At 41.5% G+C, this 72,089-nt stretch overlaps 1 long non-coding RNA gene across 2 annotated transcripts; it reads left to right on the top strand.

The window, feature by feature from the left end:
* The first annotated feature begins 22,336 nt into the window (after window positions 1–22,336).
* LOC140120545 (uncharacterized) lies at window positions 22,337–44,493 on the top strand. Of its 2 annotated transcripts, none has more exons than XR_011853857.1 (4): window positions 22,337–22,394; window positions 42,915–43,001; window positions 44,079–44,181; window positions 44,269–44,493. It is a non-coding gene; the product is annotated as an uncharacterized lncRNA (long non-coding RNA). The 2 variants fall into 2 exon arrangements; XR_011853858.1 differs by having other exon boundaries at window positions 22,352–22,394; window positions 42,920–43,001.
* The last annotated feature ends 27,596 nt before the right edge of the window (window positions 44,494–72,089 follow it).

Raw genomic sequence — 72,089 nt, 5'->3', positions numbered from 1 at the left:
ATGACGTGGTACCCTTACACGTTGATAGCAGTGGTTGGCTGGCCTGATAGACTAGCCCCTGCCCGCACTGCTCGGATCATTCTCTGTCTGGATGCCGTTAGGGAGAGAGTTGCTGCTGCTGCAGGGATAGCTTTAGGGTGTTATATTAGCTTACTGTTAGGCAGGAGTGAATCTACAAGAGCCCAACAGCCCTTGTTAGGGCTAGAATAGCGTTAAATATTTTTTTTTTGTTTGCTTGTGGCTGGCCTTGCTGGCACTAGTAGTGCAGCTAGTACCATATTGTGACGAATTTGCAGGGAGACTTGCGAACGTTCTATTTAGCTCTTAGTGGCACACACATCCATCTCAAACACCTAAGTGGGACAATTTATTAGGGGTTTGATTGAATTAGGCACAGTCTGCTTTTTCTTTTCAATCCTGTTGTGTGCTGTCAGTGTAGGTTAGAAACTAGCCATAGCAATAGGATAGCATTGTTTTCTTAAAAAAACAAAAACACAAAAAAACCAAAAAAAATTTACAGTTTACACTTTAACCCCTTAACGACTTGGCCTTTTTTAGTTTTTTCACTTCCATTTTTCACACCCCACCTTCAAAAATCTATAACTTTTTTATTTTTCCACATAAAGAGCTCTGTTATGGCTTATTTTCTGCGTAACAAATTGCACTTCGTAGTGACGGTATTTAATGTTCCATGGCGCGTACTGGGAAGCGGGAAAAAAATTCCAAATGCAGTGAAAATGGTGAAAAAACACATTTGCGACGTTTTCTTGTGGGCTTGGATTTTACAGCTTTCACTGTGTGCCCCAAATGACAGGTCTACTTTATTCTATGGGTTGCTACGATCACAGGGTTACCACATTTGTACAGGTTTTATAATGTTTTCATACATTTAAAAAAATTAAAACCACCTGTACAAAATTTTTTTTTGGATTTTGTCATCTTCTGGCGCTAATAACTTTTTCATACTTTGGTGTATGAAGCTGTGGGTGGTGTCATTTTTTGCGACTTTTGATAACGTTTTCATTGCTATCATTGTTAGGACTGTGCTACCTTTTGATCACTTTTTATTAAATTTTTTATATTTTCCAAAATGGCAAAAAAATGTCATTTTTGACTTTGGACGCTATTTTCCGTTACGGGGTTAAACGCAGTGAAAAACCGTTATTATATTTTGATAGATCGGACATTTTCGGACGCGGTGATACCTAATGTGTTTATGATTTTTACATGCGGCGCCATCTTTTTGAAGCCTGCGGCAGCATTGCCGGAGGTAATCGCGGTGAAAGCACCCGCGATCGGTGCTAGCACCGATCGCGGGTGTTACCGGTAAGCCTTTGCTGCAATATGCAGCAAAGACTTACCGGCTATGGAGAGGGCTCGGCCCGCGAGCCCTCTCCATGCACCGGGACCCGGCGTGCGCCGTACTAGTACGGCGCGCGTCGGGAAGGGGTTAATTATTAAAATGTTGAACCCGAGGGCTAGGGGTAGAGGAAGAGGGCGTGGGCGTCCCACTACTGCAGGGGTCAGAGGCCATGGTCCTGGGCAGGGTGAGACACCACCTGCTAATGAGGGAGCAGGGGAACGCTGCAGAGCTACACTCCCTAGGTTCAAGTCTCAAGTTACTGGGACCCGTGGTAGAGCACTGTTGAGGCCAGAACAGTGCGAACAGGTGATGTCGTGGATTGCGGACAATGCTTCTAGCCATTTGTCCACCAGTCAGTCTTCCACGCAGTCCACCCATGTCACCAAAATCAGCACTCCTCCACCTCAGCCTCTTTCCACCCAGTCTGCCCCCTGCCAGGAAATTTTGACATTTGAACCGGCATACTCTGAGGAACTGTTTTCTGGACCCTTCCCAGAGTCACAAACCACTTGTCCGGTTGCTGCTGATCTCTTTTCCGATGCCCAGGTTTTCCACCGGTCGCAGTCTGTGGGTGACAATGACATTGTTGACGTAGTGGAAGAAGTGTGTAAAGAGATGTCAGACGATGAGGAGACACGGTTGTCAGACAGTGGTGAAGTTGTTGTCAGGGCAGGAAGTCCGAGGGTGGAGCAGACTGAGGGATCGGAGGATGATGAGGTGACAGACCCAAGTTGGGTTGATAGGCCGGTTGAACACAGTGCTTCTGAGACGGAGGCGAGTCCTCGACGAGAACAGGTTGGAAGAGGCAGTGGTGGGGCCAGACAGAGAGGCAGGGCCAGAGCTGGTGCATCAGCACCAAATGTTTCACGTAGTGAAGCTCCCGTGGCGAGGGCTAGATTTTCGGAAGTCTGGAGGTTCTTAAAAGAAACGCCGGATGACCGACGGACTGTGGTGTGCAACCTGTGCCACACCAGGATCAGCAGGGGTTCCACCCCTACCAGCTTAACCACCACCAGTATGCGCAGGCATATGAATGCTAAACACCCCACTCAATGGAACCAAGGCCGTTCACCTCCGGCCGGGCACACCACTGCTCCTTCCCCTGTGTCACCTGCTGCCTCTGCTAGTCAGCCCCTTGCCCAGGACCCCGGCCCAAACACCTCCCATGCGAAAACCACACCTTCGCCTCCACGATCCTCCACAGCATCCACCAATGTCTCCATGCGCAGCGTTCAGCTCTCCATACCCCAGACGCTGGAGCGCAACGTCCACACCTCCTAACTGCTTAGCCTGGAGATGTTGCCATATAGGCTGGTAGACACCGAGGCCTTTCGCAACCCCTCGGTATTCGGTTCCCAGCCGCCATGCCTGGCCCATGTGTTAAATCTCATAGTTCAGCGGTTCCTCAAGACATACCCCAATCTATCTGATTTGCTCACGAAGGTGCGCCGCATCTGTGCGCATTTCAGGAAGTCCAGCACAGATGCTGCCACTCACAGGGCAGCACAGCGCCGCCTCCAACTGCCCGCTCACCGACTGTTGTGCGACGTGCCCACGAGGTGGAATTCAACATTAACCATGTTATCCAGAGTTTACCAGCAGCGCAGAGCGATTGTAGACTGCCAGATGTCAACTTCCACCAGAACTAGTAGTCAGGTCAGTCAGCTTCCTCAAGTCTACAATGAGGAGTAGACGTGGATGTCTGATATCTGTGCTGACTAACTTTGAGGAGTTAACACAGATGGTCAGCGTCGATGCCGTCATCAGCCTCACCATCCCGCTGCTTGGCCTGTTGAGAAACTCTCTGGTCAGCATGAAGTCACAAGAGACGCGGGAAGAAGATTCCCTTGTTGATAGCCAAAGCACCCTCAGGTCTGTTTCTCAGCGCATATCGGAGGAGGTGGAGGAGGATGAGGAGGAAGAGGAGGAGAATGTTGGTGAGACAGAAGAGGGGAGCATTGCTCAGTCCTTCACTGTTCAGCGTGTATGGGCAGAAGAAGAGGAGTTGGAGGAGTTTGAGGAGGAGGAAATGGACAGTCAGGCCAGTGAGGGGAGTGAATTCTTGACCCTCGCGTTCAAAGAATTTATTCCAGCACCGATTACTGGGTATTCACTCTCCTGGACCCAAGCAAAATATTTACACTCTCATCCCTGGAGAGGAAAGGAGTGTGAGAATGCATGAATACCAGCAGGCTCTGGTGCACAAGCTGAAACAGTATTTCCCTTCTGACGGCAGAGGGCGTACTTCTGCGGGACAAGTAGCGAGGGAGAGTAGGCGAGCAGTCAGCTTGTCCAACACTGGCAGGGGTATGCTTTAAAAGGCCTTTGCCAGTTTTATGTCACCCCAGCAAGACATTGTCACCTGTCCCCAGTCTCGGCATAGTAGGGCTGATCTTCACAGAAAGATGGGCGTAAGCGTACACGCCTGTCGACTGACAGCGCTGATAGGCTGACGCTTATCAAGATGAATAAAGCCTGGATTTCTCAGGATTTCCATTCTCCACCAGGTGAAAGAAGCTCAACCTGAATAATGTATGCACTCCTCCTCCTCATTTTCCTCCTTCTCCTCCTCTTTGTACACTAAAGCAGAGGAAACTGGCTATTTTTGCCAGGGCCAACTGGCTCTAGCTATAGTACTCTATGTATTTAATTTTTCTGGAGGGTCACCTACCTGGTCCTCTGTTTTAAACAATTTTTGGGAGTGCCACATACAGGCACTCAATCTATTTAATTTTTCTGGAGGACCATCTACCTGCTCCTCTGGTTTGAAAACTTTTTTGGACTGCCACATACAGGCAATATCCAAATTTAATTGTCTCCATAGCAGCCTCCACACGTCGTCTTTATAGCTGCCTCCACACGTTGTCTCCATTGCTACCTTCACACATCATCTCCCTAGCTGCCTCCCAAAGTCGTCCATATAGCTGCCTCCATACATCGTCCCCTTAGCAAACCAGCTGTGTCAGGCAGAATTTTGGGTTGTTTTAATGGCTTCCACATCAAACTTGTTAACTTTGTCGCCACCCTGCTGTGTTATCCACAAAATATACTGGCAAATTTTTATCATTTACCGATATTATTTCAGCGCTTCTTGCGCATCTGTTTACATTCCCCTCACCTGCCATAACCCAAACTTATAAGAACACTACTACACTTGATCTTATACAAAAGGTTCTTAGAAGTGCTGTTTGGGGAGGAGCCGAGAGACAGAGGCTTGGACAGGCGAAAGCTCGCCTGGCAGCGGACCGCCAGCTCCATCCCAAGATCCAACTAACATAGTTTTAACTGCAGCAGCTTTAATCTACTACTACCTTACTGCCTCCATACATGGTCCCCTTATCAAACGAGCTTTGTCAGGCAGAATTTTTGGTTGTTTCCATGGCTTCCACATCAAACTTGTTAACTTTGTCGCCACCCTGCTGTGTTATCCACAAAATATACTGGCAAACTTTTATCATTTACCGATATTATTTCAGCGCTTCTTGCGCATCTGTTTACATTCCCCTCACCCGCCATAACCCAAACTTATAAGAACACTACTACACTTGATCTTATACAAAAGGTTCTTAGAAGTGCTGTTTGGGGAGGAGCCGAGAGACAGAGGCTTGGACAGGCGAAAGCTCGCCTGGCAGCGGACCGCCAGCTCCATCCCAAGATCCAACTAACATAGTTTTAACTGCAGCAACTTTAATCTACTACTACTTTACTGCCTCCATACATCATCCCCTTATCAAACGAGCTGTGTCAGGCAGAATTTTCGGGTGTTTCACCAGATACATAATGGAACTCGGCGCATCTGTCACCGCCATGCTGGAGACCTGAAGTTGCAATCATAGCAGCGCAATATGGATGCCCCATACTGTCACTCTTAATCATGGAACCATTTCCAAAAAAACTATTAAAAATAGAACCGCTATGCTATTCCATTATTCCTAGATGAAATATTCAAACGACCCGGCCTGCTTTGAAAATTATAATTTTTTCAAAGTAAACGCTTCTGGCCCCCAGGCCCATGTTGGGTGGGGAGGAGCCGAGAGACAGGCAAAAGCTTGGACAGGCAAAAGCTCGCCTGGCAGCGGACCGCCAGCTCCATCCCAAGATTAGGCAGCCTCAGAGGCATCCATGCATACTGCCCCTGCTGTTTCCTGTCCATTTCGCCTCCACGATCCTCCACAGCGTCCACCAATGTCTCCATGCGCAACTTTCAATTCTCTATACCCCAGACGCTGGAGCGTGAGAGGATATACAGCACATCATCCCCTTATCAAACGAGCTGTGTCAGGCAGAATTTTTGGGTGTTTCACCAAATACATAATGGAATTCGGCGCATCTGTCGCCGCCATGCTGGAGACCTGAAGTTGCAATCATAGAAGCAATATGGATGCCCCATACTGTCACTCTTAATCATGGAAGTCGTCTCCATGGCTGCCTCTACATGTCGTCCCCTTATCAAACGAGCTGTGTCAGGCTCATTTTTCGGGTGTTTCACCAGATACGTTATGGAACTTGGTCACTATGTCGCCAACCTTTTGTTCACATAGGAAATCAATTCAGCGCTTCTTGCTCACCTCCTTTGGTTCCTCTCTGCCACCCATTGGTTTGAAGCCTGAGTCCATTTAGGGTATGTTGCCATGACACTCTCTAGCCTGCCGCTGCTGCTGCTGCCTCTGCATGCCGTCTTCTATAGTGTCAGGGTCAATTATTGGATGTTTTAGATGCTATCTAGCCTCATTCGGTCACTCTGTCATCGCCATGCTGTTGCCCATAATTTTGGCATAATGGTGCGATTAACCAGCCTCAGAGGCATCCATGCATGCTGCCCCTGCTGTTTCCTGTCCATTTCCGTGGTGTTTCCATCATTTTATGAGGTTTCCAGGTGTTTGGCCAAGCTTCCCTGTGTAGACCCTTGGTCCCCTTGAAAAATGCTCGAGTCTCCCATTGACTTCAATGGGGTTCTTTTATTCGAGATGAGCACTCGAGCATCGGGAAAAGTTTGTCTCGAATAACGAGTACCCAAGCATTTTAGTGCTTGCTCATCTCTAGTCCGCAATAACAACCTCCTGCGGCAGAGAGTTCCATAGTTTCACCGTCTATCGCAGGGGTCCCCAAACTGTGGCCCGCGGACCGTTTCGACCTGGCACCCGACGCTTGCCACGCCAGCGTGGGCCCCCGCGGCCTTGACAGTCGGGCAGGAGCCTCCGTCTGTCCCGACAAGAAGCTCCTGCCCGTCACTGTATAGTGCTCGATGCGACCGGAAACGGCCGCTCGAGCACTATTGCTGGAGCGATGTGGCCGGAATACAACCCCGGCGCACATCGCTCTTTGAACTTGTCATCACTCGTCATCACGTGGCCACGGACCCTTTCCTGCCCGGACGCGGCAAGAAGATAGAAGACGCGCTGTGGGAGACTTAGGTGAGTACAGGAGTTTTATTTTTCATTAAAAAGGGCAGAAAAAGAATGTGGTGGCCGGGGGCCAATAGTTAGTTATGAGGGGCAGTATAGGAAATAATGGTGAGGGGCAGTATAGGAAATAATTAATTATGAGGGGCAGTATAGGAAATAATTAATGGTGGGGGGGCAGCATAGGAAATAATTAATGGTGGGGGGAAGCATAGGAAATAATTAATGGTAGGGGCAGCATAGGAAATAATTAATTATGAGGGGCAGCATAGGAAATAATTAATGATGGGGGTATGGGAAATAATTAATTATGAGGGGCAGTCTAATAATTAATGGGGGGAGGCATATTCAATAATTAATGGAGAGGGGTCCCAGTATATTTAATAATTAATTGTCCCAATTAATTCATTAATTGGGCCAATATTTAAAATAGTTCACAAGGGGGTGCAGTATATTAAATAATTAATTGAGGGGGGTGCCAGTGTATTACGGATGTGGTCACATGTACTGATATTTATTTTTAAATTTTAGTACGGCCCTCCAACGGTCTGAGGGGGACAGTGAACGGCCCCCTATGTAAAAAGTTTGGGGACCCCTGGTCTATCGCGATGATAGGACTGCCTCTCCTCTAGGCGTAGAGGATGCCCCCTTGTCCTGGTCACAGGCCTAGGTATAAAAAGATCTTTGGAGAGATCCTTGTTCAGGTATTTGTACATTGTAATAAGGTCTCTCCTCAGTCTTCTTTCTGTCATTGTATTCTAGTCCCCCCTTTCCCCTAATAATCTTGGTTGCTCTCCTCTGCACCCGTTTCAGTTCTACTATGTCCTTTTTATACACTGGTGCCCAAAACTGTACACAATATTCCATGTGTGGTCTGACCAGTGATTTGTATAAGGACAAAACTATGTCTTTATCATGAGAATCTATTCCTCTCTTGATACATCCCATAATTGTATTTGCTTTAGCAGCCGCCTGGCTCTGGTCACTAAAATTAAGTTTACCATCCACCAATACCCCCAAGTCCTTTTCAGCTCTAGTTTTACCAAGTAATTGACTGTTTAGAACATAATTATACTTTTTGTTTCCATGGCCTAAGTGCATAACTTTACATTTATCTACATTAAACCTCATCAACCATTTCTCTGCCCACTCCTCAAGCTTCCACAAATCTCTCTGTAATGCTAAACTATCAACCTCAGTATTAATTACAGCTTAGTATCATCTGAAAATATTGAAACTTGACTGTGTAAACCCACTACAAGGTCATTAATAAAAATATTAAAAAGAAGTGGCCCCAATACTGACCCGTGGCACTCAACTGGTAACGTCAACCCAATCTGAGAATGTGCTATTAATGACGACCCTCTGTTTTATATAACTAAGCTTACTTACCCAAATACATAGATTTTCCCATAGTCCCAGCAGTCTCATTTTATGTACCAACCTTTTATGAGGCACTGTGTCAATTGCCTTTGAAAAGTCCAGATATACAACATCCACAGCGTCCCCCAGATCCAGTCTGGAACTTACTTCCTCGTAGAAGCCTTTCAGATTAGTCTGACAGGGCCGACCCCTCATAAACCCCTGCTGATACTGGGTTATCAGGTTATGTACAGTCTTATTTAAATAAAGGAAAAGAGGATGTCCAAAAAAGGACCAAATACATATTATATCTTTATTAAATCATCCAAAATATAAAAACACTTAAAACAGCACACATGAGTGCCTCAAAAAATCCAGATGACCCCAGTATCCAATAGTAAAAACATATGCATAGCTGTAACCAGACAGAGTACAGTCAATAAGTAGTTGCAAAATAGGAAAATTATGTCAAATCCACAATTGTAGTGTAAACATGGTTAGTGCATAGAAAAAACCATAGTTACCTAGATAATCACAGTAAACATTCTGGGTACTTGGGGCAGGAAAAATACCCACGCATTTCGCCTGTTTGCACAGGCTTCCTCAGGGGTCTGTTAAACAAAAACAAGATGGCACTCTTGCTTCAGCATTTGCTCAGGTTACAGATGAAGGGGAACCCAAACAGTTTCCTATCTACACTTTAAAAAATGACCTCTTGTATAGCGTTTGTGAGCATCCAAGCACAAAAGAAAAAGTATGGCAACTTGTGGTTCCCTCTGAATACAGGGAGTCAATTATGAAAATAGCTCACAGTATACCACAGTGGACCCCTGGGTAGAAATAAAACACTGTCAAGGATACTTACTCTTTTGGCCTAAAATACTTGCAGATGTTACCAATTTTTGTGAATCTTGTCCAGAATGTCAGTAGGTTGATAACATGATAAGTACTTACCTGTGTTTTGAAACTGCATCAATTTGACTTATCAGAACTTCCTCTGCTGCCTCCATTATATTTAGAGCCTTATAACAAACCCCTAGTTATATTTTATTATTCTTTTTTGCTTCTCCTTATCTCTACCCACACGGACTCCACATTTTCATTTGAATCACCGATGTCATCTCAGAACAGAACAGGCTTGAGGCAAGATTTCACATATAAAAAAACCCTCCCCCTTTTTTATTTATACAATCATTTCTAAAAAGACTATAACCATCTATAGTAACAGCCCAGTCATAACTACTGTCCAGCCATGTCTCCCTGATACCCACTTTATCATATTTGCGCTCCAACATTAAGAGTTCCAGTTCTTCCAGTTTGTTTGTGAGGCTTATGGCATTTGTGTACATGCACTTTATATGGCTTTCCCTATCCCTATTGATCTTATTCCCCAATCTTATTCCAGACCCCCTTACTCCCCATGGACTATTTCCCTGCACACTTATAGTTGCCCTTCACCAGAGTCTCTAGTTTAAACTCTCCTCCAACCTTCTAGCCATTTATCCCCCAAAACAGCTGCAGCCTCCCCATTGAGGTGCAGCCCATCCCTACTGTAGAATCTGTAGCCAACAGCAAAGTCAGCCCAGTTCTCCATGAACCCAAAGCCCTCCTTTCTACACCAGCTTTCGAGTCACTTATTTACCTCCCTAATCTCCCACTGCCTTTCTGGTTTGGCACGTGGTACAGGTAGTATTTCAGAAAAAACTAGCTTTGAGGTCCTTGCCCTTAGCTTATGGCCTAAATCCCTGAAAGATTTTTTAAGGACCTTGCACCTTCCTCTTACTTTGTCATTAGTGCCAATGGGGACCATGAATGCTGGTTCCTCACCAGCCCCTCCCAGTAATCTATCAACCAGAACCGCAACATGCCGAACCCAAGCACCTGGCAAACAACACACTTGGGCACATTTACTTACCCGGTCCAGTCGCGTTCCTGCGGCGCATTGTCCGACGAAGATTCGGGTCTTCTGGGAATCACTTTGGTCAGACGCCCGATATCCAGCAGGTGTCGCTGCTGCGTCGAGGTCCGCCTGAGTTCGCCTTCTTCTTCCCGGTGTATGTGAGTGCTAGATCTTGCCACACAAATCGTTTTTTAAATTCTGCGGTTTTTCTGATTCTGTTGGGTTGTCTGATGGCCACACCCCCCAATTTCTGTCACGTGAAAGCCGGTGCTGATGCGCCACAATCCAATCGTGAGCGCCAAAAACCTGGGGCAATTCGGCACAAAATGGAAATATTTAGGAAACCCTACGAAAGTGGGCGTTCGGACCCCCAAACTGATTGGGGTGCACCAGATCAAGACTAGAAACTCTGCAACTCATCCCTCTACCCCACCTTCTACATACTTCAATTTGGGGACACACAATAAGATATAACTTACACAGACAGTGAGCCTAACTTAAAGGGGTATTCCAGGAATCAGCATAATTCATATACAAGTGGGCACTCAAAATATAAGCTTATGTGTAATTAGTTGTTATTTAAAATTTTGCTCCCCTTAAAAGAAAATGCTGGTGACATAGACTGTAATGAAGAATTAAAATGCTACCGGCCCTTTAATCAGTCCGTTAATTTCCTCCGCGCGGTCCGTCGCAGAAAAGAACATGGCCGCTGGTCACATGTCCACATCACATGTCCTGCACCTGCCTGGGCAGGGTCATGTGATCACCACACTGTTTGGCTGTAGTCGGTTGGTTGCAGTGCATCCAGTATAGCCAGTGTTGTGGTGATGGCAGTTACACATCATTACTATGGTAACAGAGCAAGAAAACCTGTTAGATCATCACTGGGAGCAGAGCATAAGAGGGAGGAGGAGGAGTTACTGAGAACTAAAGGATCATGGAACTTGTAGTTTCCAGTGGCGGCCATCTTAGTGATAACTCCACCTACTTTAGAGAGGCCATAAATTTTGTAAATCATAAAATCATATTATTTTAGCTCCGTTTTGTGACTAATGGCATTGAGTATTGTTGTATTCATTTATTTATATCATTAAGGGTTTTTGTGTCAGACGTTCATATTCCCGGAATACCCCTTTAAGCTAGACCAACAGAAAAGTTCCTAACTTCTTGCCTGTCTTAGCACTTTCACTTCCTTAGCCATTTGGATGGTTTCTACCAAAGGAGCTTTAAAGCAATCACTGGAAAGTGGACACTCAATCCCTTTTATGAGATATCAGTATCCTGGTCAAGAGGGTTAAACGTCTGCAGCCCAAAAAGTCAACAGAAGACAGATGGTATGGTGGAAGTCAATTAAGACAGCCAGGAGTGCAATAAGGCAGTGTTTCAACTAAGGCAGGGGAGAATGCAAACTAAGTTTAATACTACCGTCTGCTGCTCATTTTCTGAAGAAGCCATACAGGGTTAAACCCAGGGTCGGACGAGAACGTGTAGCTGGCATCCCATATTGGAGTTTTATATGCGCATTTTGATTGCTCTTTTGTGAGTATGTTTTTAACCTAAATAAATACTGAGTGTTAAACTGTACTACGCTATCTGCGGGTGAATTTCTTCCAGTGAACATATGTTGCAAACGGAGGAGATCACAGGAAAAACGCAGGAGTGTTGGTCTGAATAGTGGTATATTCTTATCGGAGGATTAAGGAATTTGTGCTGTTGGAGTGTGAACTACTCTATTTTGTGAGTGACATATTGGAAGAGAAGGACACATGGAAGCAAGAGAATCGGGAGCTCCGGTCAGAACTTATTTTCTACTCATTACAGACACATTACAGCTGGTCATTGCAGTCTGGGACTAAAGGAAAGCATCCAGGGGGCTTCACCAAAGGTCACAGTGGGCAGAGGGGTCCGTCTTTAACTAGGGGTCGTCTGTAACTCGGGTGTCCCTAAGTATGGGACCTCCTGTATAAGGACAATATTTTCCTGTGTTTTTTTTAAAGGAGGTTTAGCATCTTAAGTTTTTTGTCAAATCCTAAATCAATATTGAGGGTAAACAGGGTAATCTGGACTGTTTTATGTCTTATAAAATGGAGTATGTTAGATGCCATACCACTGCAAGCATTCTATGCCCCAAAGTTAAAATCTATGCCAATCAGGGAGTGGCAAATATTTCACCTATAACCTGGGCCAATTTTGTTGTGCACATTATGGTGAATTTGTTTGCCATCCTACCTTGATTCCAGCCCCAATGCAACCACCATTTTTAATATTGGTGGGGGGCTCAAAAACTTTAAAATGTTATATTTTTTTTGGTGGGGACCATAAATTGTAACTTTTTGCATGCTTTGTACACCAAGTTTTTATTGGTATTTCTAGACCACAGAGTTCCCTTTAAGTTTAATTATTATTTCATAATTATTGTAAATGTATTGGTACATAAATAATAAAGTATCTAAGCATTTATATACAAAGGTTTATATATAATATGGTTATTGTAGCATTAGATAATTTACATAATTTCATGCATGAAAACAATAATAACAATATAAAGAAACTGCAGAGGTTTCTAATGAAGGGTTTATTACTAGCACAAGAGAAAAAGGTCTAAATTGACTGAAGCCTTTCCATGCCTTTCTACTGCTTGGTGATTATTTCCAACCAATTAACTTTATAAACAATGCTATTTGCTCAGAGTCTTTCTCTCTTACTGCAGAGGTACAGAAATAAACAGAATGTATTATCACACCCTTCTAAATATCCGTTGTAGTACAAAAATATTGAGAATTAGCACATGATTGGACCTCAGCTTACCAAAGTGTATGACCTACAAATATTCAAAATCCTTCTCTTTGCATTTCAAAAATATAAGCTCTTTCTAATTGCAAATATCCATTTTCACTGACTAGATCTAAACAAAATAATTAGTGAAGTAATTTTGTTTTTCTCATTATATGCAAGCCTGACCTTGAAAAAATGGTTCTGTAGAGAACTTCTGTTACATCTGTTGTTATATATATGTTGTGCCACAAATGTGTGTCATTAGAAGAGAGAAACTGCCTGAAACTGTTCCAGGCTGTCAAATGCTAAGAGTGACTTCATGCATGCATGACTTTTAAAGACAATTATTGTAGTCATTAGATTCAGTCATTTAAGATTTTGGTTATTATCATCTGTTGTTTCACAAAGCCACATCATTCTGGATCTAGTGTCAGTGATCAGTTTCTGCAGTTTCAGCACTTTAAATATGAATATTATGACTATTATTCTAGTGAGATGTAGTGATGAGCACTTGAAAGCTTTGTATAAATGGCCAAGTGCATTATTCATATGGCACCATGAATAGAGGAGAACAATTAATTCGAATTGTTAGGTTGCTATATACAATATATCTTCATTTGGTAGTGTGGTTGCCTGAATAGAAGACACTTTTTTTAATCACAATTATTAAAACCTTGGGCTACTAAATAGCCGTACCTTAACTGGACTCAGGCTTACCAGTGTGACTAGCCTTCTTTTTTTTCGCATTGTTTCGATCACCGATGGTGCGATACCATTGGTCCAATATAGCGAGCCCGCGTGCACGTCATACTATTAGCGGACGTTGCGACTGGTGGATCCAATGGAGTACCTCCCAGAAGAAGTGGGGCATTATAAATAAATAGCCGGCTGCAGCGCGTGGCGCATACAGCCGCTACGGTGCCGGCAACACAGACGGACGGCTGTGACTACCTAATCGTTACTAGCAGTGGTCGCAGCATCTGTACTGCTGCATGTGTGAATATGCCTAAATGTTTATATGCCTCTGATGATGCATTGGTCATAAGGGCCGATGCATAAACGGGTAAGGCAGGGAAACTTGTAGATAGGCAATGCACTGATTGCTTTAACCCTTAGCAGCCAGACATAAGACCTGGACGCTATTCAGACATACTTAGTGTTGAGGTTGGCGTACTCTAGCCCAGTGTGTGATCCTGGAACCCTTGGTGCCTTTCAGCACCCAAACACAAATAGAGGGTGAAGGCTAGACACACTGGTAAGCCTGAGTCCAGTTAAGATACGGCTATTTGGGTATCCCAAGATTTTAATAATTGTGATAAAATAAAGTTTTTGTTTTTAAACATTTTATTCAGGCAGTTAAATAATTATTCAACACATAAAGAATGTAAACTGCACTTCTGTAGACAATCTAGTGGATTTGGTAGTGTGGTGAGTGCACTGCAATACCTAAATATAATCACAATGGTATTAGGAAAGAAGAATTTTGGGGTCAAATTCTCTCATGTGGAACATTTTTCAAAAATACTTTTGACTGGTGGATGCAGTTAGAAGTTAATTTTTAAGTGAGGTTAGATGCTTGTGGAGATTTACCTTTGAACCATTCCCTTATTAATGACAATCATCAGTTGCCTGATACAGAATAAGACAAAACAAGATGAATTTCATTTGAAAAAACATTTAGCAAGATTATCTGAAAACCCCTTATATTTGTAACCTCCTCAAGCAAGTGTTAACCCCACAAAAATGCTGACAGAACAAGATAGGTGACTCTATAATCTACAAATTTTTCAATTTTATTCTTACAGTAGGTTAAATAAAAAGGGTCCCCTTGGTTTTCCCTGTTTGAAGGCTCACTGAGTAGGGACTACCCCAGAGAAATTTAGGCACTTGTTTCCTCAGGTGCTGATAGAGATATAATTTGGTAGTGGTCCAGGCAGGACCAGAAGTAGAAAAAGCTGGACCATATTGCTGTGATTGAGCGTCAATGGTAGGGGGTATTTGTTAAATCTTGAAAATCAGTTACATTTTTTAATAAATTGATTAACTGGAATCTTTATGATAATGTCTATAATTATATAATTAGGTCTATATTTTTGTTTTCTTTTTAGACATATGTTGTTCAACATGGATGCTTCGGGATTATCATGGCAACGAAGGCACATCTAATCACACTATATTCTCCTCGGGCCTGCCGTGACGGGGGATGCTCCTCATTTGAGATCACATGTTTGGATCCTCCACGTCACTCCATCACATGATCCAACCTAGTGACGCCTATGTTGCACTTGTAACCGGAAGCATCAGGGTTTCTCTTCTCATCATGTATTCAACTTTTATTGCTCTTTCTTTGTTTTATATAAAGTATAGTATGTTACAATAAGAAAGTGTGTTTTTTGTACGATGGAAAACATTTTATTGTTGTGTATCTTTCTGTCCAACCATAGTCTTGTGTGCGGACTTCCTGTACGTTGATCCACACTCATTTCCACACAGGTGGATCAATTTACTAGTGCATAAAGATGCGGACACACTTGGTTTGGACAGACCATGACTTAGGACGGTTGTACTTTTTGAAACGCATTGGTGGATAGGAATTGCACTGTGGATGTAAAGATTGAATTTAATAAATTTTGAACACGTTTTGGAATCTGGCTGGACCAACGGATTATTTTTTATGTTGTTTTGCCTTTCCAAACGAGGTGGGTTCCTTGCCTGTTCCATACACACTTAAACAAAGGCTGGAGGTGAGCTGGAATTTTGTTCTCTGTTCACATCTCAGAGGAAGTTATAATTGAAAAAAATAACATGCATACACATACAAAATAACACTACTATGAACCAAGCACGATAGCACACAAAGTGATCTTACATTACATTTGTTGTCCATGTGGAGATGAGTTTTATGCCTTTGAAAATAAATAGATTCTGACTAACTGAAAGATAAAAGTGTATTTTTATATGTTTAAATTTTATAGAAATAAGAGAAATCCAATTGAGGAATCCTTCTTTCATGTCTTTTGATAGAATAAGTGTCCAGCATAGTTATACTGTCTTTCGAACATGATGGGGTTTATTTATTAAGGGTCCTGCGAAGGGTATTGTGATCGCAAGCGATTGGATTTTGGCGCAATCGTGCCGACTTTCATGCAACAGTAATCGGGGGGCGGGCCGTTGGACGATCCGATGGATTCAAACTGAGCGCGGGATTGTGTTGCAAGACATGCACTTACATACACCGGGAACAAGAAGGTAAACTCCGGTGGACCTGAGCGGGGAAGCAACAGATGCAGGAAATGGGGCGCACGATCTTTGTGAATCGCGGCAAAGTACATTCTCTGCGGACAACGCACAGCGGGGATCGCGCAGGCCCGAGTAAGTAAATGTGCCCCATATGTACATTTGTTATAAATATATATAGTATACAAATTAGATATTTCAGATTTTTGAATAATAACATTTTGTCAAAACATGCATTTTAATAAAACATGTAAAATTTTATTAAACAATAGAAATGATATGTGTGTGTGTATATATATATATATATATATATATATATATATATAATAAATATATCCATTATTGCAAGAAGACATGAACACTGCAGGTTGATCAACATACTTTCGTTGGATCAACTTAAATAAATGTTTCTACTTAGAAATGGATACATCTCCGTAATGCTACATTTTGACATAATGATGAATCATTTATTTACTGAACAGCACAGGTGGCCAGAAAATCTGATTTCTAAGCATGAAATCCATGAATCCTCAACGGCTGGTGAGCTTTATTTACTCAGGGCAAAAGTCAGCTCATTCAGTTCATTGTGGCTATGCCATATTCTCCCTAAAATGCAGTTCCCTTTAGATACAGTATATAGTTATAGAGTAAAAATAATCAAAAAAATGAAGTACTACAAAAAAATCAGTTTCGAACAATTGGCAGTGCGCCTGTTTTCTGACATTCTTTTCAGCGCAAACTGATTGTGCAGGTATTTAAGAAGTGCCTGTGCCACATTTGTGTCGCACGTGACAGTTTTGTGGCGTGGCTGCACTATTCTTTACACAACACAAATTTCTGCACTGAAGGGACTGATGCTCAGTTGTACCATGCTCCAGGTTTGACATGCAAAGTCCGACAGAAATTGCATGCGCCATGTTAAAGGTGCACCAAAAATAAAGGGGTGCACTCTGTCGGGGCAGTGCAGGGGCACCAGATTCATGAAGAACGTGTGCAAGAAATGCTGAATATGGTGCCCCCTGCACACTATACAGGCAAACTGCACATAGTGCCCACTGCACTGTTCTTAGTAAATGTGACCCTAGTTGCATCTTAAGCCTAAAAAGTATTTAGACTCTGATGGCTGTCAGTCAATCTAGCCAATAATTCTATAACTTTTAGGTCTTTGCGCTCAGAATTATGGCAGAAACACATTTGCAAACATGTAAAAGTTGTCTCTCATTTTGTAGCCATGCGACTTTATTGACAGTTTATTGGACTGAGCATCTTAAATGTCTTTTTCTATACTCTTGGATAGCTGAAAAACATTTATGTTCATAAGACATTGGTGAGTGGCTTAAAGTGGTTGACCACTTTTACCTCATGTCTTCTGTAATGTGCGTGTAATTGTGAGAGCAGGATATTAGGTAATTTACCAATATATATCTATTCTTGATTTGTAAATTGACATTCCTGTCCATAAAATGGCTGAAAATGGACGGTTATGTGATCTCTATCTGTCCATGAGCAGTCACAGTGTGAGGACATTGTTCTTATTTTCATGAGTGCTATCGTAAGGTCCTGGCAGGGCAATTGCTCATGAACAGTTAGAGATCATATGACGCTCCATCTGCAGCTATTTTATAGACAGGAATGTCAGGCTGATGAGGTAAAACACAGGAGGCTTTAATTTACATATCAAGAAACTTTTAATAGATGTACAGGCAGTCCCCTACTTAAGTACACTCGACTTACAGACGACCCCTAATTAAAGACGGACCCCTCTGCCCACTGTGACCTCTGCTGAAGCTCTTTCAATGCTTTACTATAGTCCCAGACTGCAATGATCAGCTATAAGGTGTCTGTAATGAAGCTTTAGTGATGATCCTTGCTCCAATTACAACAAAAATATTTGAAACTCCAATTGTCACTGGGGAAAAAAAAATTTGTCTGGATCTACAATGATGATATATTCAGTTTTGACTTGCATACAAATTCGACTTAAGGAAAAATCTATGGAACCTATCTTGTATGTAACCCGGGGACTGCCTGTATATTGGTAAATTGCCTAGTCATGGCCATAAGTTTTGAGATATATTTTCACATGATCTGTTGCCCTCTGGTTTTTATGTGTGTTTGTCAGATGTTTTTATCACATACAGAAATACAAGTGCAATCATATTATGAGTAACAAAAGCTTTTATTGACAGAATGAGTTAATGCAGCAAGTCAATATTTGCAGTGTTGACCCTTATTCTTCGGGACCTCTGCGATTCTCCTTGGCAGCTCTCAATCAACTTCTGGATCAAATCCTGATTGATAGCAGTCCATTCTTGCACAATGAATGCTTGCATTTTGTCACAATTGGTTGGTTTTTGTTTGTCCACATGTCTCTTGATGATTGACCACAAGTTCTCAATGGGATTAAGATCTGGGGAGTTTCCAGGCCTTGGACCCAAAAGCTCTATGTTTTTTTCCCTGAGCCATTTAGTTATCACCTTTGCTTTATGGCAAGGTGTTCCATCATGCTGGAAAAGGCATTGTTGATCACCAAACTGCTCTTTGACGGTTGGGAGAAGTTGCTCTTGGAGGACATTCTGGTACTATTCTTTATTCATGGATGTGTTTTTAGGCAAGACTGTGAGAGAGCCGATTCCCTTGGCTGAGATGCAACCTCACACATGAATGGTTGGAGGATGCTTTACAGTTGACATGAGACAAGACTGGTGGTATCGCTCACCTTGTCTTCTCTGAACAAGCTCTGAAACAGTTTTCCAGAAACTGATGGGGATTCATCAGAGAAAATGACTTTACCCCAGTCCTCAGCAGTCCACTCTCTGTACCTTTTGCAGAATATCAGTCTGTCCCTGATGTTTTTTCTGGAGAGAAGTGGCTTCTTTGCTGCCCTCCTTGCTCCAAGAGTCTCCGCCTCACAGTGCGTGCAGATGCACTCACACTTGCCTGCTGCCTTTCTGAGCAAGCTCTGCACTGCTGGTAGCCTGATCCTGAACACTTTTAACCCCTTAGCGCTCTGCGCCGTAGCTGTACTGCGCTGAGTCCCGCGAATAGCGCTCAGCGCAGTACAGCTACTGCGCAGAGACGATGCCGGTTCAGCGCTGTATAGCAGCCGAACCGGCATCGTTAGCCGCGGGATTTCAACGGTAATCTACCGTTGACATCCCCGGCTATCACCCGCGGTCGGAGTGGGCTCCGATCGCGGGTGTTTAACCCGTTAAATGCCGCGGTCAACGCGACCGCGGCATTTAACATGCCTTCTGGGGGTCTTTACCCCACGATCGGCCCCCCCGCACCGTTTTCGGGGGGCTGATCGCTGTTTTGGCACTTCTGGGGTCCAATCGGGACCCCAGAGAAGTCTGGAGGGTTTACCTTTAAGATGGCGTCTGTGACGTCATCTTAAAGGCAAAGTGTCAGCCTATGCATCTGCATAGGCTGGCACTGATAATACCCTGCAATACATTAGTATTGCAGAGTATTATCAAGAACAAGCAATCAGATGATTGCTTGTTCATATCCCATGGTGGATCATGTAAAAAAAAGTAAAAAAAAATGTTTTTCAATAAAAAATTACTTTATAAATCACTAAAAATGCCCATAAGCCCCAAAACATATAAAGAGACATATAACGCTCAAAAAAGTCTAAATCATAACACAAACCCCACATATATAGTATCACCGCGTCCGTAACAATCCATAGAATAAAACTAAATAACTATTGAACCCATATGATGAACGCCGTAAAAAAAAAACGTTAAAAACCCGCCAAAAATTATGATTTTTACCTATTATATCCCACTAAAAATGCAATAAAAAGTGATCAACAAAACATATGTACTCCAGAATGATATTGTTGCAAAGAACAACATGTCCCGCAAAAAACAAGCCATCGACCAGCTCTGTAGCCAAAAACGTAACAATGTTATGCCACTTGGAAGACAGCGATGCAAAAATGATAGATTTTTCCCCACATTAGGGTTTTATTTGGCAAATTTAGTAAAACATAAGAAAAAATATTCATGTCTGGTATCCCCGTAGTCGTATCGACCCATAGAATAAAGATAACAGGATTATTAGGATATACGGTGAACACAAAAAAAAAAAAAGTAAAAAATCCAGTACAGAATTGATGCTTTTCTACTTATGACCTCAAAAAAAGTTTGAAAATTTTCAACAATAGGTGATACCAACCCCAAAATGGCAACACTGGAAAAAGCATCTCGTCCCGCAAAAAAAATGCCATCACATGGCCCAAATAACGGAAAAGCGAAAATTTTATAGCCTTCAAAAGGGGGCAACCAGAAAACTAAAATCCTGGCAGCTGCAGGGTGCTTCTTCCCTTCTGCGCCTTGCTGTGCCCCCATAACACAAGTCACGGCCACATGTGGGGGGTCGCTGCACTCAGGAGAAATTGTAGAACAAATTTTATGGTGAGTTTTCTCTTTTTATCTTTTGGAAATGTGTAAATTTTAGGGCTAAATGAACGTATAACCGACAAAATTTGACCATTCTAAATTTCACTGCCATTTTGATTCAATTACTATGAAGATCTCAAGGGGTTAACAATCTTTGTAAATGTTGTTTCTGATAGTTTGAGGGGTGCAGATTTGAAAATGGGTTGGTTATATAGGGGGTTTTGTTGCTAAATATGTAAAATTTGATTTCAAACAGTATTTATCCCCAAAATAGTCAATTCCGAAAATACGGAAAATCGCTATTCGATTTGTAGGCCGCGTGACGTCAAAATAAATTATCCAAACATTTCAAAAATTATGAAAATGTAAAGTAGACAAATGGGAAATGTTATTCTGCAAGTTATTTAGGTGGTAAATCTATCTGCCTGAAAACGCGGTGATTTTGAATTTCGAAAATGGCAAATTTTTCTAAAAATTCATCATTTTTTCCCTTTTTTTGTAAATAAACGCAAAACTTATCAGCCAAAATTTACCACTAAAATGAAGTACAACATGTGGGGAAAAACCAATCTCAGAATCGCTTTGATAAGTAACAGCGTTCAAAAGTTATTACCACAGGAAGAGACACTGGTCAAATTTCAAAAAAAAGTTGCGAGCCTTAACCTGCAAACAGGCTGCGTCCTTAAGGGGTTAAGAGACGGCCCTAGTCCTTGTTGGTCCTTCTTGGCCGCCCTGGAGCCTTTTTGGCAACAATGGACCCTCTCTCCTTGAATTCCTTGATGATGCGATAGATTGTTGACTGAGGTGCAATCTTTCTAGCTGCGATACTCTTCCCTGGTTGGCCAGTTTTGTGCAGTGCAATGATGACTGCCCACACCTGTGTTAATAGAGCAATCACTGAAACTATTTTAGCTGCTCATTTAAGGCAGGCCTGCAATGAAATGTGTTTTGGGGGAAAAAGTTCATTTTCTAGGAAAATACTGACTTTGCAATTAATTGCTGTTAAGCTGATCACTCTTTATAACATTCTGGAATATATGCAAATTGCCATTATAAAGCCTGATGCAGTAGACTTTGTAAAAATTAACATTTGTATAATTCCCAAAACTTATGGCCATGACTGTAATATCGCCCCGCACACTTACACACACATTGTAAAAACATGAGGAAAAGTGGCCAACCCCTTTAACAATTGATTAGCTGCACTCATTCTGTATATACTTGATTTGTTGCCTTCAAATATCGGCTTCCAAAAGTATTGGATGATGGAAAGTTCCCATCTGGGGACAAAAAATGATTCAGTGGGTAAATAATCAATTCACCTGCCAATATCAAGTTGCTGAAAGAAGGTTCTCCATCCCTCACATTACAAAACATACAAATGCTGTATGAGCTCTAGAACAATAACCCCTGTTGACCTCTTAAAGGGAACCTGTCACCAGGAGACCCATTTTTAGCACTTCCCTAGTCCTCACAGAGCATAGTACATACACTGCCAAAGAGTTTTTGTATAAGAAATAGGTTTTACGGACTAAAATGCCATGTGCTCTGTGAGTAGGCGCTTGTCACCTGGAAGTGGCTATAGAGGGTTGCCGTCATAATGCCAGGTAATGGGTGTTTCATATATTTGAAAAGGACACACAGAGAAGCGGTTTCCCAAGGGTGGGGAGGGGACCACTCCTATATAGCCACTCCCAGGGGAAAAGTGCCTAGGCACAGAAAACATGGCATTGAAAGGTACTATATAAACATATCTTTTTTTTTTCTGTAAAATCTATTTTTTATTCAAAAACTCTTTGGCAGTGTATGTACTTTGCTCTTTCGGGATTGGGTGGTTTCTAAAAATGTGTCCCCTGGCAACAGGTCTGGGCAACTAATTGGAGTTATAGATCAGTTGACTTGGCAGTTATCAAGTGGGAAAGCACAAGCTACAAGCCAGTCCAAAGGTAGGCATACGGTTTACAGTTTTATCTTGTGCAGAGAGTGATTAGCCAGAGCAAATGAAGTATACCAAACAAGCCCTTCTAGATAGAGAGTTATAAATGAAAGATAGAAACTTTGGTAGTAAATTTATTGTAAACATATTAATATATCCCATAAAGTTTAATGGCAGCACAACCCAACATTGTGCCACACAAGAAGGGCCACGTTGTCTGCAGGACCTTGCTTCCTTACTAACTTTTTACTTATTGCTATAAAATAAAGTCAATGCTCTTGGTCCCCAATAGAAGAAGCACAAAACATGGCTTGGTGAATCAGAGATAAAACAGTCTGGTCATGAAATGGTTATATAAAAATACATGCATCTACAATCTTTGGAAGAGTCTCAGAAACCTTTTTGATATACCTCTGTCTTATCTCATTGAAAAGTCCCTTCATGTGAAATATTAGATTCACAGTGGATTTTGTGAGGTTCTCCTTTCCAAGAAAGTATTTGTGATTATTACATTAACAGTCTCTAGTGGGTTGTACAAATATTTCATTTTGAATCATATGGTTATTGTGCAAGGGAATTTTTTATAATTAGTTTTATTATAAAAATATAAGATATGCAAAACATATTTAATAAGTTAAATAAAAAGATGGAGAACTAGAAATAATTTTATTTACATTAGCTATTGGCCTAGCAAAGCCTAAAAATACTTATAGTGTGTTATACGGTATATGGTTTCAGGCTTTTTTTATTGCAGACTCAAAGAAACCTACATTCCCTTACATCTAGGAAGTATTGAACTGACTGGCATATTTTTATACAATATATTACCCATGTGAATTCTGTGGCAAGAATGTCAGAAATCCTCATTGAATGAGCATACCATATGAAAACACTACTGCACCGAGTAGAAAACTATAAAGAAATAAACAGTTCATCGGGGGAATGCCTGTCTAACATACAGCAGGCACACAGATGTTTTTTAGACAACATGTTTACCAAACCTTTACAGATTTGCATCTATCAGTCAATTAAGGTGGGGTCTAAGAAGAGACAAGAACAGACTTTTTGTGAATTTTTTGGATGTGGTGCACATTTGGCGCTGTGCATTCTTGGTGAGACAAGTGGGAGACATGGATCATTATTTCTGCTAGCCAAATTGTCTCACTTTTGTAGTTTTTGCGACTTTTTTGCGACTTTTTACTCTGTCGTTTTTCAAGTACGCCTTGGTCTGCACCTTGTACAGTGCCTTATGTATCTTTATTTTCCAGATGTTCCGAGTGACTTTTCACTTATGTATCACAGTTTTTGCTTATTTTTGCGACTTTTCAGGCGCAAATCTGCACCTGGTCCACAGTAACGTGTTTTTTGAAAATTCTGAAATGTTTTCCATTTACGCATTGCAACAGCTGACTTTTGCCTAATTAAACAGCTGTTAACACTTGCGTTAACACATGTGTTAATGTGATGTTAACATATGTGTTTACATCGCATTTACCATGCCTTTTGTAAATGCAAATGTTAACAGTAATGTAATTAGGCAAATCACCTCTCCTTAGCTGTTGTAATAGGTTTCAATAAAAACGCTACGCGTGACAGCACCCTTGACATCATGTGTGACCACAGCCTCATATGTCGTCATCTCCCTGGGGTGTGACTACAGTAATTAAAAATGCAGGACTCAGACTCAAATTCTAAATAAACAGTAGTGTCCACTCCTGTGTATAACCCCCTGACATGGTTTGTCTCCATGTGGATTTGAGACATTTGCAACAAAAAGTCTCAAAAAGAAGCCAAAATTTGCACCTGCAAGGATAGGAAAACCTGAACATGTATCACAAGTAAAAAGAAAGGATCATACATAAGGTGCAAAAACTAGCCACCAAAAATATCTAAAATTCATCTCAGAGAGACCAAACTATGATACATGTGCCCCGGTGTCTGCACGGTGACCAGGCAAGATATAAATGGGGTTCTGCTTGAGGTCTAAATCTGTAAAGAAACTGTCCTGTGGTATGGATTTAAAAAACCCAGAATAACTTACAGTATTGTGCCCTGGAGGATATTTAAAAGAAATCTACCGTCAGTAATATTAACTTAATAGATCCAGATGGTCGATTATCAAAAATCTAACTCATCCCTATACACAATTAACTATCTTTTAAAATCTTGCTTATCTGTTTTAATAATGTGAGGCTGGCGAAGGACCAGGAGCATTTGTGTATATGCAGAGCTCCCACAGGTCAGTGACACTCCTGACCATGTTGCCACATTTATAGACAGAGAGGGTAGGAAGAACAGATTAGAAAATCAACTGCATGGAAAATAAATGATCTCAGTCAATGGATAGGTGAAATTAATAAAACACAATTAATATAACAAAATATCAACTACTTCAGAGACAGTCTATTTTTGACCTTAAAGGGGTATTCTCATCTGGGCATTCACATTTAATAAAATTCATTTGCCATATGCAAACACTTCTTCAATTGGATGTTATAAAAAAAAATGTTCCTGTGTGAAGATAATTTCTCATAAATGTAGTCATGTTGTCCCTTAGAAACGATATAGCTTCCTCGGATACGACCACATCACACTCTGGCAGCGGTGGCCAGATATGCGCTAATGAGCTCTGCCTGACCACCTGACTTCAGTGTTCATTACCACAGGACGGCTGTAGGACATGCAATAGCTCCCAGACTTTTAATATTCAGAAACTTTTTGTTTCTTTGTGCAATCCCACAAGCAGCGGTGGCCGTAACCAAGGACACAGTCTTGTTTCTAAGGGACCATATGACTACATTTATGAGAAATTATCTTCACACAGGAGCATTTTTTTCAATAACATCTAATTGAAGAATTGTTTATATATGGAAGATTAATGAAACTGAAAGTGAATGCCCGGACGAGAATACCCCTTTAAGTACAAAACATTTTTTTACATTTTTCATCATTTTTAAACCAGGCGGACAATTTTTTTTGTTATCATAGCTAGAGATGAGTGAATCACTTCTGACAAAGTGAAATCTGATCAAGATTTCAAAAAAACTTTACATTTTTTTCGATTCGGTGAAGCAAGGTTTTGCTAAAATGGTGATTTACATGCAAGACCACAGGCTGTCACAGTTGCCATAAAGCCTGCACCATCTCTGCCATCTCTGACACGGCTCAGGAAAAGAACAGGGAGAGAATAGGCGATCGAGGCAGTGGAAGGATGGTCTGGCTGAGTGTGTAATAGTCGGGTTGTGATCAATTATGTGGTAGGTCAGGGGTGACAGCCTCTTGATTCATACTGGTGCTTGCTACTGCTGAGGCTCTCTGCCATGGTTTTTGGGGTCTGTAGACCTGGCTGTCTTCTTTTAGGCTGTGTGCAAATATTGCAATCTGGAACCTTTTATTTACATTTTTCAACTATTTTTGGTGGGTCATAGTCTGTGCAATGCCGGCAGCGCACACAGAGCTGTCACTGCCGGCCGGACTACATCAGCGGAGCTTCGGGGGAGCGTCGGAAGGGTGAGTACATGTTTTTTTATTTTTATGTGCTGGGCAGTGGACTGGTTGACTATACACAGGTGGGCAGGCTGGCTGTATACAGAGGGGGGCAAGCTGGCTGTATACAGGGGGTAGCAGTTTTGTTTTTTTTTTTAAAAAAAAGCGTTATTCCTGTATAAGGGAGGCAGTATGAGTCTCTTTCTCGGTGTTGTACATTTTGTGTGGAGTTTAGTAACTCCACCCACATCATATGGCCACTCCTACTTGTTATGACCGCCGCCCACAGAATGGCGCCACTTTGACATTTTTTTTTCCAGAGCCACTTTAAATTCCCAGACTGCCCCTGACTGTGCCCCACAGTTATTGCAAAATGCAGAGCATAATCTGCCAGTTTTTAATTGTTCTTGTAACTACAGTGTATTGAGGTTCCGTTTCCAATCAGTTATTACAAAAAAACAGTGCATACTCTTTGACAGTTTCTCATTTTTTAAATTCATAATGTTGTCAAGGTTCAGGGGAACCAAACTTGAAGTCAGAAACTTTCCAAGCACAGCAAAGGGCTGCACATCTAATTCAGATCCAGGTTACACAGTTATACAGTTCTTACATTAAAAAAAAAGACACATGTCCATTAAATTCAGCCAAGAAACGGAAAGTTAAAAAAAAAAACAGGTCGCCTCTGGTGATTAAAACTTGTTTTCTTCAGAGGGAGACAGTGCCTCCCTAGTCTTTTGATTTGATTTAACCTGGAACTACTTTTCACCATATTTTTTGTATCGACCATTCATATATTTATAAAAATTAATCATGTCCCCTCTTAGTCGTTTCTTTTTTAGACTAAATGAATGTAGTTGTTTTAATCTGAGACCCTCCATACCCCTTATAATTTTTGTGGCTCTTTGTTGAACCCTCTCCAGCTCCAGGGCATCTGTCACGACTGGGAGTCTGTGGACCCTCTGGACCACTGCAGGAGGTGGTGCTAGCCGTCCTGGGACCGGAGCCTAAGTGGAACCCGGTGTTCACCAGAGCCCACCGCAAAGCAGGATGGACTTGCTGCGGCGAGTAACCACCAGGTCGTTCCACAGATGCGACTAGCCCGCGGTGGCTGCCAAGGTAGTAACACAGGAGACAGTCTGTACCCGGAGTGACAGCAGGAGAATAGCACAGGAAGGAACACAGGACTCACGTCAGGAATCGCAGGAGCTGGCATGGAGGTATGGAGGACCATATTAATGGACTGACACACAGGAACGCAGGACCACAGGAACGGACTGGCACACAGGAACGCAGGACCACAGGAACGGACTGGAACGCAGGAACGGACTGGCACACAGGAACACAGGAACGCAGGAATCACAGGAATGCAGGAATCACAGGAACGCAGGAATCACAGGAATCGCAGGAATCACAGAAACCACAGGAGCTTTCTCTTCAGGGAAGTTTGAAGATCCGGCAAGAACAATAGGACGGGGATGGAATGTATGGTAGGATCGATTAGACAACATAGAATTAAAGTACCCTAGGGAGTCTAAATAGTAGTAAAAAAAAAGCTAAACAAATATAAAATAAATAAGTTAAAGTTCAAATCACCACATTTCCCTAGAACTGATATAAAAATAAAATTTAAAAGTCATTAACGTGTTAGATATCATCACATTCCAAAAGTTCCAATGTCTCAATATTGTAAAACAGTTATTCCCATCTTTAAACCCACAACGAAAAATAGCACACAAATCTACAAAACACCACTCTTTCTCCCTTTTCAACACATACAAATATTAATTAAAAGCTATCAAAAGGTCATATAGTCCCCATAAGGGTAGAAATAAAAACGTCATCTTATCTTGCAAAAAATGACGCCTTAAACAGCTCCATACACCAAAGTATAAAAAAGCTGTTGGTCTCAGACTATGGCAAAATGAAGATTTTTTTTTTGTACAAAAGATTTTCATTTTTTAAATCTACTAAAACATAATAACTATACATAATTTATAAACTATATAAATTTAGTATCTCCGTGATTGTACCAAACCAAAGAATAAAGGTGAGATGTTATTTGGAGTGCACAATAAAAAGCCATAAAAACAGGACCCAAAAGAATATGACATGCATGTGTATTTAGTCAATTTCAGCAAATTTGGAATTTTTTCAATTTTGCAGCTTCCCAGTACATGGTATGGAATATTAAATACTGTCTCTAGGAAGTACAATTTGTTACACAAAAATCAGACCTTTATACAGGCTCTGTATGCAGAAAATAAAAAAGTTGCGGATTTATTAGTGGGAGGTGAAAAATGGAAAAGTGCAAATGAAAAAGGGGTGTCTCCTTAAAGGGTTAATTGCTCTATTCAGGCAGTACTTTATATATTTTACAGTGTGAACAAAACCAATGCATAATAGGCTAAAGTGCAGTACAAAAAGGTAACCAAAGAAGTGATCTAATTTACATGTAAAATTATATATGTGGAGTCAGTTCAAATATCTAGCAAATAATTTATTCTTTTTGAGGATGTAATTTTCAGAGGAAAGGTGATTCTGATATCCACACGCCACACCACAAGAGGTAGGTATGGCAGAAAATATGGCTAAATGAGGAATGGCATTGATGCACAGAATTAATCTGTCAATTGATGTTGGTCATGGCAGGTGTGTTGGAGCTCTCGCAACAAGATATGGATGTTTATCCAGGGGTTAGTCTGATATTTGGAATATAAGAATTGTAGTCTGAACTTTAATGTTTTATCTGGATCAACACTGCAGAAATACAGGCATTTTAGAAAGCCTTACTAACTATGTACTAGTAATAACATAAATGTTAGCAGTTACAATGTTTATTGCATCAATGTTATTTCAACTATCTCAATCACTCTATCTCTATTTATGTTGATTAATAATGTTAAAGGGAAACTTATACTATATTTTTCACAAATACAGTTAATGACAGGTTCCCATATAGCCCTAGTGAACTAACACCCTTCTGTTAGCTAAAAATTGTTTCCTTAAGATCCAAACAAAATCAGAGTTATGAACTTAGTGCCAAGTATGCCTAGTATCTATGCATCTTTAGAGTGAGTCGAGGGGTGTGGCCTAATGTCATGTGAACAGGGTGACATCATCACAGATCCTTTAGCCTCTTAACATTATCAAACAAATCTACTTCTACTCCTCTCCATGCAGGCTGCTGTCATTTCATGTGTACTGTGATATATGCTTGGCGTACAGTTTTCTAATGTTAGAAGAAAAAAGGACCTGCAATTATGTCACTCTGGTCACAGCTGCTGGATTCATCCCAAGGTGGCTACGCCATCTTGACTAGCTATAGACATTCTTGGACACCTGGTAAAATTATAAAGTTGATTATATGAGAATCTGAGGGGAACAATTTTCAGCTAAAAGAAGGGGGTCATTTAGTTACTAGGCCTCTATGGTAACCTGCCACTAGCTGTATTTGTGAATAATGTGGTGACAGGTTCCCTTTAAGTTTATATGTTTATGAATCTAGGCTAAAATGCCAAGAGGAACTGAGTAGTCATTACACTGGATTCAGTACAACAATCCATTTCTCGAAAGACATCATTTAAATATAACAGAAGACAAGTGAAAGTGTTATACATATCTTCATATCTATTTGTAATCCAGGGGTCTACTGTTTTGCCTGTTCCTTCAGTACATTCAAAAGATTGAAGGCAACGATTGCTATCCAAATGAATTTAGTTTTTCTGAATATATTTAGGTTCAATGACTCTGCTTCAAATGTAAGCTTGTAACCAATAGGTCACAGCGCTGATTTGTTCTTTGTTGTATTTTATAGATACCTCATGAATCATGTTTTCCTGAAGTATTTTTATGTATTTTTTAATATATGATGTACACATAGAACAAGACAGAATACATCTAAATCATGCTGCCTGTCTCACAGCAATGAAGATGTACAATGCATGGACTATTTTATCAACATAACAGGTGCCTGGAGAAAACTTTTTACATAAAGTACAATTTACAGCCTATGAATCTTCTGGCTTTCACTGCCCTCTGCAGTAAAGATACATCATACATGTATGGCAGGGTCATACTCTGCAACATCTTTCAATATGTAGAGATAAATAAGAAATGGACATTACAAGTAACAGAATGCTAATAAACATCACAAAGCTGCACATAGCTGATAATGATAAGAAATATATAGACTATAATGATTTCCATTACTTTTATGCATTCCAAATATATTTGTTTATGAAATGCAAAAATACTCAGATGTCCTTTAAGCAAATGGCATGTGTGAATTGAGTACTCACCGACCACCCAGATGGAATTGCTTCCATGTGCATAAGGCACATGATTAAAGCCGAATTCCTTGTTAATAATGTGACAAGGAAAGTGATTGATGATTGATCAATGTTTTGTTTGTAATTTCAGTGTTGTGCTAGCAAATGTAAGTAGAAGAAGTGTGAAAATGTTCGTAACATGCATCTCAAGTTTAAGACATGAATCAGATTCTAATAAAATGACATTTTCACTAGTACATCCAGTATGTGACTTGAGTACAATAGTACAGACTTTAGAAATATGTCCTATACACATCTGAATTAGGTGCTTCACCAGCATATCCAATAATTCTTACTAATGACATTTACATGAATGTCTATTAAATCAAACATAAATCGAATATTGATTTCATAAGCATGAAATATGTGGAATTGAGGTCCATAACTCATAGTAGGAGTGCCACTTTTCTATTCTTCTGCCACTACCCCCCCCCCCAATTGTGATTTATGGGATACAGTAAGAACCTATTTAATGTATGAATTGTCATTATGATTACATATCTTTTTAAGAGATGGAAAGATATGTTTCTGAACTTCACTACCTTTCTTTACATACTTACATAGGTAGCAGGGGGTGGATTTGTGAGGCATTCCATTGGGACTTGTATATACCTGTATGCAGTGAACTTCCTCTACTGGTAGCATTAGTTAGGTCTTTTGATTACGTACTGTTCTGGTGTGGCTGTACGGCCAGCAGAGGGAACATCCTTGCATTATATTTCTATATAAGCCTGGGACTCCTATAAGTTATTTAGATATGGGAGGAGTTTGTCTACATTTGCAGTGAATCTAGGAAGCTATGCCAGGATTGATAGATGCTATAAAGTTTGGACACACCTTTTCATGCAAAGAGTTTTCTGTATTTTCATGACTATAAAAATTGTAGATTCACATTGAATGCATTAAAACTATGAATTAACACATGTGGAAGAATTATATACTTAACAAAAAAGTATGAAACAACTGAAAGTATGTCTTGTATTCCAGGTTTTTCAAAGTAGCCACCCTTTGCTTTGATTACTCTTGGCATTTTTTTGGCATTCTCTTGATGAGCTTAGCACTTGTTGGCCTTTTTGCCTTCAGTCTGCGGTCCAGCTCACCCCAAAACATCTCGATTGGGTTCAGGTCTGGCTGTGGAGACCAGGTCATGTGGAGTAGAGCCCCATCACTCTCCTTCTTGGTCAAATAGCCTTTACCCAGTCTGGAGGTGTATTTGGGGTAAATTGTATAAAATAAATGACAGCCCAACTAAACGCAAACCGGATGGAATAGCATGCCACTGCAAGATGCTGTGGTAACCATGCTGATTCAGTATGCCTTCGATTTTACCATGAAGGCTGCTGCACACAGTATCCTCTTAACAGTTGTTGTAGAGATGTGTCTGCTGCTAGAACTGTGTGTGGCATTGACCTGGTCTCTAATCTGAGCTGCTGTTAACCTGCAATTTCTGAGGCTGGCAACTCGGATGAACTTATCCTCTGCAGCATAGATGACTCTTTGTCTTCCTTTCCGGGAGTGGTCCTTAGGTGAGCCAGTTTCTTTGTAGCTTGATGATTTTTGCAACTGCACTCGTTAGAGCCTGATTTAGCCTGCAGGCCAGAATCAGTAGGTGAGGCAATGGAGAGCTGAATGCTGAACTGTATACAGGAAAGGTAACTGAGTGCCTCCATATATCCTGCTGGACAAGAGCAGGTGCCTGGCAGCCAGGTGCACGTATAGATAGGGATGTGCTATTGTATTAGACAGAACTCAGACGAGCAGGATTTGTTTTTGTTTATGACTATGACTTTGTTTATGACTCTAAGTTATTTGAGAGTAAATAAACCACTTGATTTGGACTAAATCCTGTGTGTGTCCCTGCTTTCTGCACTACTACCTAGCGTCTGCCAGAGAAATTCGCCACAGTATATATTTACAGGCAGTCCCCTACTCAAGGACACCCAACTTACAAATGACCCCTAGTTACAGACGACCTATCTGCCCACAGTGATCACTGGTGAAGATCTCTGGATGCTTTACTTTAGTCCCAAGCTGCAATGATCAGCTGTAAGGTGTCTGTAATGAAGCTTTATTGATAATCTTTGGTCCCATTATAGCAAAATAATTTGAAAACCCAATTAATACTGGGGCAAAAAAAATGTTTTTGGAGCTACATTTATAAAATCTGACTTGCATACAAATTCAATTTATTTGCCGATCGGAATACTATCCGATGACGTAACATGATGGTCACCGACAGCGACCTCCAACTAGTAATGTGTCTGATACCTTATGTGCTGCCTGTGAGTCCTTCTTCACAGGCACTTCAGGTATCTCTGTAAATAAATACTTACTTCAGTGATCTTCATCATCTCCATGCATATCGGGAGACATCGCTCCATGTAGGCTCCTCCCCCTCAGCCCGTGATTGGCTCTCTGGCCCTAACCAATGGGATTACAGACCCACCTCACTGGGTGGGGAGGGACGGAGCCTGTCTCCTTTATAGTCTCGGCGTTCGTTCGCCGTGAGTAGCGGCTAACATCATAGCTGCCGGCGCCCACCATCAGGAGGCCGGCACAAGTTTTTTATTTTCTCATTATAACATTAATTACTCTCCTGATGATCCCTGAATAAGGGGGAAACGCGTTGATAGTTACTTTGAACAGCAGAAAATTGATGCAAGGCAAAACCTAGCTGAAGCATCTATAGTTTTAGTGAGACCTTAGACCAGTGATATATGGTGGTGTGTTATCTCATACTACTGCACGGGTGACCACTGCATCAAGGTCTTATACACCTCAATATCTCATATGGTCCTTCTATGTGATGCACAATTTGGCGTTGTCAGTGATATGCTTAGCGCTTTTTAATGCTGACATAGCCATTTATGTGTTCGCGTGTGGAATATTGTGCTAGGTCTCTTAGGGTGGAATGTATTCACACATGGTGACAACTCACTGATATCTGTTAATGTTTCCTTCACCTATTTTTTAATACGCCTAATAAAATTAAGTTTTATATCTCCCTTCCGTCAATTATCAGTGATAAGTTCTAAGCCTCATATGGAAGTCCACACCGTTAAGTTTTCAGTGAAATATTTTTGCATACAAATTCAACTTAAGAGCAAACTTTAAGAGCCTACCTTGTACATAACCAAGGGACTGCTATATAAATAAATAAATTAAAAAAAAAAATATATATATATATATGATATATATAATGAAAGCATGTTTAGATAACAACATTATTAAACAAATTAAAGTGTTACATTTCTGCATACAATTTTTCCTCATTACAAAATCAAAAGTTTCTGAGCGTGTATTAATTAATATGAAGCAGCTTAGCAATCTATCACTTGTCACCTGGGAAAAGAGTAGAAGAAAGTCTCTTCCTTTGTTAACCACTGATTTTAGATGCAACCTTTCAATGCCACTCAAGTTTTCCTGTATTGTCACCCAATTTATCTTTTTGATTGAAGGGGGCCGAGCGGTTCTCTGAGCGTGCATTTTAAACATGTTATCCAAGAAATGAATCATCCTTGCTGAATTTTTCTACCATATTTTTTTTTGATCTAAGGAAATTTATGTTAAATAATGTACATGTAATACACATTTTTGGACAGATAGTAAATGATTTACCTTTTAATGATAAAATGACTATGGTTTTAGATATTAGATATATCTGGTAATTGAGTCATTTTCAGTTTGTATTTTTTATTTAGTTTTGTTTAACAATTTTGTTCATTCACAAACAGATAAATGCACCAATCTACACACGCATATATATACATAACTTATTCCAGAATTCCTTATAGAGAAAACAATCACTAAGTTTGTTTCCTGTCTCCAAAGAATTTAATGATCTAAATTTTAAGTTAACCTACCAGTATCTTCTCAAACACAGAAGATATTGGGATTTATGGAATAAAGGAGCAAACAATACAGTATTCTTTGTACCTATTCTACATATTTGCTCTAGGAATCTTAGTATTGATGTTTATCAACTACATGTTTAATATGTTTACTGTACTGCACACTGTAAATATGATCTTTTGTTATGTAGAACCAGATTCACCTTATTTATATATCATTGGTTTTCCTGGGCTTTTTTTGGCGTAAAAAGCCTCAAAAAGGCGCATTGAGGGTTTTTGAGACATTTCACTGCTAAAACATCTCATAGTTACTTCAGTTCCCTGCTGGTCTATGTGCTGAGACTTTTTATACATTCTGAGACTTTAAAAAAAAAAAATTCCAGACAAAAAAATCCCAGACAGAAAATAGACCATGAGAACAAATGAAATTTGGTATTTTATGACATTTTTAATTCATGTTGTTCAATATACATCATAAATAACATAATTACTTTACCCACCAAATTCATACAATTCTGGTGATACCATATATGTGGGTTTTACTTTCTTTATACTTTTGATTAAAGAAATTTTCCAAAATAAGACTCATAATAATTAAGACTCATAATAATTATATTTTGATATATGAACCTTTAGTGCTTTGTTTGTTTTTGCTAGACAATATTTATTTTATATCTTTCTTATTAACTTTTTGCTTGACTTTTACAGTAGGGACTAAGGTGAAGTGGTAACACATGTGGCAATAACCAAGATGTTTATTTTTTTCCTTTTTTTTAAATTAAAACATGGGCAAATTATGAGGACATATCTATAGGCCTTTAGTAGGCCCCTAACTTTATCTAGTACAGACTGCAACCCATGAGCATCCCTTGGGATGCCAGCAGAAGACACATTTGGCCACATTTATCAAAAGTAGTGCAAACTGTACTTTGTGCAGTTTGCCGGTGGAGTGTGCAGAGTTTGCCAGAGTATTCAAAACTGGTGCCCGGTCTTCAATAGTATGGTGCAATATGTATGTGACACAATTCTGTCTATTAGTACGAATTTGTGCACATGTGTATCAGCTGGTATCTATAAACTGAGGAAGCATGCCTTGGAGCACTGAGCTAACCTCTACTTCTGCTCCTGATGCCAGGGCAGAATTTCTAGTTTATATTTCCGGATCCATTTTTCCCATGAGTATGAGGAAGAATGCACCCTAGTTGGGCCTTCTAGCAATGGATCTGCACCCCCACCATCTAGAACCTTTGCTCCTGTGCCCATACCCCATGTTTCTGGGGAATTGGATGTCTCAGCATGCTCAGATCATGATGATAACAATGGGCCTCGCCTAAAGAAGACAACATTTTTAAACACAGAAACCAAAATTATGATTATGACTCATCCTGCTGCCCCCCCCCCTTTCACTCTCCCTGTGTCAGTGAGTAAGACAGACTGACACACTGGAGGCTGCCAGAACAGACTGAAGGAGTGAGAAACAGGAAGGTTGTGTATATGTGCATAGAGTAGCATGGAGAGAATTGGGAAAGGATGAAGCTCTAATAGACAAAGGCTAGGGTAAATATACATGCAGAGACATGTCTAATGGAAGAGATGTATTTAAAAGTGGCCAATCCCTTTAAGGTGACCATATTTAAAACACAAAAATACAAACTATTGATTTGTATGTACTTAAGGCATGTGTAAACATGTGTGTTATGTCAACATTGTATACACTTAACAAACAAAAATGCATTCCCAAAGTAACCACTTTGTAGTTTTTCATGCAGAGAGCTATTATCAAAAATAAATCAGTCATGAGTTGATCCAAGATACCCACATCAGTAATAATAATTTATTACTACAGTCACAATACAGTCACCTGAACGTTAATTGACCAAAACATCTTCGTGTTCTGGTAGATGAATTCATTAGATGCCGGTGACACCAAAGTCACATGGGTATAATTCATTAACCCTATGAGATTGGATAGCGGCTGGTCTCTTGGCAAACAAGATATAATGATTAAAGATCTTGAACATATCATTTACCACCACATGTAGATATTTGCTGAAGCTTCGTTGGGAGAATTCAAAACGTTCAGCGATGCAGTGCTGGACTATGGCTATGTAATACATGACCAAGATCATGTTAGTCTGCCCAGGCACCAAAAGTTTTTGCTTTGTTGGCATTTTCAAGCATTTTGTATAGGTTTAAGATGGATGCTCAATCCAGTTGAAACTGTTGATACACCTCAGCGGTAAAATAGGCATGCTTGGAATATTTGTGCTCGCCTATCTGTCTGCTTTGTCTTGCAGCAATTTCCTCATTTTGCTAGACCACATGTCGGTTTGGCAACATATCCATGGTCATATTTTAAAAAGATAGCTTTTTCAGTTATTCTTCTTTATTCATATCCCTACTTACTATATATATATATAGTATAGTATATATAGTATATATATAGTATTATCACTAGAGATGGGTGAATTTGTTGAAATTCGATTCAACCCAATTCACCAAATTTTTTGAAAGAATTTGAATCGACCCGAATCGAATCATGATGAAGCACGTTAAAAAACAGGTATTTTCTGGCTGCAGAGAGCGTGTAGGGTGTTGTAGAACATTGTGCCATGCTTAAATATGCATAAGGAAAGTGGTTTGGTCTTCAAACAATGCTGTGTTTTAGTATGTCACACAAATGACAGCCGCCGCTCTTAGAATTGCTTCACTCTTTAATTCCATGGGCACTTACAGGGGCCAACTTCACCAAATAAGTGGAATGCAGCCTGACAAGGTAACGTCTGTTCCAGCTTGAAAGGACTGAGCTGAGGGCCAAGATCCCACTATCATCAACGAGTGCACTCTTTTTACACTGACATCAGATGATTCCATAGATAACGACAGAAACTACTCTGTTAAATGCTGATACATGTAGAAACCCCCCAAAAGAGTGGAGAGGGTGTCGACAGTAATTTTGCACCGACATCACTGATCATTTCGCCTTTCTTTTCATCTGTCAGTGTCCGCTTTCGGTCATTAATCCATCAGTATTGCTAAAGCCAAAAACAAACAGGAGTGGATCTAGAACAGAGATGACCAGTAAATGCTATATTTGCATGTCCTCTGTGTTCTGCATCCTCCTTTTGCTTTTGGCTTTCAATCCTGAAGCTTTTCATTTCTTCTAAAGGGGAGAACCAAAGATAGTGGCAATGTCATAGAGTGGTGGAGGGTTTAAACAGCATTATGGAAATCACAGAGTGTTCCAGGGAGACAGCGGTCGGTTGGCAGCAGCATGAGGAGGCTGCAGAGTGGCACATTGACAGATTATGGAGGTGGCAGCAACATCGTAGACCACAGAGTGGCACAATCAATTTGAAGTTTGAAATGAATTGGAAGTTTGAAATGAATTTGAAGCAGAAATTTTTAATTTAAATTTGAAGATTAGAGATGCCACATGCATCATCTATTACAATTTCCCTGAAAATATTGTCTTTGCCAAAAAAAGGTGGCAGCAGCATGAGGTCAGAGAGTGGCACCATGACAAATTCTTTAGGTGGCAGCAACATGGTAGGCCACAGTGTAGCACAATGTTAGAGGGAGGTGGCAGAAGTGGCAGCAGCAGTAGGAGGTCAGAAAGTGACTCAATGACAAATTCGGGAGCAGGCAGCAACATGGTAGGCCACAGAGCAGCTCAATGAATTTGAAGTTTAAAATGAATTCGAAATTGGAAATAAATTCGAAATTTAAAATGAAATTGAAGTTTTAAATGAATTCGAGGTTGACATTTTTAATTTTATTTGAAGATTAGAGACGCCACATGCATCATCCATTACAATTTTCCTTAAAATTTTGTCTTTGCCAAAAAAAACTTCAATGGTAGCAGTGGCAGCAGCATGAGGTCATAGAGTAGCACAATGACAAATTCTTTAGGTGGCCGCAACATGGTACGCCACAGTGTAGCACACAGTGTAGTATGTTAGAGTGCGGAGGCAGCAGTAGGTGGTCAGAAAGTGGCTCAATGACAAATTCTGGAGCTGGCAGCAACCTGGTAGGCAGGCACATAGAATTCAAAGTTTGAAATGAATTAGAAATTTGAAATTAATTTGAAGTTTGAAATGAATTCGAAGTTGCAATTTTTAATTTAAATTTGAAGATTAGAGACGCCACATGCATCATCCAATACAATTTCCCTGAAAATATGTCTTTGCCAGAAAAAACCTTCAAAGGTGACAGTGGCAGCAGCAGCAGTGGCATGAGGTCAGAGAGTGGCACGATGACAAATCCTTTAGATTGCAGTAACATGGTAGGCCATAGTGTGGCACAATATTAGAGTGTGAAAACTGCAGTGGCAGCAGCAGCAGCATGAGGTCAGGGAGTGGCACAATGAAAAATTCGGGAGATGACAGCAACATGGTAGGTCACAGTGTGGCACAATGTTAGAGCGTGGAAGCAGCAGTGGCAGCAGCATGAGGTCAGAGAGTGGCACAATGAAAAATTTGGGAGGTGGCAGCAACATGGTAGGCTACAGTGTGGCACAATGTTAGAGCGTGGAGGCGGCATTGACAGCAGCAGCATGAGGTCAGAGAGTGACAAAATGAAAAGGGTGACAGCAACATGGTAGGCCACAGTGTGGCACAATGTTAGAGCGTGGAGGCAGCAGTGGCAGTAGCAGCAGCATGAGGTCAGAGAGTGGCACAATAAAAAATTCACGAGGTGGGAGCAACATGATAGGCCACAGTGTGGCACAATGTTAGAGCATGCAGGCGGCAGTGGGAGCAGCAGCATTAGGTCATAGAGTGGCACAATGAAAAATTTGGGAGGTGGCAGCAACATGGTAGGCCACAGTGTGGCACAATGTTAGAGCATGGAGGCAGCAGTGGCAGCAGCAGCATCAGCAGCATCAGCATGAGGTCAGAGAGTGGCACAATGACAAATAGTGAAGGTGGCAGCAACATGGTAGGCCACATAGAGGCATAATAATAGAGCGTGGAGGTGCCAGCAGCAGTAGCAGGAGGTCAGAAAGTGATACAGAGTGTAGAGGTGGGTGACAATTCCAGTCCCTGGTAAAGATGTTGGGAGGCAGATGGAGCAACTGGAAGCAAATGTGTGGCATCAGGCGGGTGGTAGCATCAGAATAGGGGCTGAGGCAGGTAGTTAGAATCCAGACTCATTTGTCAATGTTTGAGGGAGCATCATGGCTGATCTAATCTGATGCATAAGGCATTGGTGTGTTGAAATCCTGGCCGATCCATGCCTGATTCATCTTGACAAATGTCAGTCTCTCCAAATTATGGGTGGACAAGCGGGATCTCCTTGGGGTGACGATGGCCCCGTCGCAGTGAACACCCGCTCTGAAGCCACACTACAGGCTGGGCAGGACATCTTCTCTAATGCAAACTCCACAAGTTCGGCAACACATCAACTTTGGCTGCCCAGTAGTCCAGTGGATCCTCTACCTGGGGTGGTAGAGTGCTGTCCAAGTAGGCCACCACCTGCTGGCGCAGGGTCTGCTCCATGTCCTGCTGCTGGTGGCAGCTGCCCTTCTCACTAGACAGGTGAAGGAAGCTGCTTCAGACTTAAGCTGCTGCTGATGGAACTGCTACTGCTCCTGCCCCCTAATCTCTCGATAGCAGCCATGGAAGTAGTACGTGAGCGATTCCTTGGTCAGACCAGACAGAGGATGGACAATGGCGCACATAGGCAGCGGCCAACTGTCTGCACAGTATATCTCTATAGTATGCCAGTTGTTCCTCCCTCTCGGCAGCTGGAATAAAGGCACCCATTTTTGACTGGTAGCGAGGGTCCAAGAGGGTGGAGAGCCAACAGTCATCCCTATGCTGGATTTTGACTATTCGGCTGCCAGTAGTTAGGCAAAGCAGCATGCTGCAGGCCATCTGCGCAAGTGACTCTGAGGGACTCCCAGCCTCCATCTCCACTGTATACTGCCACAGTGCTTGTGGGTCATCTGCCTCATCTTCTACCTCCTCTGAATGCTCCTGCTCCTTCTCTACTGTCACCAGACTCTGCTTGTGCTCCAATGTCCTCCTCCTCCTCCAGTTCAGCCCCCACCGGACTCATGTAGCCATGAGATGTAGTCACCACTTCTCCAGTGCCCTGACCAGACATTTTTTTCATCATCTGTTCCAGGACAAGAAGCAAAGGAATGACGTTATTCATCCCGCAGTCCTGGTGACTGACAAATAACGTGGCCTCTTCAAAGGGCCAGAGCAAACGGCAGGTGTCACGCATGATCTGCCAGTGGCTGACATCAAAGTTACACAGGGGAGTACTCCTGTCCGCTTGCATCATCAAAAAATCATCAATGGCTTTTCTCTGTTCATACAGACGGTCTAACATATAGAGACTGGCCCACCTTCTATTCTAAATATTTGTGGAGGGCTGGTACTGCCTATTTGGAAAAGAAATTTTGGCTTGGAACTCTCCACCTCGGTTCGGCACAAGCCATTAGTTCTCTGAAGGGTGCAGAGTCCACAACTTGGAAAGGGAGGGACTTGGACAGGCGCACGGTCAGCTTCTGCACCTTAGAATGGCTGGTGACACTTTGTAATTGCCTTGCACAATGACTGCTGGCGCCATGTGTAGAGAGGAGCAGGAGCATCTGGACCAGGTGATGATTTCAAAGACAAACAGCTCCCTTCAGCCGAGGTGCTGGAGACTGGCTGAAACGGCATGTGTGCCTCTAGGTGCTGCCGCTGTTGCTGCGCCGACAGGATGGACCACATCTGAGAACCGTTTCTCCCAGGCCATTGGATGGTGACGCTGCATGTGTTGACTCAGGGCTGTGGTGCCAACGTTAGCTCCCTGGCCACAGTTCAATTTCTGCCCACAGATTCGACAAATACAAAAGCTCGGCTCCTCTGGTGTTTTAACAAAAAACTGGCACACCGCCGAAATGGTGATTTTACCACCAAATCTCTGCACCGCTGGTGCCTTGCTGAGCCCCTGTGCCTCTGTGTTTGGCTCTCATCCTCGCACTGCTGTCACCCTGCTGACTCACGGCCACCGTAGTGACTTGCTGCCTTTTCCGCTGCCTGACGTGCAAGCTGACACTCTCTTCACCCGATGATGATGAATCCCTTGCTACACCCGGCTCCCAAGTGCGATCGGCTACATCATCGTCAATTTGCATTTCACTGCTATTCTCCTCAACGGTGTCAATATGCATCTGACGAACCCACAGACTCTTGACTGGGGTTGTCAGATGTTATATTTGAGGAATTGGATGACCTAGTCAACAAATCAACAACCTTTGGGTTGTTGATCAGCACACTGCCGCTAGTTGAGAACTGCAGTTCTGGCTTCACAGGGTCACCCCTGCTGCAACATCCCCTTACTGTGCTGAAACCTCTGCCTGCCCCACCTGCCATCTTTCTGTCTGACATAGTGGTTAATCAACTATGTGGATTTGACACATATTTCTTGCTCTCAACTTTAGCTACAGAAGAGTATGGAAATTTCCAATATACAGATACCCCCCAACGGACACCCTGTAATTGTAGCGAAAATAACTCTACAAACTATATGGATTTGACATGTATTTCTTGCTCTCAACTTTAGCAACAAAAAGGTATTGGAATTTGCGTTATACAGATACCCCATAACGGACCCCCTATTATTTGAGCGAAAATCACTCTATAAACTATGTGGAATTGACATGTATTTCTTGCTCTCAACTTTAGCAACAAAAATGTATTGGAATTTGTGTTATACAGATACCCCACAATGTACACACTGTAATTCTAGCAAAAATCACTCTATAAACTATGTGGATTTGACACTTATTTATTGCTCTCAATTTTAGAAACAAAAAAGTATGTAAATTTGCGTTATACAGGCACCCCACAATGGACACCCTGTAATTGGAATGAAGATCACTCTATAAACTACATGGATTTGACACGTATTTCTTACTCTCAACTTTAGCAAAAAAAAAGTATTGGAACATGCATTATACAGATACCCCACAATGGACACCTTGTAATTGGAGTGAAATTCACTCTATAAACTATGTGGATTTGACACTCATTTCTTGCTCTCAACTTTAGCAACAAAAACTATTGTAATTTGCTTTATGCAGGTGCCCCAAAACGCACATCCTTGGAGAGGAGCAGAAATCACTACAGCAGCTGTAAGGACATGACACAGATTTCTTCCTATTCCTTTCAGTAACAAAAAAGAACTGCTATTTGGGGTATACAGATCCCCCTAAACGAACACCCTTGGAGAGGTGCAAAAATCGCTAGAGCAGCTGTGTGGATATGAAACAGATTTCTTCCTAGTCACTTCAGTAACAAAGAAACTGCAATTTGGGGTACACAGATCCCCCTAAATGCACACCCTGGGATTGGAGCAGAAATCGCTACAGCACAGTACAGTAAAAGCACCTGGATGCTACAGACAACACATGCAGTGTGAAATACCGAGATTGCAAATGGCTGACAGTTTTTATAGGGCTGTGTGACATGACATAAGCCTGGCGTTCGCTTATTGGCTTACAGGTCAGCAGATGTCATCGAGGGTGTTCCTTTCTCCTTCCCAGAGTTCTCTGCCCCATGTAACATGTTGTGCTCATGCCCATTTAGCTAAAAAAAGAGGGGGAAAAAACTTTTTCCTTGAAATTTGTATCGAATTCCACTTCGTTTGAATCAATTCGCCCATCTCTAATTATTACTGTGGTACCTTAGCCAAAGATGAGGTGTCACTTTAGCAGCAAGCACTTAAATCCACTCTCCATTGTCCCTCCTCTCCTCTTTTCTTCGCCTGGGCTTTTTTCCAAAACATGGTTGTGTCAGTTAGTCTTCTTTCATAAAAAAACATACTTTCTATGCATAATAATGGATAATTTCTATTGTCTTTCCTAAGAACAGAAATTAAAAATGGCGCTTCACAAACATAAACTCTGCCTGCATCTCAGAAGAGACCACAAGCTGACTACCATCACGGCCACATGTAAGTATAGCAAAGTCCTTGAAAAACACTCCAAAAGCTCACATAACTATGCCAAAGTAAGCAAAATCTGCCAGAAATAATGGGAAAATAGATTAAATATATTACATGCCATCAGCAGGTCTAAACCCCATGTTTAAGGGGAGATTGCATTGTTCAATTCCTTATGATCCCTTTACCTATATCTACCCACTTCAGTGGGGGACAGAGGCACAAGACATCAAAAAGGACCAGGGCAGATTCTAAACAAAATGGCGACATCTTCAGGTAAATATACCAATAACGGATCCAAGCAAAGCAGGAGCATTGCAGAATAAGGCAATGCTCATCCTAACATTAAAAAAGCCTGTTTTTCAAAAATTTTAAATTTAAAAATATTAAAAAAGGAAAGTTTACATATGTGTTTAACATCAGATCCCCCTAAAGGCTTTTAATGTTTTTAATCTCAGTTTGGTTAAATTTAGGCAGGTATCCATTTTACAAGCATTTTGTTATGCATGAAAAAAAGGCTAATGCTGGACTTGAATAAACTTAAATCAAAATATATGAATCACAGATACCTGTGTCATGGAACATAATGGATAACACAAAATTTACAGTTGATGTTGAACAAAAATAGAACAGTGCCATTAATCCGCTGTTCATTTTCTCTTAAAAATTAAAAAAATGTTAAGAGAATTGAACATTAGTGTGTACATAGCCTTACAAATGCAGCACAAAAACCATTAATATATATCATGTCTATTCGAATTTACTGACAACAACCGGGGTGACTGCAGCAGCCAGATTAGGTCACCTTTGTCGATTAGCAAGGCTATGAGCTACATCATGATTTGGGGAGTTATAAGGAGAAGACACGGATCATGTAGCAGCTCTCAGCCCATCTGCATTATAAGCATGGGAAATTAAATTTTGTCAGGCAACTACAAAAGTGGTTCAGTGACATCAAAATCCATGAAAAGAAGTTCCTGAGACATTTCAGAAAAATGAACCGTAGGGCCAAAGGTGATACATTCAAACTTTGTTTAAAATTGTGGGAAAGGTGGCAGCAAAAAGAATTGTTTCTGTTTCATCTCCTAGCCAGACAAGGAATTGAAGATTGGGGGATGGGGCTTCTGTTTATCCTTAGGTGGAGGAAATGGCCAACCCTCACTCCATCAACCCGGAAATAACTGCCCATGAGGTAAAACCGGAATACCAAAATGTATTTGCAAATTTAATGATGCTAAATGTACACTAATTTTTAAAATTATAGTAATTTTCTTGACAGATTATTGATGTGGAGGAGGACATTTAAAAGATGGTGACCCTGGTGCTGGAGCTGGTCCAAGACCCAACAGAAGCCGCAGCAGCAGTGCCTGAGGAACAGCAACTTAGTGACCAGCAGTTCATTCTGCATGATACCAAAATGCTGCTGGCAAAATTTGATTTGGTGCTCTCCAATAATTTCTTTTTTATTTATGTTCTCTTTGGTAGTTTGTGTTTTTGTTTTGTTGTGTAGATAAAATTTAAAAAAGAAAAAATAAATACATTTAAAAAAGTTAGAACTATGTTCAAATAGCTCTCTTTTAAGCAACAAAAAATAAATAAAAGTTACAACTATGTCCAAGTAGTTGCCTTTCAAGCAACAAAACAAAGAAAAGTCAATCTTGATTCAAATGTCCAACCAAACAACAACAAACCAAAATGTGAAAAAAATACACAACACACAAGTCAAAAAAGGTGAAAGAGAAGTATTGTAAAGTTTGCTCACATTTGCACCAGTTAATTTCTGATGCACATTGAGAAAGCAGCATGCGACACAATAGTGTCAAACATTGGATCGTAAATATGTTGCAAACTCCGACTAAGCACCGAAACACCCTTTTGGTGCAGAATTTTGTGGCAATGCAGGGATGTAACTACAGTTGCTGCCAGGGCCAGCGCTATGGGTACGCAACGGTGGCAATTGCCCAGGGCCCCTGGAAGAAAGGGGAGAATCTCTTCTTTCAAATTAATTTTGAATTTTGATTCTAGGTGCTATGGATCCAGAGATATTCAGGTTTAAAGTGAGAATATCAGGTGCCATTTTTATATATAAAAATCACTCCCAATGGCAGTTTAACAGTTAATATCTCCGTTTTCCTACATTTTAGAAACACAACTTTAGATTCATATAAAAGAGGAGACTCTCTTCTTTCATAAGAAAAAAGAAGTGAGGTTCTATGTGTCACAGAGCCAGAGATACAGTCCTCTGAAATTAACCCCCCTCCCCAATCCAGATTCTTAGCCATCAGGCTGCAGGGAGCATTTGCTGCAAACAGGAGCTGCTGTACCTCACAGGTAATGGAAATATTCACTTTATATGTTACTACATTTTGAGAAGGGATGATATCAACTAATATTCATGTTTTAACCCTTATCTATGCACACACTTTGGGCCACATGTATCAATTGTTTTTTTTCTGTTGTTTTTGCGCCTTTTCATTCAGGCGCACCAATTTTGTGCCATTTTTGCGACTAAACGCCAAACTAGCTGCGCAGCAAAAATAACCAGCTTTCCCTCATTTATCCTAGCAATCCAGATGTTTTGCTGCGCCTAATGATATTCATCACTTGCGACTTTTTTATTTAGGCGCAAAAACGGGCGCAAAACACTCCAGCCGAAGGTGGCGTTATCTGAGAAGACAGCACTGAGCCCCTTTCCAGAACAGCTCATTTCTAGCAGCAAAGCTCAACCAGACACTAGTACAGATAATACAGACATGAGATACTCTATTTACAGTTCATCACCTTCTATTTACTAAACATTCTGCAGAATCCTGAGCTCAAAGCAAAAGAGAAGAGAACGTTACAGAATGTTGCAGATACTACATACAAGTGTCCCCCATGTAATTCTGCACAATATCACCAGTGTGTCTGAAGGGGATACTGTGCAGAATTACAGGGGTGCAGCAGGAGATCAGCACTAGGGGATCCCCTCCAGGAGAAGCCACTGCTGAGGAGGTCACTGGGTGCAGGGTGTCACACACCTGGGTGCTGCTGTGAGTGTTATCTTCATTCTGAGCTGTGGGAGAAGCAGAAAGAAGCTTGTAGCAGGATCACATGTAAGTGCCTGAATCTAACATTGCGCCTAAAGTAAAGTGATTAATAAGAGGCAGGAAATTAACATCACAGATGGTTGTAGCTTGTGATAATTCTGCAAAACAGTGCGCCAGAATTTAGACGCAACTACTACACTTAGGCGCACAAAAGTGATAAATGGGGCCCTTTCTCTCTTATTCCCTTTTATTTTGTGATAGTTATTTTTTGTTGGGAAAATTGACTGATACGATGAACATTCAATCCTCTTCGCCTAATGTGACTACACCGCAACCAGAACATGTCCATAACGTTATATGTAACACCAAAAACACACACATGTCCTGGAATAAAGTTTTTATTTCCCATCATCCTCCATTATTTACACCTATGTTATGACGTTCTCACTCTCATTCTTATGAAGCGCGGAGGGTTCTGTTATTGTGCAGCTAATACAATGGCGCACATCTAAAAGTTACTTTTATTATCTCATTAGAGAGGTTTATGGATATATAGTTATTTATTTGGATTACCATCGTCTAAGGAACAGACAATGATACATCTGTGTGAATTTTCTGCAGTTCCCTTTGCTGCATATTTTGGTGAATATACACATGTGGGGTATGTATGCTCTCCTCACATCTTACTGTTTTAGGAAAGTAGATTTTCTTTATATAAGTATTCTGGATTTGTACATATTTTAGAGGAAATTTTGAATGTTAATTGCCAAATGCATCGCCTGGTTGTCTGCTTTCAAAATTATATAGGTTTTATGGCGCCTTTACTTTTTATTCTATTTTATTGATATATTTTGCAGGTTGTGACTGTCTAAAAATGTCTAGCTGAAAAGCAGATATCTAGTTATTACAGTTTTAGTGATATTATGTGGATTTATTTATGTGAACATATCAATAGGGCACATTTGTGAACTCTACAAATGACCATGTGTTACATTTAGGAGATGTGAAGGTAAACATTTTCTGTTTGGATCAATTTTTTTTCCATCAAAGTCAAATTTTAAGTATTTTTAATAAAATGTTTCAATTTGAATCAAAATTGCATGAAGGCGCCTATGTATATAAAATCTTTGATGCAATTTTGAAAATGGGGCAAGTGTCTGCTTTCAGAAAATATCGGTCCCTCTCCCCAATGGGCCTCAAAGTCTAATCAACCTACCAGTAATTTTTTGGAGTGTGGGAGGAAACCGGAGGACCCGGAGGAAACCCACGCAGACACAGAGTGAACATACAAAATCTTTGCAGATGTTGACCAGCGCTGTAAGGCTGTAGTGCTAATCACGGAGCCACCATGCTGCCCACAAATCTCCCTATCATCTATCTATCTCCTATAAAATTCTCCCATAGTACAGTTTGTTTTACCATACTAAAGGGAGCCTCTTCCTGACTGTGACTGGTCATAAAATAGTTTTATTTTGGGGCCCCACTTTTAGTTTTGCCCAGGGCCCCACTTTGTATAGAACCGGCCCTGGCACTCATCTGTCTGCTCTTGAAGGCAGACAGATGAGGCAAACTGGAGGCAACTGGAGGCAAAAGATCCTGTTATCAGTTAATAGAGCACATTAATAACTAGATTGTAATGGGGCTCTTTCAGTGAATAGCGTACACTAATATTGAGATCATTAAGTTACTGAGGACAGTGAAAAGCATGTACTAATACCTAGATTGTGAAGGTGCTCCTGCCAGTGTATACCATGGGGTAATACCTAGATAAAATGTTTGCATGCCATTTTATGTGCTAGAATTGTATTCACCATGACCAATAACATTCATTAGGTTCTGCAGAATGTTTATCATATGGCTCATTTTTGGTTACTACACAGCCAATCGAGCTGCATCCACAATACAGAGTGGGGGAATCATTATATGTTGATTTCTCTCTCTAGTTTGATGGGTACTTCACTAATATAGGTTAATATGATGCAATGTGAGACAAGTTGCTCATCTTGCTTCTTGTTTTCCCAGGCCTTCAACAACGCCGAAGCTGCAGCGATGAGTTCAAGGCAAGAGCTTTTCAGTAAATCAGGGGTCCAGCTTGCATCCTTAAGTAGTGGTACTTTAAGGTATTATCAATTCTACACTGAATATAATCCATCAAAGAAAACAGGCAAAGGCAAGACACACCAAAATTTTTATGGAAACCAAAAAAAGTGGTGTGGTGTCTGTTGTCACTGAAATCTCCTGGAGAAGAGCATAGTCATATCTAACCACCTCTAAACCCTATATGGGAACTCCACCACTCGTGCATTCTTTCATTTTGCTCCAGTGGCAGAATCAAGGATATAATTTTATGTTTATAGCACAGGTCGAGCAGGATGGCCACCCACCGGTGGCAATTCGAAAAACCTGGCTCTTCCTCTTACTACCATAAAAGACACAATAGGGAAAACATGACCCTTCCTCCCTCTCACTGCCTTAAAAAATGCAATGGGTATCCAGATTGCCCTCCAAAAAATGTCTTGTGTAACATAATTATTAATTTTTATTATAGTTAAAGAGGTTAGAAAAAGACATCAGTCTATCAATTCCAACCTATACATTATATTGCATTGAAGAAGGCAAAAACCCTGCAAGGCTGATGCCAATTGGACAAAATAGGGAAGAATTCCTTACCAACCTTGGTGGTCAGAATAACTCCCTGGATCAACAGAAACTACTAACAAATCGTTTGATTCCTATACAAGGTTATATTATTCCTCTCCACAAAGGCATCCAGGTATCTCTAGAAAATGTAAAAAGAGTCTATAACAACCTCCTGTGGCAGAGAGTTCCATAGTTTTACTGCCTGTACAGTAAAGAACCTTTGTCTATGGCAATGGTAGAACTGCCTCTCCTCTAGGCGTAAAGGATGCCTCGTTGTCCTGGTCACAGGCCTAGTTATTAAAAGATCTTTGGAGAGATCCTTGTACTGCCCATTCAGGTATTTGTACACAGCAATGCGGTCTCCCCTCAGACGTATTTTAAACTGAATAATACTCAATTTTGTTTACTATCATTGTATTCTATTCCAACCATTCCCTGAATAATCTTGGTTGCTCTCCTCTGCATCCATTCCAGTTCTACTATGTCCTTTTTATACACTGGTGCCCAAAACTATACACAAGATTCCATGTGTGGTCTGATCAGTGATTTTTACAAAACTATGTCCTTATCATGAAAATCTATTCTTCTCTTGATCACTCTGATCACTGAAATTGAGTTTACTATCCTCCAACAGTTTTACCAAGAATTTTATCATTTAGTACATAATTATAAATTTTATCTCCTCGATCTATGTGCATAACTTTACATTTATCTACATTAAACCTCATCAGCCATTTCTACTTCCATTCCTCCAGTTTCCACAAATCCCTTTGTAATATTATACTATTCTCCTCTGTATTCATTATTTTACAGAGCTTAGTATCATCTGCAAATATAGGAATTTTACTTTGTAAACCCTTCACAAGGTCATTAATAAAAAATATTAAAAATAAGTGACACCAATACCGACCCCTGTGGCACCCCACTGGCAACCCAATCTGACAATGTGCCATTGGTGATGACAAATACCCAGATTTTCTCTTAGTCCCAGCATTCTCATTATATATACTAACCTTTTATGGGCAAAATCCATATATATAGCACACTACAGTGGTGGAATTAAGAATGTTATGAGGGAAAAAAGGATAAGCCCTTCTGCTAGAGGCTCATTTGTGCTGGACTGAGGGAGATAGAAGAAATATTAACCACTAAGGGATTACCTGTGATATTTCGCCATAGGTGGAATTTGTGTTCCTGTAGCTCTCTTTTCCCCTGGCGTGTCTTCCACGCTGTTGTCCTTGTCGTCCTTGTTGGCCTAAAAAAAACCTCTAGGTCTGTGCATTGTGACTGGAACTGTAGGAATCTGAAGATCTTCTTGGTCTAGATTAATAATTGGGAATGTAAGTATCTTGCCAACTTTAGACACAATCCTCTTTTTGGTTTCTGCCTCCTTCCTTTATTTTTCCAGGTGTTGGGTGATCCCTCAAAGTACAGAATTCTTTGGAGAGAGTAGTAGATAATTGTGTTTTGATAGATTTAAAACTTTCCTGTCTTAGTTATCTCTTTTTGCAAGAACTTCCCTGTCAAAGTGATTAAGTCAAATGAACATTTGTTTTAAGATTTGTTCAAACAAACTGTAATATTCTTTATTATCTTAAAAGATGGTAGGGCTTAGAGATAGCATAAGTTCTCTGGACACGCAAATATTCTGCTAGAGCTGCACAATGTAATTGGATGTTCACCAAATGTTTGGACTATCTTTTGTTGTCCTGAGATTTGTATTCACTTGTTGGAACCTTAAAGGACCTCTATCAACAGATAAAGGATTGTAAACCAAGCATATTGACATAGTGGTATGCCCCCCTTTCCCCCCTCTGGTAGGATCTGCTCTGCATTTAGCTTCTTTTGCCCTTGTTTTTACAAAAAAAAGGCCTTTAAAATTATGCAAATGAGTCTGATGCTCTTTTGCAGAATTTCTAAAAACAAGGGCATAAGAAGCAAAAAAAGAACAGCAGATTCTACCAGAGGTAGTATGTCGGTATGCTTGATTTACAATCCTTGATCTGGTGATAGATGTCCTATAAGAAAGTCACTCGAAAGAGAGATTTGTGATACTATATGCTTGTGCAAAAGTAAACTTGTAATTCATGTAATACACGTCACTCCTCTTGGGAGTAGGGTGCTCAGGTAGGGTACAACTCCAGTTTTGCAGATTAACAATAACCTAGCAGATGTGTTGTAATTGATATTCAGTTGGACACATTGGGGGTCATTTACTAAGGGCCCGATTCGCGTTTTCCCGACATGTGTTACCCGAATATTTCCGATTTGCGCAGATTTCCCCTGTATTGCCCCGGGATTTTGGCGACGGAAATGGGGGGCCGTGGCCGAACGAAAACCCGACGTATTCGGAAAAACCGCCGCATTTGAAAACGGAAAATGTGTCGCTTGGGATGTGCTTACCTTCACTCAGCCGGCCTCGGTGAATTCCGGTGCGTTCAGATGCTTTTCAGCGTAGCAGCGCCACCTGGTGGACGGCGGAGGAACTACCTTATTAAATCCCGGCCGGACCCGAATCCAGCGCAGAGAACGTGCCGCTGGATCGCGAATGGACCGGGTAAGTAAATCTGCCCCATTGTCCCCAAGGGGACTCAAAAGGGAATTTGAGACCCAGAGTTTCTTGTGCTAAAAGGCACAACACCTTGATACATTATGATTATCTTGATTATATCACTGGACGGTATATCCTAAGTCATCATTCACTGTATCTATGATAACTATATGAGTTCTGTTTATGTGATAAGAATATAAGCTTATTAATTGTCCTTTTGCCTTTATTTCAGATACCTTAGCACTCTGGACATTTTTACTTACTTGTCAGCGATGTTCCCAGCTTTTATCTATACTTATATTCTGGTTTCAGAGCTGTAACTCTGCCCCCGACTATGCCCAGGATGCGTTTCCACAGTGATTCATTAAACTGCAAGTGCGTCATGGTCGGTGTAATGTCTCTACAGGTCATTGGTTGGCACTACTACAGACACTAGGACGGGACGTATACATCTCCACCGGATCTGACGACACCTCACGCTCCATGTTTTGGTACTTCCTTACATTCCCTTCTCAGTAGTCACTTGACATCTCAAGTTGGCTGTGTGTGACTCTCTGTAGAGAATATCTGAAGGAGGGGTGAATGAGGGAGCTGATTTGGATTCAGTCACACAAAGCCAGCTTTTCTCTCATTCCTGAGGGAGGGGTTTATGATATAGCAGAGCCAATTTAGCTCTGCTGAAGATAAAGCAGACCCTTTGGGAAGATTGAGGAGTGGCTAGAACAACATAAATATACATAGATGGTGAGTCAATTTTATGAATTGACTGTGGAACTTTATAGGCATGGAGAGGAAGAATATAGTTTATACTGCAGTATATTAGCAAATTTCAAAAACATGTTGAGTTAGTAAGCGTTAGTTTATCTGACAGGTTCCTTTTAAGGCTCACCAGGAGAAGAACAAGGAACTTTGATATGTAACATGACTGAAATAAACAGAGCTCAACGGATCACCTTGTTATCAATTTTATAACCTTCTAGCCTAGAATTTAAATACAATCAGTATTTAGGTTTGTTCTTAAGTTGAATTTGAATGTAAGTCAGAACTGGTATATTGTATAATAATGACAATTGGTTTTTCAAAATTTTCTGCTGTCATAAGGATTATCAAAAAAACTTCATTAAAGACACCTTACAACTGATCAACTTACAACTGGGACTAAAGTAAAGCATCCAGAGAGCTTCACCAGAGGCCACAGTGGGCAGAGAAGTCCGTCTGTAAGTCGGATGTCCTTAAGTCGGGTACTGCTTGTACACATTTGGCAAACAATGAATAAAATGTCCATGTACAGACTATTCAGTTACAGATATTAATGTTTTTATTTGTAGACCAATACAGACACTTTAACACAGGAAGATACAGCAGCATTGTGAGCTCATGGTTATTACATACACTTATGGTAATGTTGTGACACAGAGAATGTGTTTGATTAGAGGATTTCTCTTTGATCTTCTTCTAAAATCTACACTACCATGGCAGCTTGTTTTGCCCACAACATTTTAGGTTCTTCCGATCATCATCTTCTCCCCACCTTCTTATCATAAACGTAATACTGTTAGTTGGGTTAAAGAATTGTTTTAAGGGGACTTTCCAGAGGCTCACGATTTTTAAAAAATTGAATAATGAATTATAGAAGCAGCTCTCACCTATCACTCATTCCTAACACGAAAATACCTGCCTGGATGCCCCCTGCCACCTTTCCCCCTAATCATTACTGCCTGTTCCCTGTTGTCAGGCAGGATACTGCATGCAATGGCCTACATTAATCAAGGTGCAGTCTGTACTCTGTGCAGTTTGCCCGTGGAGTGTGCAGAGTGCACCAGATGAATTAAAATTGGTGCACAGTCTTTATTAATCTGGAAGTGGGCACTATATTTTTTTGGTACACTTTGTTGCAGAATTGTGGTGCAGACAGAATTGTTGTGCACGACAGTAATAAATGAGGCGCAAACTCTAACTAAACAGTAATCCACTCCTTTAAGTACACAGTTTTTCAGTTTGCAAGCAGTTTGCACATTCTTTTCAGTGCTAAAAAACCAGTGCAAATGCTTTAATAAATGTGGACCAATATTTTTTTTCTCTGAATATACAGTCCTTCAGATATTCCTTTGGGTATTATTCCATGATAAAAATAGCCTACAATTGTCTTGTGTTCTAAGACACACATTTAAATGCTCCCAGAAATAAATATATTTAATTGGTTCAGTAAATTAGGTGAATATAATTAGAGAGTGAACGAGATGTCTTTGAGAAAGGAAGTCATCTTAAGACAACAGTTTCTCCCTGTGATTGTTCAAATTATACAATTTGACAACACAATGTCTCCTACTTCCTGTAAAAGGTCAGTAATTAATTTGTTTGAAATCATGTTTACTTTTTGCCACCAACACTTTAAAAAGACTTTTAATTTTCTTGTGTTTATTCCAGTCATTAAGAATTAATTCTGCTATCGTTAAAGTAATTAGTTTATTGTGATGTAGTAGATAAGAATCACTTTCATAATTAATTTTTCAAAATGCTTTTATAGACAAAATTTGTAAGAACACATGTAAATTAAGTACAAACAAATATTATGATATAATTAAAATTGATGTGTTGATAAACCTCACTTATATTGTACTTGTGAATGGAAATTCACATTGCTATTGCTCCCATCCTTACTTGTCCTCCGGCTTGACATATGCATATAAAGTATGTGCATTACAATTTAAACTGCTTATATAAAATAAATTTAAAAAATGAAGGAGATACATTTTTTTGAGAATTTATCAAAAAGGCATTGCTATTTGTGTCTTTGTGTGGCCAACCAGTAGTGGTGGTGGGGGGGGGGGGGGTGATTTTTTTAAGGATTTTGCTAGCGTGTCTTGATATGATGTTAAATTATATGTATTTAACAATCACCACATGAAGACATAAAGTTGAATCAACACAGATAAAAGATAAAATAATCATCAAACAGCTCAAAAAGTTTTTGCTTGAAAAAAGCTCCAGAAATGGGAGTTAAAATTTTGCTTAGGTCACTGTGTAACAAAGTATGTGAGGTTTTTACTTGAATCTTGAAATACTGTCATTTGTGTTAGGAAATGCCACAACAAAGTGAATACAATCTATTTTTCACTCATTTGTCTAGTTTAATTCTTGTGTACATCAATTATTGGATTCTCATACTTATAATATATGGTTTTCATGTAAAGGAATAAAGAAGGCACATGAAATAGAAATACAGAGGAACGATTACAGGGATAATCTTTAAAAACAAGCTGCAAAGATTATTATATAATAATAAAAAAACAACTTTCCTGTTTAAAATGTTGTGGTGCATTAAGTGTTTTACAATAATTATTTAACATTTTCAACTTTTTTCTGTTATTACAATAACAATGCCCCCTCTTTCCCATTGTATATATAATTCTATGTGGTAGCTTATGTTTACATTTTGTTTGATTGCTCCTTTTTTTTGAGCTCTGCAATAACATGGATTACAACTAGAGATGAGCGAACATGCTCGTCCGAGCTTGATGCTCGGTCGAGCATTAGGGTACTCGAAACTGCTCGTTGCTCGGACGAATACTTTGCCCGCTCGAGAAAATGGCAGCTCCCGCCGTTTTGCTTTTTGGCGGCCAGAAACAGAGCCAATCACAAGCCAGGAGACTCTGCACTCCACCCAGCATGACGTGGTACCCTTACACGTCGATAGCAGTGGTTGGCTGGCCAGATCAGGTGACCCTGGGATAGACTAGCCGCTGGCCGCGCTGCTCGGATCATTCTGTCTCTGGATGCCGCTAGGGAGAGAGCTGCTGCTGGTCAGGGAAAGCGTTAGGGTGTTCTATTAGCTTACTGTTAGGCAGGAGTGATTCTCAAAGAACCCAACAGCCCTTCTTAGGGCTACAATAACGTTCTACTTTTTTTATTTTAATTTGCATCTTTTACCATTTTGTGAGGAATTAGCAGGGGGACTTGCTACCGTTGTGTTTAGCTCTTAGTGGCACACATATCCATAGCAAAGGCTGAAGTGGCAAAATTCAGTAGGGGTTGGATTTCTATTAGGCAATAACTCAGTGTCATCTCATCTGGCATAGTAGTGTGCTTCCTTTGATACTTGGCTAGAAAATAGCCATAGGAGAATACAAATAGCTTCTTGAAGCCTACAGTAGCGTTCTATATATTTGATTTCTGGTTGATCTGCTGGTGGCTGTAGTTTCTGCAGTGCATGTACTTGCCAATTCTGAGCAATTTGTAGTGAGACTTGCGACCGCTGTGTTCTGCGCTTAGTGGCGCACATATCCATAGCAAAGGCTGAAGTGGCAAAATTCAGTAGGGGTTGGATTTCTATTAGGCAATAACTCAGTGTCATCTCATCTGGCATAGTAGTGTGCTTCCTTTGATACTTGGCTAGAAAATAGCCATAGGAGAATACAAATAGCTTCTTGAAGCCTACAGTAGCGTTCTATATATTTGATTTCTGGTTGATCTGCTGGTGGCTGTAGTTTCTGCAGTGCATGTACTTGCCAATTCTGAGCAATTTGTAGTGAGACTTGCGACCGCTGTGTTCTGCGCTTAGTGGCGCACATATCCATAGCAAAGGCTGAAGTGGCAAAATTCAGTAGGGGTTGGATTTCTATTAGGCAATAACTCAGTGTCATCTCATCTGGCATAGTAGTGTGCTTCCTTTGATACTTGGCTAGAAAATAGCCATAGGAGAATACAAATAGCTTCTTGAAGCCTACAGTAGCGTTCTATATATTTGATTTCTGGTTGATCTGCTGGTGGCTGTAGTTTCTGCAGTGCATGTACTTGCCAATTCTGAGCAATTTGTAGTGAGACTTGCGACCGCTGTGTTCTGCGCTTAGTGGCGCACATATCCATAGCAAAGGCTGAAGTGGCAAAATTCAGTAGGGGTTGGATTTCTATTAGGCAATAACTCAGTGTCATCTCATCTGGCATAGTAGTGTGCTTCCTTTGATACTTGGCTAGAAAATAGCCATAGGAGAATACAAATAGCTTCTTGAAGCCTACAGTAGCGTTCTATATATTTGATTTCTGGTTGATCTGCTGGTGGCTGTAGTTTCTGCAGTGCATGTACTTGCCAATTCTGAGCAATTTGTAGTGAGACTTGCGACCGCTGTGTTCTGCGCTTAGTGGCGCACATATCCATAGCAAAGGCTGAAGTGGCTAAATTCAGTAGGGGTTGGATTTCTATTAGGCAATAACTCAGTGTCATCTCATCTGGCATAGTAGTGTGCTTCCTTTGATACTTGGCTAGAAAATAGCCATAGGAGAATACAAATAGCTTCTTGAAGCCTACAGTAGCGTTCTATATATTTGATTTCTGGTTGATCTGCTGGTGGCTGTAGTTTCTGCAGTGCATGTACTTGCCAATTCTGAGCAATTTGTAGTGAGACTTGCGACCGCTGTGTTCTGCGCTTAGTGGCGCACATATCCATAGCAAAGGCTGAAGTGGGAAAATTCAGTAGGGGTTGGATTTCTATTAGGCAATAACTCAGTGTCATCTCATCTGGCATAGTAGTGTGCTTCCTTTGATACTTGGCTAGAAAATAGCCATAGGAGAATACAAATAGCTTCTTGAAGCCTACAGTAGCGTTCTATATATTTGATTTCTGGTTGATCTGCTGGTGGCTGTAGTTTCTGCAGTGCATGTACTTGCCAATTCTGAGCAATTTGTAGTGAGACTTGCGACCGCTGTGTTCTGCGCTTAGTGGCGCACATATCCATAGCAAAGGCTGAAGTGGGAAAATTCAGTAGGGGTTGGATTTCTATTAGGCAATAACTCAGTGTCATCTCATCTGGCATAGTAGTGTGCTTCCTTTGATACTTGGCTAGAAAATAGCCATAGGAGAATACAAATAGCTTCTTGAAGCCTACAGTAGCGTTCTATATATTTGATTTCTGGTTGATCTGCTGGTGGCTGTAGTTTCTGCAGTGCATGTACTTGCCAATTCTGAGCAATTTGTAGTGAGACTTGCGACCGCTGTGTTCTGCGCTTAGTGGCGCACATATCCATAGCAAAGGCTGAAGTGGGAAAATTCAGTAGGGGTTGGATTTCTATTAGGCAATAACTCAGTGTCATCTCATCTGGCATAGTAGTGTGCTTCCTTTGATACTTGGCTAGAAAATAGCCATAGGAGAATACAAATAGCTTCTTGAAGCCTACAGTAGCGTTCTATATATTTGATTTCTGGTTGATCTGCTGGTGGCTGTAGTTTCTGCAGTGCATGTACTTGCCAATTCTGAGCAATTTGTAGTGAGACTTGCGACCGCTGTGTTCTGCGCTTAGTGGCGCACATATCCATAGCAAAGGCTGAAGTGGGAAAATTCAGTAGGGGTTGGATTTCTATTAGGCAATAACTCAGTGTCATCTCATCTGGCATAGTAGTGTGCTTCCTTTGATACTTGGCTAGAAAATAGCCATAGGAGAATACAAATAGCTTCTTGAAGCCTACAGTAGCGTTCTATATATTTGATTTCTGGTTGATCTGCTGGTGGCTGTAGTTTCTGCAGTGCATGTACTTGCCAATTCTGAGCAATTTGTAGTGAGACTTGCGACCGCTGTGTTCTGCGCTTAGTGGCGCACATATCCATAGCAAAGGCTGAAGTGGCAAAATTCAGTAGGGGTTGGATTTCTATTAGGCAATAACTCAGTGTCATCTCATCTGGCATAGTAGTGTGCTTCCTTTGATACTTGGCTAGAAAATAGCCATAGCAATAGGATAGGATTGTTTGGTTCTAAAAACTCAAAAAAAAACAAAAAACACAAAAAAAAACAAAAAACACAAAAAAACACACAAAAAAAAAAAAAAAAAGTAAAAAAAAAAAAAAAGTTATAACTCTCATTTTAAAAATGTTTAACCCCAGGGCTAGGGGTAGAGGACGAGGGCGGGGACGTGGGCGTCCAACTACTGCAGGGGTCAGAGGCCGTGGTCCTGGGCGGGGTGAGACACCACCTGCTGATGAGGGAGCAGGGGAACGCCGCAGAGCTACACTCCCTAGGTTCATGTCTGAAGTTACTGGGACTCGTGGTAGAGCACTGTTGAGGCCAGAACAGTGCGAACAGGTGATGTCGTGGATTGCTGACAATGCTTCGAGCAATTTGTCCACCACCAGTCAGTCTTCCACGCAGTCCACCCATGTCACCGAAATCCCCACTCCTCCAGCTCCTGCACCTCAGCCTCCTCCCCCCCAGTCTGCCCCCTCCCAGGAAAATTTGCCATTTGAACCGGCATACTCTGAGGAACTGTTTTCTGGACCCTTCCCACAGTCACAAACCACTTGTCCGGTTGCTGCTGAGCAATTTTCCGATGCCCAGGTTTTCCACCAGTCACAGTCTGTGGGTGATGATGACCTTCTTGACGTAGTGGAAGTGTGTAAAGAGGTGTCCGACGATGAGGAGACACGGTTGTCAGACAGTGGGGAAGTTGTTGTCAGGGCAGGAAGTCCGAGGGGGGAGCAGACTGAGGGATCGGAGGATGATGAGGTGACAGACCCAAGCTGGGTTGAGAGGCCGGGTGAACACAGTGCTTCTGAGACGGAGGAGAGTCCTCGACCTGAACAGGTTGGAAGAGGCAGTGGTGGGGCCAGACGGAGAGGCAGGGCCAGAGCTGGTGCATCAGCGCCACTGTCAACTAGTGAAGCTCCCGTGGTGAGGGCTCTTGCGGCGAGGGCTAGATCTTCAGAAGTGTGGAGGTTCTTTAAGGAAACACCGGATGACCGACGGACTGTGGTGTGCAACATTTGCCAAACCAGGCTCAGCAGGGGTTCCACCACTACTAGCTTAACTACCACCAGTATGCGCAGGCATATGAATGCTAAGCACCCCACTCAGTGGCAACAAGCCCGTTCACCTCCGGCCGTGCACACCACTGCTCCTTCCCCTGTGTCAGCTGCTAGTCAGCCCCCTGCCCAGGACCCTGGCCCAAAAACCCCATCGTCGCCTCCACGATCCTCCACAGCATCCACCAGCGTTCAGCTCTCCATACCCCAGACGCTGGAGCGGAAACGCAAATATAGTGCAACCCACCCGCACGCCCAAGCCCTTAATGTGCACATCTCCAGATTGCTTAGCCTGGAGATGCTGCCCTATAGGCTAGTAGAGACCGAGGCCTTTCGCAACCTCATGGCGGCGGCCGCCCCTCGGTATTCGGTCCCCAGCCGCCACTACTTTTCCCGATGTGCCGTCCCAGCCCTGCACCAGCACGTGTCAGACAACATCATCCGTGCCCTGACCAACGCCGTTTCTGACAAGGTCCACCTGACCACGGACACGTGGACGAGTGCTGCCGGGCAGGGCCACTATATATCGCTGACGGCACATTGGGTTAACTTGGTGGAGGCTGGGACCGAGACTGACCCTGGGGCTGCTCATATACTGCCGACGCCGAGGATTGCGGGGCCTACCTCGGTCCAGGTGTTTCAGGCCTACTATGCCTCCTCCTCCTCCCACCCCTCCTCCACCTCCTCCTCCGAACTACCATCCGTGGGCACGGCGCCATCAGTCGGTAGCTCTAGGCACAGCAGCAGTGCCGTCGCTAAGCGACAGCAGGCGGTGCTCAAACTGCTGAGCCTAGGCGACAAAAGGCACACCGCCCAAGAGCTATTACAGGGCATCACGGCGCAGACTGATCTGTGGCTGGCACCGCTGAACCTCAAGCCGGGAATGGTTGTGTGTGACAACGGCCGTAACCTGGTGGCGGCTCTGCAACTCGGCAGACTGACACATGTGCCATGCCTGGCCCATGTGTTAAATCTGATAGTGCAGCGTTTCCTCAAGACATACCCCAATCTGTCTGATTTGCTCACGAAGGTGCGCCGCATCTGTGCGCATTTCAGGAAGTCCAGCCCAGATGCTGCCACTCTCAGGGCAGCGCAGCGCCGCCTCCAACTGCCCGCTCACCGACTGTTGTGCGACGTGCCCACGAGGTGGAATTCAACACTGACCATGTTATCCAGAGTTTACCAGCAGCGCAGAGCGATTGTAGACTGCCAGATGTCAACTTCCACCAGAACTGGTAGTCAGGTCAGTCAGCTTCCTCAAGTCTACAATGAGGAGTGGACGTGGATGTCTGATATCTGTCAGGTGCTGAGTAACTTTGAGGAGTCAACACAGATGGTCAGTGGCGATGCCGCCATCATCAGCCTCACCATCCCGCTGCTTGGCCTGTTGAAAAACTCTCTGGTCAGCATGAAGTCGGAAGCTTTGCGCTCGTCACAAGAGACGGGGGAAGAATATTCCCTTGTTGATAGCCAAAGCACCCTGAGGTCTGTTTCTCAGCGCATATCGGAGGAGGTGGAGGTGGAGGAGGATGAGGAGGAAGAGGAGGAGAATGTTGGCGAGACACAAGAGGGGACCATTGTTGAGTCCTTCACTGTTCAGCGTGTATGGGCAGAAGAAGAGGAGTTGGAGGAGTTGGAGGAGGAGGAAATGGACAGTCAGGCCAGTGAGGGGAGTGAATTCTTACGCGTTGGTACTCTGGCGCATATGGCAGATTTCATGCTAGGCTGCCTATCCCGTGACCCTCGCGTTCAAAGAATTTATTCCAGCACCGATTACTGGGTGTTCACTCTCCTGGACCCACGGTACAAGCAAAATCTTGCCACTCTCATCCCTGCAGAGGAAAGGAGTGTGAGAATGCATGAATACCAGCAGGCCCTGGTGCACAAGCTGAAACAGTATTTCCCTTCTGACAGCGCTAGCGGCAGAGTGCGTAGTTCTGCGGGACAAGTAGCGAGGGAGAGTAGGCGAGCAGGCAGCTTGTCCAGCACTGGCAAGGGTACGCTTTACAAGGCTTTTGCCAGCTTTATGTCACCCCAGCAAGACACTGTCACCTGTCCCCAGTCTCGGCAGAGTAGGGCTGATCTTTACAGAAAGATGGTGAGGGAGTACGTAGCTGACCATACCATCGTCCTAAATGATCACACAGCTCCCTACAACTACTGGGTTTCAAAGCTGGACATGTGGCACGAACTGGCGCTGTACGCCTTGGAGGTTCTTGCCTGCCCTGCCGCTAGCGTCTTGTCCGAGCGGGTTTTCAGTGCAGCTGGTGGCATCATCACCGATAAGCGTACACGCCTGTCGACTGACAGCGCTGACAGGCTGACGCTTATTAAAATGAATAAAGGCTGGATTTCTCAGAATTTCCAATCTCCACCAGGTGAAGGAAGCTCAACCTGAATAATTGATCCACTCCTCCTCCTCCTCCTCATTTTCCTCCTTCTCCTCCTCTTTGTACAGTAAAGCAGAGGAAAATGGCTATTTTTTGACAGGGCCCACTGGCTCTTGCTATACTTCATGCATTTAATTTTTCTGGAGGGCCACCTACCCGGTCCTCTGTTTGAAACAATTTTTGTGAGTGCCACATACAGGCACTCAATCTATTCCATTTTTCTGGAGGGCCACCTACCCGGTCCTCTGGTTTGAACAATTTTTGGGACTGCCACATACAGGCACTCAATCTATTCCATTTTACTGGAAGGCCACCTACCTGCTCCTCTGGTTTGAAGAATTTTTGGGACTGCCACATACAGGCACTCAATCTATTCCATTTTACTGGAGGGCCACCTACCTGCTCCTCTGGTTTGAAACATTTTTGGGACTGCCACATACAGGCACTCAATCTATTCCATTTTACTGCAGGGCCACCTACCTGCTCCTCTGGTTTGAAGAATTTTTGGGACTGCCACATACAGGCACTCAATCTATTCCATTTTACTGGAGGGCCACCTACCTGCTCCTCTGGTTTGAAGAATTTTTGGGACTGCCACATACAGGCACTCAATCTATTCCATTTTACTGCAGGGCCACCTACCTGCTCCTCTGGTTTGAAGAATTTTTGGGACTGCCACATACAGGCACTCAATCTATTCCATTTTACTGGAGGGCCACCTACCTGCTCCTCTGGTTTGAAGAATTTTTGGGACTGCCACATACAGGCACTCAATCTATTCCATTTTACTGCAGGGCCACCTACCTGCTCCTCTGGTTTGAACAATTTTTGGGACTGCCACATACAGGCACTCAATCTATTCCATTTTACTGGAGGGCCACCTACCTGCTCCTCTGGTTTGAAACATTTTTGGGACTGCCACATACAGGCACTCAATCTATCCCATTTTACTGGAGGGCCACCTACCTGCTCCTCTGGTTTGAAACATTTTTGGGACTGCCACATACAGGCACTCAATCTATTCCATTTTACTGCAGGGCCACCTACCTGCTCCTCTGGTTTGAACAATTTTTGGGACTGCCACATACAGGCACTCAATCTATTCCATTTTACTGGAGGGCCACCTACCTGCTCCTCTGGTTTGAACAATTTTTGGGACTGCCACATACAGGCACTCAATCTATCCCATTTTACTGGAGGGCCACCTACCTGCTCCTCTGGTTTGAAAAATGTTTGGGACTGCCACATACAGGCACTATCCAAATTAAATTGTCTCCATAGCAGCCTCCACACGTTGTCTCCATTGCTACCTCCAAAAGTCGTCCATATAGCTGCCTCCATACATCGTCCCTTTATCAAACGAGGTGTGTCAGGCAGAAATTTGGGTTGTTTTCATGGATTCCACATCAAAGTTGTTAACTTTGTCGCCACCCTGCTGTGTAATCCACAAAATATACTTGCAAACTTTTACCATTTAGGGATATTATTTCAGCGCTTCTTGCGCATCTGTTTACATTCCCCTCACCCGCCATATCCTAAACTTATAAGAACGCTACTACACTTGATCTTATACAAAAGTGCTGTTTGGGGAGTAGCCTAGAGACAGGGGCTTGGATTTGCGAAAGCTCGCCTGGCAGCGGAGCGCCAGCTCCATGCGCATCATGCGCTTCTTGCGCATCTGTTTACATTCCCCTCACCCGGCATATCCTAAACTTATAAGAACGCTACTACACTTGATCTTATACAAAAGTGCTGTTTGGGGAGTAGCCTAGAGACAGGGGCTTGGATTTGCGAAAGCTCGCCTGGCAGCGGAGCGCCAGCTCCATGCGCATCATGCGCTTCTTGCGCATCTGTTTACATTCCCCTCACCCGGCATATCCTAAACTTATAAGAACGCTACTACACTTGATCTTATACAAAAGTGCTGTTTGGGGAGTAGCCTAGAGACAGGGGCTTGGATTGGCGAAAGCTCGCCTGGCAGCGGAGCGCCAGCTCCATGCGCATCATGCGCTTCTTGCGTATCTGTTTACATTCCCCTCACCCGGCATATCCTAAACTTATAAGAACGCTACTACACTTGATCTTATACAAAAGTGCTGTTTGGGGAGTAGCCTAGAGACAGGGGCTTGGATTGGCGAAAGCTCGCCTGGCAGCGGAGCGCCAGCTCCATGCCAAGATCCAACTAACATAGTTTTAACTGCAGCACCTTTAATCTACTACTAGTTCACTGCCTCCATACATGGTCCCCTTATCAAACGAGCTGTGTCAGGCAGAATTTTGGGTTGTTTTCATGGCTTCCATGTTAACTTTGTCGCCACCCTGCTGTGTAATCCACAAAATATACTGGCAAACTTTTATCATGTACCGATATTATTTGAGCACTTCTTGCTCACCTCCTTTGGTTCCTCTCTGCCACCCATTGGTTTGAAGCCTGAGTCCATTTAGGGTATGTCGCCATGACACTCTCTAGCCTGCTGCCGCTGCCTCTGCATGCCGTCCCCTATAGTGTCAGGGTCAATTATTGCATGTTTTAGATGCTATCTAGCTTCATTCTGTCACTCTGTCATGGCCATGCTGTTGCCCATAATTTTGGCATAATGGTGCGTTTAAGCAGCCTCAGAGGCATCCATGCATGCTGCCCCTGCTGTTTCCTGTCCATTTCCGTGGTGTTTCCATCCTTTTCTGAGGTTCCCAGGTGTTTGGCCAAGCTTCCCTGTGCAGAGCCTTGGTCCCCTTGAAAAATGCTCGAGTCTCCCATTGACTTCAATGGGGTTCGTTATTCGAGACGAGCACTCGAGCATCGGGAAAAGTTCGTCTCGAATAACGAGTACCCGAGCATTTTAGTGTTCGCTCATCTCTAATTACAACCGAACACTTGCCGTTGACCCATGTAAAAGTCTTACAGGGCAGAAGTATTTAGTGAATAACCTGCCTTTATACATAACTGCAATATTTTACATATTCTTTGTTCAAACAGGATATATATATATATATATACAGGCGGTCCCCTACTTAAGAACACTCGACTTACATAGGACCCCTAGTTACAAACAGACCACTGGATATTGGTAATTTATTGTACTTTAGTCCTAGGCTACAAAAAACAGCTGTAACAGTTATCAAAGGTGTCTGCAATTATGCTTTATTGTTAATCCTGATTCTTATGATAACCCAACATTTTTAAAATCCAATTGTCACAGAGACCAAAAAAGTTCTGGCTGTGGTTACAATGATAAAATATACAGTTCCGACTTACATACAAATTCGACTTAAGAACAAACCTACAGACCCTATCTTGTATGTAACCCGGGGACTGCCTGTATATATATATATATAGATAGATCTAAAAGTTTAAGTGATTCACTAGACATCTTGACAGTTGCTATTCCATTTCTCAGGTATCTTGTTGACAGGCATACAGGGGCCCAATTCTGACTAAGAATTGTTGTTCCTGAATTGAGCTATTATGATTTTGCTGTGCCATTACCAGAATGAAGGTTGCTACATGCTCTGTTGGTCACAGGGAACATATAATCATAAGTGGCAGAATCCATTACATGTCAAGTGGTATACCATGAACTCAGTGAATTCTATGTTAGTCATAGACAACTAGATAATAGCTTCAACATGTTCATTCTTGCTGAAACTCAACACAAGTATGGTGAAATATATATATTAGACATTTGTAATTTTGTTATAAGAAATTTAATTCTCATGGTATGTAAAAGAATAAAGAAAGAGATAGAGATAGAGAGATAGATAGATAGATAGATAGATAGATAGATAGATAGATAGATAGATAGATAGATGTTGGACTGTGGTTTATCGGAGAAAGTTATTTCATTGCACTGTAATCTTGAAGGTTTTGCATGCGAGATATGTTTTATAAAGATCTAATTGATTATTTGTACTTACTGAACACGTTTTTCTTTTGATAAAAAATATCTCTCATTGAAAGTTTTAGAACGAGCCTTACTCTTACTCTTTAGAACAAGCCTTAGTCTTACGTGAGAAAATCTCCCCCCATCACTGTTGACATAAGAACAGGGCCTTCTACATACTACATTAACAGTTAATTCATTCAAGAAACTTTTTCCACTTTTAATCTGCTGATAAATTCCACTTTAGTTTATAGCTGTCTGCACTATTTCCTACTTTCATAAAGTATTCTCCATCATTTCAACACCGGTTTCAAAATAGAAGGAACACACATCAGTCATTATTATAGAAGATGACATGCACAGAACAAGCAGTGGGAATCTGTGTCGTATTAACTCTCCTAGGCAACTTTGAAATGCTGAATAAGCTCTTCCATATGATCTTGATACAGAGCTTGCATCAGCATTAATGATGCTATGTAGCATTAAATGTTTCCCGTAATTTGTTAGAGCTGATGTTTTGTATACGTTATACAGACTTTCATATCATTATTGATTTATCAACTCTTATTAATCATAATAACACAACCTTATATCTATTTTACTGCTCTACTCCTGGTATTATAAATACCCCCCAATGAGCATATTGACTCCAAACTTCTCATTCTGGCAGATCCTTACTGCAAACTATTGTATAGTGGCTCACCTAACAGTGGGTATTCTTCGGTAGAGATTTGTTCAGAATTCAGTTTCGCTCCATGTAAGCATTGAGAAAACAAATTCAATGAACACATGCTGTGCTAAAGAGACAGTGACATATTTGTAGACAAACTGTCATATCAAAAATATCACATTAAGACAAGCAGGTTGCAAGGAAGATGCATAATTAAAGTGTCATACATTTTTGAAAATAAAATTTTCACACCCAACTACTTTACTTTATGAAATTGGAGCTGTTGTTTTCTTTTCTTTGTAATAACTAAGATGTAGATTTACATTCATGGCACATTGTTGTGATTAGATTTTCACTTCAACCAACAAGAGTACAGTCCAGTAAAATATCTATGGTTAGGAAAGTTAAAACTTTGACGGTTTTTCATTATAAAATTAATTATTGTATATTTATATATTATATATTACTTATTGTATGTTATACTTTTTATTATTAATGAAGGTGAAACTTCTTCCCTAAAATGTTTTATCAACATTACATTAAATACTTATGATCAATATATATATATTTATGATATGTTTTAATGCATCCACTAAAGCCAGCCCGGAGATCCCATATTCAATACCATTGGAGCATTTAATTTGGTGATGTAATACAGAGCACGATACTTTATCACCGATTTTTTAAGGTATGGGTGAGAATGTCTCAGGGATCTTATAAATAAGTGCACAAAGCCGTAAGCTAACTGTGAGCACATAAGTGCTAAAATGTTTGTCAGTGCATAAACCTTTCATGTATAGTTAAGTATTAGGCTCTGTTCACAGAACATTATATTGTAGCCTTCAAAGTCAATTAGGACATAAATAGGTAGTTCTCAATTCACTCCAGGATTACCGTCTTGGATTGACAAATCATCTACCAGGCTCTCTACTTGCTGTTAGTACTATGCTAGCAGTATACAGCAAGCTCAATGGGAGAACAGAGCCAGTAGTTATGTTTAAGAGGCAAGTAATGTACTGACAATGGCCCACATTTATTAAAGTATTAGCTCCATAATTCTGTCTGACTTTGCAATTAAAAGAATGTCAAACTGCTTCTACATGTATCTATAATAATATATTGTCACAGCAGCACTATGTTCGCTGCGCAGGGGCATAACTATGAGTAGCTGGGCCTCATAGCAGACTTTGGGCCACCCTTCCCTATACATATTTGTATACCCGCAAATGTGAGTTACAATCACACACATTTATAGACTCATACATACACAAACGATTTATATAATTATATACATGCAGATACAGCATATACACACCATATACACTCACCGGCCACTTTATTAAGTCCTCAGAGATTTTGGTCCATATTGACATGATGGCATCACTAAGTTGCCGCAGATTTGTCGGCTGCACATCCATGATGCGAATCTCCCGTTCCACCAAATCCCAAAGATGCTCTATTGTATTGAGATCTGGTGACTGTGGAGGCCATTTGAGTACAGTGAACTCATTGTCATGTTCAAGAAACCAGTCTGAGATGATTCCAGCTTTATGACATGGCGCATTATCCTGCTGAAAGTAGCCATCAGATATTGGGTTCATTGTAGTCATAAAGGGATGGACATGGTCAGCAACAATACTCAGGTAAGCTGTGGCGTTGCAACGATGCTCAATTGGTACTAAGGGGCCAAAAGAGTGCCAAGAAAATATTCCCGACACCACCACCACCAGCCTGAACCGTTGATACAAGGCAGGATGGATCCATGCTTTCATGTTGTTGACGCCAAATTCTGACCCTACCATCCAAATGTCGCAGCAGAAATCGAGACTCATCAGACCAGGCAACGTTTTTCCAATCTTCTACTGTCCAATTTCGATGAGCTTGTGCAAATTGTAGCCTCAGTTTCCTGTTCTTAGCTGAAAGGAGTGGCACCCGGTGTGGTCTTCTGCTGCTGTAGCCCATCTGCCTCAAAGTTCGACATACTGTGCGTTCAGAGATGCTCTTCTGCCTACCTTGGTTGTAACGGCTGGCGATTTGAGTCACTGTTGCCTTTCTATCAGCTCAAACCAGTCTGCCCATTCTCCTCTGACCTCTGGCATCAACAAGGCATTTCCGCCCACAGAACTGCCGCTCACTGGATGTTTTTTCTTTTTCGGACCATTCTCTGTAAACCCTAGAGATGGTTGTGCGTGAAAATCCCAGTAGATCAGCAGTTTCTGAAATACTCAGACCAGCCCTTCTGGCACCAACAACCATGCCACGTTCAAAGGCACTCAAATCACCTTTCTTCCCCATACTGATGCTCGGTTTGAACTGCAGGAGATTTTCTTGACCATGTCTACATGCCTAAATGCACTGAGTTGCCGCCATGTGATTGGCTGATTAGAAATTAAGTGTTAACGAGCAGTTAGACAGGTGTACCTAATAAAGTGGCCGGTGAGTGTATAACTGGAGTGAAAGAGAGAAAAATATACAGGCACTTCCTGGTGCAATTAAACGTGGTATTCCTAGTGTTGATAGGCAAATGAAGTATTGCGCTTACCTTCTATGGTTGTGCGGGCAGGCACAACACTGTCAAAAGCTTATATGGTGTGCTGCCTTGTCCGTGCAGGTGGGGTTCCTCCGGTGTGGAAATGCCAGAAGTATATCCAAATGCTGATGAAGAAGTTACTTCATCACTGGATAATGAGGAGAAAATAGGACTTACTGCGGTGCAACACAAGTGAATTGAGCTATATAGCTGGATAGTTATGTTATTTAGTGATATATAAGAAAAATACATATAAAACAGGGGCATATAAAATTTACATATAAAAAAAAGAGATAATGGACAACGCGTTTCACGCCTACTACCGGGCGCTTCGTTAGGTCAATATACCATACACATCAATGACCTGATGAAGCACCCAGTAGTAGGCGTTAAACACGCTGTCCATTATCTTTCATTTTTAAATGCCCCTGTTTTATATGTATTTTACTTTTATATCATTAAATAACATCCAGCGATCCAGCTATATAGCTCAATTCACTCAGGTTGCGCCGCAGTAAGTCCTATTTTTTCCATCAGCATTTGGATATACTTCTGGCCCTTACCATATATACACATACAGCATCCATCAAGTTCAACCAAGGAAGGGAAGGGATTGGATGAGGAAGGGATTTAGGGGAAACAGTTCTATATAACATAATGATGTCCCCTCATAGTCATCTCTTTTCCAGACAAAATAGATCTAGTTGTTTTAATCTTTCCTCATAACTGAGACTCTCTAAACTCCTTATTATTTTTGTGGCTATTTGTTGTACCCTCTCCAGGTCCAGAGCATCCTTTTTATAGACGAGTGCACAGAACTGGACTGCATATTCTAGGTGAGGCAGAACAAATGCCTTGTACAGTGGTAATATTATATCCTTATCCCAATGGTCCATACCACTTTAGTTACATGAGAAGATCTTGCTGGCTTTAGAAACAGCTGATTGACATTGCATGCTGTTATTTAATCTATATCCCACTATTACACCAAGGTCAGTCTCAACGAGAGACTCTTTCTTCTATTGTATAAATGGAGCTAAAAACCCCATTTAGTATCTTCGTCTTCTCTTGGTCTCCAGTCACTAAAGTCCCATTTTCAGAATGTAGGGGTCCAACATGCTCTCACCCATTTTATTTTGCATTGATATACTTAAAAAAATGTCATTTTGTAATTTGGATGATTTTACTTCCTTATTACAGAACTTTGTAAGCATTTTGTAAATATTTAAGGCATCCGGTGACCTGTCAGACTCTTTAACCCTTTTAACTGTAACTGTAAGCCACGTGTTACCTATTGGAATAAATTCAGATGTATAATGACCCAGTGTAGATTTGAATGTCTCCCATTCAACATTAGTATCATCATGTGATATCCTGTAGTGCAGCCCTGAATTTTGGGAAGTTAGCCTTCTAGAAGTTGAATGTTTTTGATTTTCCCACTTTTTTTTACTTTTTACAGTTTGAGAGGAAAATAATTATGTTATGATTGCTGTTCTCAATGGTTTCCCATACAGTCACATTTTGGACAATTTCCACATTCTTAGAGATCACAAGGTTCGACAAAGCCACCTATTGTGGGATCTTCTACTAGCTGTGCCATAAAATTATCCTTCTGAAAGTTAATAAAATCTCTCCCCTTCGCAGATGAAAAAGAACACACTCCTATTTTAAATACTCTGCCACCCCTGCTAGGTTCTTCTCCGCCAGCACTGCAGCTCCCCTTCCATTTAGGTGCAAGTTATCTGCAGTAAACGGCTTGTACCCCAATGAAAAGTCCGCCCAATGCTCTAGGAACACAAATCCCTCTGCTCTACACCAGGATCTGAGCCATGCATTTAACTCCCTGAGCTACTGCTGTCTTCTCTGTGTAACGCATGGCACAAATTATTCTATCCGTCTTCCTGATTATGAAGTCCCCTACAACCACTAGCTGCCTTCCCATCCTCCCTACTACTAGCTGGTCTGCTCCCACGGCTGTTAGGGAGAGCAGAATCTGCTAGGGATACCATTTCTGACACTGACATCCTTACATCAATGCACAATTTTGCTTTTTTGCTTGGTTGTTCAGAGTCAGAATTATAGTTTATACATTTGAAAAAAGACACTTGTCCATCAAGTTCAACGAAGGAAGGGAAGGAAATGGATGAGGAAGGTATTTAGGAGAAACAATTCTATATAACATAACCATCAATGTTATTTAGGTATAAAAAGGCATCTAGACCCTTCTTGAAGCTCTCTGCTGTCCCTGCTGTGACCAGTGCCTGAGGCAGGCTATTCCACAGATTGACAGTTCTCATAGTAAAAAAGCCCTGTCGCCTCCGGTGATTAAACCTTGATTTCTCCAAACGGAGAAAGTGCCCCCTCGTGTTTTGATTTGATTTAATCTGAAACAACTTAACACCATATTTTTTGTATGGACCGTTCATGTATTTAAATAAATTGGCCTTCCGTTTCTTGAACCCATTTCTACCCCCTCTATCTACAATAACCCAGCTACCTACCTGGTCCTCCTGGATTTTTTCTCCACCCTCCACTTCTATCCTGCTTATTGCTTGCTCAGTGAGCAGCATATTCCTCTCAAGATTGTCGATTACTCGCAGACATGCAATATCTTCCTCCCGATCTCTAACACAAGCTTCCAGATGAAAAATATGGGCACATCTGTCGCAGTGATATTCACCCTGGAACTACTGCTCCAGTAATGTATACATACAGCAGAGTGTGCACTGGAGCATACCACCAATCTTACTTGCCATATCCTAGTTACAAAACTGTGAACCGTATTTAAATCAAGAGATATAAAATGAAGATTACTTGCAGCGCTGGTCAACATCTGCAAAGATTTTGTATGTTCTCTCTGTGTCTGCGTGGGTTTCCTCCGGGTCCTCCGGTTTCCTCCCACACTCCAAAAAATTACTGGTAGGTTGATTAGACTTTGAGGCCCATTGGGGAGAGGGACCCATATTTTCTGAAAGCAGACATTTGCCCCATTTTCAAAATTGCATCAAAGATTTTTATATACATAGGTGCCTTCATGCAATTTTGATTCAAATTGAAACATTTTATTAAAAATACTTAAAATTTGACTTTGATGGAAAAAAAATTGATCCAAACAGAAAATGTTTAACTTCACATCTCCTAAATGTAATACATGGTCATTTGTAGAGTTCACAAATGTACCCTATTGAAATGTTCACATAAATAAATCCACATAATATCACTAAAACTGTAATAACTAGATATCTGCTTTTCAGCTAGACATTTTTAGACAGTCACAACCTGCAAAATATATCAATAAAACAGAATAAAAAGTAAAGGCGCCATAAAACCTATATAATTTTGAAAGCAGACAACCAGGCGATGCATTTGGCAATTAACATTCAAAATTCCCTCTAAAATATGTACAAATCCAGAATACTTATATAAAGAAAATCTACTTTCCTAAAACAGTAAGATGTGAGGAGAGCATACATACCCCACATGTGTATATTAACCAAAATATGCAGCAAAGGGACCTGCAGAAAATTCACACAGATGTATCATTGTCTGTTCCTTAGACAATGGTAACCGAAATAAATAACTATATATCCATAAACCTCTCTAATGAGATAATAAAAGTCA

This window comes from Engystomops pustulosus, chromosome 3 (assembly GCF_040894005.1).
Source record: "Engystomops pustulosus chromosome 3, aEngPut4.maternal, whole genome shotgun sequence".
NCBI classification, from domain to species: Eukaryota; Metazoa; Chordata; class Amphibia; order Anura; family Leptodactylidae; genus Engystomops; species Engystomops pustulosus.
Note: the sequence above shows the minus strand (reverse complement) of the source record. Positions and strands in the feature narration are given on the sequence as shown.